The sequence below is a fragment of the Neopelma chrysocephalum genome, unplaced genomic scaffold (assembly GCF_003984885.1).
Source record: "Neopelma chrysocephalum unplaced genomic scaffold, ASM398488v2 Primary Assembly neopelma1_68, whole genome shotgun sequence".
Taxonomy (NCBI): Eukaryota; Metazoa; Chordata; class Aves; order Passeriformes; family Pipridae; genus Neopelma; species Neopelma chrysocephalum.
The window spans coordinates 2,507,741-2,579,829 of NW_020897727.1; the positions used below are offsets into that span (position 1 = coordinate 2,507,741).

At 36.6% G+C, this 72,089-nt stretch overlaps 1 long non-coding RNA gene across 2 annotated transcripts; it reads left to right on the top strand.

Annotated features, from left to right (window-relative positions):
- Positions 1 to 25,337: 25,337 nt before the first annotated feature.
- Positions 25,338 to 43,252, top strand: LOC113968522. Of its 2 annotated transcripts, none has more exons than XR_003534542.1 (4): positions 25,338 to 25,497; positions 26,805 to 26,906; positions 35,837 to 35,923; positions 43,039 to 43,252. It is a non-coding gene; the product is annotated as an uncharacterized LOC113968522 (long non-coding RNA). The 2 variants fall into 2 exon arrangements; XR_003534541.1 differs by having other exon boundaries at positions 25,449 to 25,459.
- The last annotated feature ends 28,837 nt before the right edge of the window (positions 43,253 to 72,089 follow it).

Consider the following 72,089-nt stretch of genomic DNA (forward strand, 5'->3'; position numbering starts at 1 on the left):
ATTTGAACCCTGGCCACTGATATTTTTTAAGATAATAGAACTATGTTGACTTATCCTGCCAAGCATATGGTCCTTGAATTAGTGGAAGTTTCTGCATAATGTTTCAGAAAACATTTCCCTGATTTTAGATAACAGGATTTTTTGTGGAACAACTACTTGGGATACTTTATCTTATTCACATCTAACACAGACTCTTCTCTTTTTTCTTCTTTTTTTTCTTTTTTATAAAAGAGGTGCTAAATTATTTTAGAAGAGATTAATTAATTGTAGTCCTTGAAAACATTCCTGTAATGTGCAGCTACATTCTAATCAGCTGCAGTTTGCTAATATTTCAATTTTCATCATCCGGGATCATCCATATGTATAGGAATTTTCTGAATATTCTGTTATTGTTGCTTGTTCTGTTTCTTTTTTAAAAATATTTCAACTAAAAAACGTGGGAGCAAACATTTAAAAAAATGCAATGGTGGAGCTTTGAAAATTTATTGCACAGCTGGGGGCACTTAAAGAACTTAATTAACAAGCTCCAGCCTTAACATTCTCTCTCTTTAAGGGGAAAAAAAATCAGTTAAGGTTTGTCCAATTAAATTTTAGAAGAGTTTGTTGATAAAAAAAAAAAAAAGCTGTGATTGTGAGCTTACAGTTTAAAAAGAGAAGCTCCAGAATAATGAAAACTTGCAAGCTGATTAATTCAGTGGAAAGCTGCTCTGTGCATAGTTTCCACAAACTCATAAGCACTTGGGCATTTTTAGCCCAAATTTAATTATAGCCTTTGATAATCAGGCTTCGCTCAAAAGAAATCCCCTTCTTCCCATAATACTTGATGATGTAATGCTCTATTATAACTCAGAACTCTTCCCCCAGCACCAAAAACAAGCCGTCTTCATGTCAATAGAAAAAAAAAAAAGGTGACCTCTCCTCTTGGAGTTTTACATTGCATGTTCTGCAAATTGATATAGATCATCCAAGGCTGTGCTGGTTTTGGGGTTCTTTTTGTTGTGATGTGGGTTTTTTGGTTTTGTTTTGTTGTTTTTTTTTTAATTCGCTACTGACTGAAAACAGCTAATAAAGGCTCAGTTCAAAGCTGTCTATTTCTTAGTGGGGGGGAAAGATGTTATTCTGACATCATTGCTCTGAATGAGCAGCCTGTGGTTCATACAGTATACGCTCCCCTGGAATGACAAATTTTCTGCCTTTTTCTTGGGGGGAATGTTCAGGCGAAAGGAAAAAATGCATAAGAGAAGCAAAGAAAATTCATTTGTATAAGCTGGCCCCCCTACTGTGGAATTTTCAATTATATATATCTAATTATGGCTGTCAGTTGATGAATTGAGAAAAGACATTTTTTGTCCCCCCTCCTTTTTTTGTCTCTTCGTCATCTCTTCTGTTAGAATGATTATAGCACACTTACACAACTAATTGCCTTACTGCTTATTAGTGATACAATTATGCAGGCCAGACTCCTTGTGTGAACAACCATCTGCAGAGAAAAAAAAAGTGACACTATTCAAAACTATCCATAATTTAACCAATGTTATTCCAATGCACTGAGCTCAGACAATTGTTGGGCCTTCATATTTCATACCCACCCTGGAAAAAGAGGGTTGTGGGGTTTTTTTCTTTTTTCCCCTCTCTTTCTCTCTTTTTCTCTGTGCACTGATTCACCTCTTTAGACCCACTGTGAAATGGAAAGAAAGGAAGAGAAAAAAAGTGCTTCATATGTCAACAAAAAGGAGGGAAGTGAAGCATGGCTAATGCCCATTCCTCCTGTGGGCAATTTTTCTTCAAATTTTATACTAATAGGCATTTTTTTTCTGCTTTAGAAACAGTTGAGAAAGTGCAGATGTCCTGACCACAGAAATCTGTGTATGTACATTTGTTGGCTTTTAAATGGTCTTAAAGCAACTGATGTACAACACAGAGCAGAGTAGAAAGTTTGCAGTGCATGTAATTGGTTCTTAGGAGAATGCGTAGGGAATGTCTTTCTTTTGCAGCTCCCAGAGTGGTAGGTGTTGGAAACCAAACAGGTGAAGATGCAGGAGTCAAAACAAAGCGTTGTGTGTTGCTGATTAAGCTAATGGGGAATATTTAAATGTCTAAAAGATACTACTTTTAAGTTGTAGCTTAGAGATAATGTCAAAATGGCTTCCCCAGCAGCGAGTCAGAGAAGAGCTTTATTTCTGTCGTTTACCTTTGTTTCCCTGTACAGTTGCATTTGTCAAGTCTCTGAAATGTCAGTCTACCATTACTGTATTTTCAGGATAAGTAGATAGAAAGTAAGTTGTTGTGGAAACCAGAATTTCTTTTTTCTTCTTTTTTTTTTTTTTTAAGTCAGTGTGAGACTACAAAACATGCACAAAAGAACGAGCAAAACTTTGATGTCAGTCCCTCTCAACATGTGTTACAGAAGGCTTGTAATTCTTTTGGTTTACTAGAATATAATCTACCTGTAAAATAGGGAAGAATGAAGATATTTACAATCTGTCTTGGAGGTACAGTTACAGTTGTCTTGAAAACACAGTTAAAAATGCACAGTTCTTGTATTTCTGGGCTTTAAAAAATGTCAGCGACCATGTCAAGGAGAAACCATCAGATGTCTTGAAAGAGGAAACTTGCCATTCCCTCCTTATTCTTCCCACTCTATTTAGTGCTGTTTGACTGTCATCTCCACAGCAAATATAGACCAAAGAGTACATGATTCTGCTTTTTCTTGCACTTCTAGAACTTTTTGGCTCTATAGGTGAGTGTTCTGGTATAAGCTTGGATTTGGACCACTGGATCTTGGAGACTTAGGGTTTAGAAATTTAGTTGTTCATCTTGATTCATTCATAGTGAGTCTAGTGTCATTTATCTGTAACAATATTAATGCAGTGCCCTGTTATTGTGAGCATGCCTATTAGAACAAGAATGAGCTCTATTTGTCTTCAAATAGGATTCCTGCTGGTTTGTTCATGGAGTCTCTGAGGGGTCTCCTTTAATCTCAGTGATTTAAATGCACATTCAAACCTGAGAACTCCAAATTCCTTAAAAATGGTATACTTCAAATGTCCAATTTATGTGAGGGGGGAGTTACAAATCCAGCTTCTCATAGTTCTAGTCCTGAACTTCTCAACTTTAGGACCTGTCAGCTATGACAGGAAGGAAGAGAAGCACTGCCTTGCAAATTCATGTTTTACTTATACATCAGTTCCATGGAATGGACTGTTTCTACTTTCAGTTTTTTATTTTTGTTTCAGGAGATGCATCCAATGCTTTAGAGTGTGTTTCTGCAGTTTGTTTGATGGTGGTGGTATCTGCTGTGTGATTGATTTATCTTCAGTGTATCAGTGTAAGTGTTCCTAACAATGCCATAAGAATCTTACATTGGACAAGGTTGCAGCCTGAGTAACTGCATTCTGGTCTTTCCTATTTGTTCTGGAAAGTAAACCCTATTTCTCTGCATTCTGAAATCACGGCCTAAATCAGAGGAATGATAGTGGACATGGTTAATTGTTCAGTACCCCATAGAGCACATGCATACCAAAACACCTCGTGTTTCTGACTGTAAAATGTACTATTAATACTTCAGGCAACCTGACCTTCTAAGAAGCTTTACAGATTTCCTTCTTCACTTAAGTATGGATGACAAAATGTCTTTGAGCTGTCTCAGCTCTGTAATAACAGGTGCACTGCTCCCGGCACTTACGAGTTGTGCCTAGAGAGTAACATAAGGTATCACGTATCTGTGGTACCCTGCAGAGAGAAAAACTGACAATCTAATTATGCAGATTAAAAAAAAAAAAGGGCTTCTGATCAACATGGTATGACAAAACGTCTGGAAATAATCTGGACAATCACATACCTGAGCACTGGCGATCCCAAAAGACAGATTAAGACTTTCTGATGTTACCTATTTCATAGTTCCGGAACCTTCCACATGATGCTAGAGAGGCTGTGGCAATAAAAGCTGCATTGAACAACAAGGAGGACAAAAACTCTGGTAGTATTTAAAATTGTATCTGCATGCATGCATGCAAGGCAGCTGAAGTATGCAGAGACAGCTTTAATGCTGCCGTGTCCCACACTGTGTGTGCCCTACTTAGCATGCTTCAGAGTTTTTTTGGATAATTTCTTGTGTGCATGTCTGGACTGTCTTGAAGCAATCTAAGTGGAGTATAAGATATAACTTAACATAAGCTTATTTATCTGCCAAAAGCACACTGCAAGTAGATTATTTTCTCTTTACTGGTTTTATCTGTCTCCTTTACCCACTCCTAAAAAACATTCAAAGCGTGCACAGGCTTAAAAACCAGAAAATGGTTCCTCAAAGGGTCTGGAGGTGTGACAATGGCTGAAGGACAATTATTTAAACACTATTCTTTACCACTTTTAAACTTATTCAGCATCTGTGCTACTAAAATATTTATTGAATTTAATTACTTAGAGGCTGTCAGGAAGAATTATCCATAGGAACCTCTCATGTGCAAACAAAAAAAATTAATACCAAGCAAACAAAAATCCAAGAGTGAGAGAGAGAAAAGAAGCATGGAGGTGCATAAATGCTAGGTATCATTTCAGATAGCTCAAGGTTTTCCAGAGGAAATCTTTATGTATTTTGGAAAACATCTAGAAAAGTGGGTAGGGCACACTGGTGATATGGGAAATCTAAGGGGGCTGGAGGGAGGGAGCTGGTGGGGTGTTGTTTGGTTTGGTTTGCTTCTGAAGTTTCTAAAATTTTGATGAATACCTCTGATCACCCAGCTGTTGAGTCAGATAGATGTTGTACTTTCTGCCAGATTTTTCATGGTAGATGACAGAAGTTATTAGTTTTCTTTCTTGTTGAAAAACAGCATAATTCAAGGTCTTAATTTTTCATGAAACAGATGCTTCCCCACTTCCCCACTGAGTCCTGTCACTGAGCACTGAGTGTGCTGAGAAGGTGTGCTTCTTTTAGGAGTTCCATTAGTATCCAAATGCCTCTTTTTGGGACTCCAGTCATTTCTGATGTACCTAATGGTTTTGTGTTTTGAAGAAATCCAGTGGATATGCACAGAATTCATAAACTCTTAGCTGTTACTGTGAATCACATAATTTTAACATCCTTTAGAGGTTGTTGGGGTATTTCCTTTGTAATCCACTTCAACACAGAGAAACTTTCATAGGAAAATTGGATTGTAAGGGACCTCCCTTCTCTTCAGCTTCAGCTAGAGAGTTGAGAACATACAGGAATAATCACAAACTGGTATTTTACTTTCCATTTTCTCCTCCTCTACAGATAATAAATTAATTATCTATACATCATATTTCCCAATCCTTGTAGCTTCTGGTATAACAGTGGGAACCAACCTCACAAATGTACACACATTTGCTGTCTCTGTTTTGAACTTTGCCCCATGGATTTTGTGCTTCTCCCGTGGCACTCCATGACACCAGGTGGTAACTCAGTTGCATCCATGGGAAACTTGGGTAGCTCTGCAGAGTTTTCTTCCCCATTCTCCTTTTCTATGCTGTTCATGGGGATGGATAGTAAGATTGGGAACAGAGAAGTCTGTTTTGCCCCTTTAATATGAAAAGATGCTCTCAGGGTTTAGGATCTGGTTCCAAATAACATATTAGAATAATTCAGAAGTAAAATAAAAATATTTTTGACACTGCATAAGATAATGAAGAAAAATAATGGGTTTGACGGTAAAACAAACCAGCTGAACCAAAAAAAAAAAAAATCCATCTCTTTTTACTCAAAATCACTAAGATGGCTCAAAATGTGAGAGACTCAAGTTTTCCTGGTGAGAAGAGAACTTTCAGGTGTTTACTTAGCTTCATGGAAATGATTCTAAACAATGCTAAATATATACTTATATTCTGAGGTGAAATTTTGTATTTCTCTGAATTAGATCTTAAGATCATTTTTCTGGGAACTTTTTCTTGATTTTTTTTTTTTCCTCTCTCTGCTTTGAAGAGGATAAAACAAACTGATTAAATGAGTAAAGACATTTCTGATACTTAGATTTTTAAGACCTTACAAAAGTGTAGCATTATCCATTGGTTGGATATTCATCTAAACTGAAGTTAAATGAAGATTGGCTGTAAAATATATACTTTTTTATCATAAAGATTAACTGCTGAAGCCATTTTAGCTGTTGACATGGCAGGTTTGTCATCTTGTCTTCAAAGACGCCACAGTTACTTTTGGTAAGTTCAGGCATTGTGGGTTTTTTTCACGTTGATCGGATCTAATCTGGGCACTGACATGATTACACCAACACAGGGACCTGAAAGAAGTCATGCACCATCACCAGTATTAAAGTGTGGGGAAAAAAGTTTTAAAAATCCTGACAAATGAAATAACTTGTATTGGTTAAGAAATCACTTACCCTGTTGTTATTTTACACCACCAAATACAGTGCTGGCCATAATCTGCTGCCTTTCAAGGAGGGAAGAATACATTACTTATGCAGAGAATGTTTCTAATGTAACAAAGAGAAGGAATAAAAATGCCTTACAACAGTTTTATTAAAAACAAATTCCCACAGTAAATACATATACACTCTAGTACCATGGTGAAACAGCCAAAGACATCACTGTTAAGTGCTATGGGAAGTACTTATAAATTACTTGAAATAAAAAACATTGTTGCCTGGACATCAGGGTTGAAATGCTGCAGTTCGTAATAAATTAACACAGAACTTCACTTCCCCTCCTCTAACAAAGCAGCCATTTGTCTGAATAACCCACATTCAGCTGTGAGTTATATTTTCACAACTGCAACTGCATTCATTTGCAAATCATTCTCCAGTTTTAATGCTGAAGTTTTAAATACCTTAAGAACTAATAAATAAAGCAAAGTAGAGCAAACAGTTGGCTTGTAGCCTAAAAACTGGCCTAATTTCTGGGGGGTTTTCTTTCTTCTTTTTTCTCTTTCACAGTAATTTTGTACATGTCTGACATTTCTTTAAGCTGTGTTTTGTTTTTAGTCTGAATGTTTTTTCACAATATTTAAATTTAGTGAGAACATTTCATATCACCAGCAAAAATAAAGACTATAGTTATACAGGTTTGAGTATTAAAATCCTGTAAGGATTTCATTCCTTGACTAGTTTCAAATAATCTTTGAGTTACCTTGAGGTTTTTCTGTTGTAAGTCACTTTTGTCTCTTGAAAATGGGTTTTTATTTGTATTGCTCCTGAGCTTTATGCAGAAATTTTACTCTGGAGTATGAGTCTCTCATTTTCCTAGATTAATTTGAAATGTAAATCAGAGAGCTATTCACTGTAAGGGAATCTGCTTTCATTGCCTACTGGCTAAAAATAAATGTGACACTTTATGGATATTTAAATAAACTCTTCAAAGTGGTATGATAGAAACATTTATTTACAAAAGTTGAGTTCTGAAGTTATTTTCCTGGCATTATTGAAGGCTGGTTTCTATAGATAGAATCTTAGGCTTTGTTCCACTTACTCGTTTTGTTTTGAATAAATTCCTGTGGACATGCCTGAAAGGGTTGGTAGTCATTTTCAGGAAGTGAAATTTAGGGAACAAAGTTCCTTCCAGTGTCTACTTGGGTTTAGAATTGATCAAGTTTTCATAAAAGAGGATTTGAAAGACTTCTAAAATCTCTTTTCTCCTTTTGTGAGGGTAGCCCATCTGTGTGGTGAAGTGTTTCTTAATGTAAAGAGTGTCCCATGAATAGAAGTATACAACTCTAATGCAAAACCTGAATTTACAAAAATATCTTGTGTTCATATTAGCATTGTACCTACTTCTTCAGAACTAAGGATATCAAGGTCAAATGTTTGAAACTATTTCTTTTAACTGTAACTGATTATTTTTAAAAGATTACAACAGTTTTTGAAGAAAAAGCATTCTGGTCCAAGTTCCCTTCTGTACATCCTGCCCAAAACCCCCCAGTTAAATGCATGTAAATCAGCTGTACACATACCTGTGCTTAAAACTTTGAAATCATCTCATCTCTCTGCAGATTTAAGCAGAGAAGTTGCAGTGTCTTGCTTCACATTACATCTATGCTAATCAGAGAGTGAAGGAGGCAGTTCTACATACCTCTTCCCTCCTACCCTCCATTTAATTTAGAGATAAACATGTCTTCTTGCTGATCCAATTTAAAGCCATTCTACTTTTCCCATCGGCAACAGAAAATTATCTATATTCTGCTGAAGAATGGAGAAGGAAAAAATGAAAAAACCTAGCTGACAAGATGGGAAGGGGAGAGACTGCTACTTTTGAGATTAGATTACTTAGATTGCTTTAGCTGTGACATGAAACTGCTCCCTGTGAGATACATTGTGGAATTAAAGATGGGTTGAGAAAGTCAATTCATCTTTGAAACTGGGCTTACAGGTATAATGCTGCAATTTCTCAGGCATTTCTGTAGTCCCTCTGTTGAAGAAACTGCCTGCAACTCTTCAGCTAAAAGATTATTTATCTACTATTTATTTATTTGTTGGGGAGATGGGATCTGTTTAAGCATCCATCCTATGACCTTGCCTCTGATAAGTTCCAGTTATATTCAAGACTATCTTAAGCAGGCAGTGTCTTTTACCTAAAAAAAGTATCCCACTACATTCACACACCCAGATCTCTGTAAAGTGGTGCAACCTGCCATGTGTACCAAGGATCATTTTAATGTGTGCAACAGTATATTAGGATATACTACAGAGTCAAGCCTTGCTTACCTAACAAAACCAAATAATTCCTTCAGTTCAAGCAAAGTTTTTGATAATAAGTAAAGGCTTGCCTATGAAATTTGTGAGGCATTTTCCTATTGCATTACTGAGAGGAATAAAGCCCTTGATGTGCACCTTTCATAAATTCTTAACAATCAATAATATAGAGCAATCAAATTGCAAGGACATTTTCCGTACGCACATGAATGTTCATAACAACCAAAAATTGAGTTCCTTTTATTTAAGAAAGATTTGTATGAGGATAAAAAAGATTGGGGTTAAGATTAAGAGGTAATGATGTGACAGGCTTTAGCTAAGACAAAATCACTTCTCTAGTTAGCAGAGTAATTTCAGCAATACCTCTTCTGTAATTTTTTTAATCACTTAGTGATTACTTATGTGGTGCTATTTGATTCATTGGCCATCAGTACCTGATTAAGATTCTATGCTTAGGCCATCATTACTTTTCAACAGGCCACCCATATGGTGTTAGTGTTGAGCCAGTGCAAATCCCTCAGCTTAGCACTGTATATTCTGTTAAAGAAGACTACGTGAAATGCTGACATTAGCATATGTTCTCCTCTTATTCTGTTGACCTTTATCCATGGCATTACACTAACACTGGATCTTTGGAGTTGGTCCAGTAAGAAATTGGGTTGAAATGATAAAATTAGCCATCTGTCTATTAAAAACTTTACTGAGCCAGCAAGTTGGAACAAATGAGCACAATGATGCAATGAAATGTAACTATCAAATATTAGGTTTACTTTCGATTTGATTTTCTGTGTGTGTTCTTTTCTCTCAACTATGAATGGACTTTCTTTCCCTAAGTCTTGCATTGTGATTTCTTATGGTTGATGTGAGTCTTTGTGTTTAAATTTATTAGGTATTAATTTTTCTTTCTGTATGTTATTCTCACTTGAGACTCTGAAAATCTCCCTCAGATCATTAATGCCAAAAGTATTTTTAAAAATGAAATTAATTATGTACACTTGATAATGCTGCAGTTTTCTTAAGGATGGCTGAGTTTTTTCCTTTCAATCTGGTTTCCTTTTCAGTCGAGTTACTGCAATTTAGATTCTAGAAGTACTGCTGAAACGTATAGCTGAAAACATGGCTGAGATAGTGCTAATTAGTTGTTCAAGAGCTACAATTTCCAAAAGCTTGAACACTTTCCCTCTTCGATTGCAAGGTCTCTGCTAAAAATAGGAATTACAGTAGCTTGGGCTATAAAGAGCCTAGTGGAGCATTTTTGAAAAATAATTCATTTACTAATTAACAAAATGGTGTTTGTTTATTTACAGTACATAAAATGTTGCTATCAGGAAACAGCCTGCTAATACTCTGGCACTGCCCTGCTGTGCTGACAGCGGAACATCTGCAGTTTAATTTAATACATTTACTAAATGAAGTGGGTAAATAAAGGGATGCTAAACAGCTACTTCCCAGCCTCTGATATTTTTGCTTTTCTCCAGGGGTCAGAAGCACTGATGAATGATTCCTCATCTTTCCCTTTGCTGCCTTTACAAGAGGCTCCCGTGGGCCAACACTGTTCCAAAGGGTGCAATTGTGATTGATGAAATTATATTGGCCCATCATACCTCACTTTATCTGCTCATCTATCTCTTTAAATGCTCTGTATGTTACTGTCAGGGATTATTTTACTCAGAATATTACTTTATGCCTTTCTGAATGTATTTTTTTGAGTGTGGTGTGTGGTGACCAGTCACAGTAAATGGAATAACTAAAGAATGAGGATGTGAGTTTTGTCTAAATTCTGGACTAGTGAAATCTGATTTCAGCAGGTCAACAACTCAGTCCCAGCCAACAAGATGATTACTTTTACTTTCATAAAAGCATGGTATTGATTTTGGGTGATTGCATTTGCTTCTTTTTTTTTCTTTTTTTTGAAAGTATTTTCATTTTCTAATAAAGTGGATTTAGTGGATAATTTGACCCTTTCTTGAGACAGTTCTGGTAGCTTAAGTCACTCGTGGTTCTTCATCCTGTTCCAGGCTTTATGTAGGCAGATGATAAACCTAGAGTAAGAAAAAGATTTGGGTTAATACCGTACTCAAAGGTGGATATTTTACTAAATATGGTTCTTGAACCAAAGGTGTCTGTAAAATGTTCATCTTTGCCACATTCTTTTTAACCCAAATCCAATTTTCCAGGTCAATGTCAAAAACAGCAGTAACAGAAGCATTGAATTGGGTAGTAAGAAGTGCTTAAGCCACTGCTTCTTGCTAGAATAACTTATGAATTTATGGCTTGAATCACAGATTTATAGAACATTATTCAAGAGCTCTAGGACAAAGGATAGAAGATAATACAGTTTTCCTCCTTTTCAGTCGAGTGTTGTAGCCAAAATTCCACTCCTATTATTAAGTGTTCAAGTTTGTGGTTAGGAATCTAGTTAGGAGAGGAGTCCTTGCCTCAAGTAGCACCTTTGCTGCCATGAGGATCAATCATGATGTCCTGATGTTAGCTGCACATTTTAATGGCTAGAGCCAGCAAAATAAAATTCAAAAGTTTGTAATTTGTAAAGTAACTTGGAAACTTTAGCAACATATAGATGTTGAAAATACTGGTCTGTAGATACTAGGTGGATCAAGCCAATAATGTACAGGTTTGCAATAACTGATTTAAAGAAAAGATCCAAATAAATTTATTGGAATTCACAATATCTAATTCTGAAAGAGCAAGTTAGCATGTTAATGCCTCCTTCCCCTCCCTCCTATTAATCAAGGAATTTAGCAGGCTTATGGAATAGATGTCCTTGATAGATGGTGAGTAGGATGAAAGGAAGTATTTTTTCATCAGCTAATACTAATCTATTTAGATGTCATAAGTAGTATTGGAATAATTAAAGTATATATATTATGTAAAAAAATATATTGGATGTTACCAACAGCTCGTGATTAATCCTTGTGTGCCTCCAGAGGTACGTGTGTTACACTGGCCAGGTTGAGCTGAGGAGGAGAGATAACAGAAACACTTTCACTGCTGCTTCCTTGAGATTCCACTACAAGGACTCACCTTTACATTTAATATGTAAAAATCTCCTGAGCAGCTGTTTCCTAGGAGGCCTAATGGGTCAGAACTCACACAAGCATGACCTTTCCTTTGGCTGCCACCAGCCACAAACCCAGGCAGTTTGGTCTCTTGGTACAGAGGAGTAGTTCCATCTTTTGCTACTAGGGCAGTGCCCTGTATTGTCTTGTTAGATATGGAACTTCCCAGAAAATGAACGGCACCATGAATCAGGTAGAGAGGGTTTAGTAAAGGTGTCTATTGTGTTGCTGGAGCATCTGTTTGTCAGAGCAAAAATAAAAGTTAATTAATAGCAAAAACTGACATTTACATATTCATACCGAAGAAACTATTTAACTCGGAGTCTGTTATGTGCACACACATCCCTCTATCAAAGATTCTCCAAAGCATGCATATGCATTCTTTTTTATTTTAAGGGAGTGCATAAAAGTTTTCTAACCATGCTTTGAACTTATTCATAAGATTTTATGTGTCTACCTGGAGCAGATTTGAAATTGCTTTTTATAAAATATGCTGCATTTATAAAATGCTTTTTTGGATGCCTTTTTATTTTTCAGTGTTTTTATCAGCCCCAATTCTAGATTTCATAGAGCCTGGGGAATTTACAAAGGAGCCAACTCAGAGTAAACTAAAGTCACAGATATTGTACATACAATAGTCTGTCTGCTGACGCCAAGCCTCACTTTCCTCCTCCGCTAATAAAAGCCAGTAACAGTTGTCTGATCTTTTGCATCAAAGACAGTGTTTATGAAGTGGCCTGTATCGTTATCTTAAAATATACATATAATTCCTGCATTAAAAGCTTGAGAAGAATTATGAATCAACATTTCATAGTAAATTGTACACAGATTTGAGGACTGAAATATGTTTCATTCATGAATACTGGACCTTCAAAATAGGAGCACCCATGAAACAGGATTCCCTCTGATTAGTGGTATTTACTTGCCTGATTGATCTTGTGTGTGTGTGTGTCTTCAGTATTTTAAAAATTTAAATAATAATATTCCTTAGTCTTTCTGTTCACAGATTTTGGGATATTGGATTCAAATTTAAGTGGGGTCCAGCTCTATACATAACTTTCAGCTCAGAGTCTTCAGCTTCTCAATAGAGAAATACAGGACAGTGGGACTGTTATTGCCAAGTGTATTGCAAGGCCTAGGGATCACTTAGACCACCTTGAAATAGGGAATTCATGACCAATTGGGGCTGTTCAGTCTGGCTGCAGGTTACTTAGTCATAAAGTTCTCAGGAGTGTGGACCGTGGTCTAGACAAACTGTCTCAGTGGCTTGAGTCAACTCCTGGCTTAACTCAGAGTCCTCCTGCCCACAGTTATTTATATGGACAATGTGAACGGTGCAGGTTTGCCGTGGGAGGGAACTTTGGGAAGAGACTGTCAGGGAGCATCCTGGCAGCCTCAGCTGCAGCATCCCAAGGAAAAGGGAGCCAAGAGTGGTCAGCATTGGTGGCCTTGTCGTTGCACGTTTCTGGGCACTCCCTGTGTTGGAGCAGCTCAGGATCAGAGGGGCTGCAGGTAAAGCCTGTGCTGTGAAGTGAACCGTGTGTTCCACGTGCTTTCTGTCCACCTGCAGGTGGTTTGCCTGTGGGTATGTAACATAGCACCTCCTTTGGAGGCATCTTCATGAACAGTAGGTTTGAAGATGATTCTGTGGATGACAGAAAAAAATCTGTAGTTTGTTTCAAATATTATCTTTGTTCTTCCATTGTGAATCTTCAAAACACACGGTCCAAGGGGCTTTATTCTCTGTATACTTCAAGTTACATAGATATCTGGATGACTTCTCTTTGCGTGTTTTTTTTCCTGGTAAATACCAATTCACTGAGCATGGTCATTCTTGGCTCCTAAAAATAGCGATGAATTCAGGTTGAATTTGGTGAACACATTCAAGTAAAAAAAAAACCATATTGAAATATTAAAATGTTGAGTAAATTCTCTGGTATATTCAAAAACATGATTTGCCTGGGTGTGACAAAAATATGTGAGAACAGCTTGTGACATTGTCTTTTTTTATATTGAAGTAGGCAGATGGTGTTATGGTACATACTGGAGCAATATTTGTGAGGAACTGAAGTAAATGGCAAGGAGGCATTGCAGATTTAGAGATCCTGTTGGCCTCATCTAGAATACAGGCTTTGAGCTTTCATCTCACATCTCTCCAGACTGTCCAGGGTTCTTGGACTTCATGAGTTTACCTCCCTCCCTCTTTTCATGTATCTAGCCCTTTATTTCCAACCTGCAGAAGCCCATATTTTTTACAAGTAATTAAAAAGCTCTAAAGGAGACATTTAATGTTGCACAAAGAGATATTTTGGGGGTTTTTTTTAGTTTGCTGGAACTTTTTTTTAACCCCAATAGTCAAAAAAATTCACACAAATCCTAAATTTTTTCTGGATTTTTTTTTCTTTTTTTTTTTTAAGTGTCAAGCAGGACATCTGCAGTAAAAGGAGTCTAAAATTTAGTTGCCTGATACTGTAGTTTCAATTGAAGATGGAATAGAACTACTGGTTTGGAAAGGTTGATCTTTATTTACTTTGGTAATCACAATGTATAAATAAGTTATTTTGAATAGGCTTCAATGTAGATCCATCCTGAAATTATAGAGTCGTTTATCAGCACAAATATTATAACTGCTAAACAAGTTTGGCAGTGATTTCAGAAAAATCTTCCAGAAACTGTATTATTTTTGCCAAGTTCTGCAAGATCTCCAAGCATTTGACTTAGCCAGAAGGGTCATCAAACAGCACAGGGCAAATCTGGGGGAAAAACAAATCTGTCTTTTGCATTTCTGTTTGTAAAATATTGAATTGGGAAACATTTTATGAACAAGGGATAATGGGAAGCAGAGGGATAAATCTAGGAATTGTGTGTTTTTCCCTGAAGTATTGCAAAATAGCTATCCTTGAGCATATTTCCCAGCTAATTTCTAGGCTACAAAGTTTTTGGGCTATCAACGTTTACTGAAATGATCCAGTATGTAGTTAACTATTTCAGTGTATGATCTTAATTCTTTCGTTGTCGTCATGGTAAATGCAGTATTTTTCCTTAGAATGATTTAAAAAATACACCTACAGGTAGAGGGGATGACTTTGATCACTTACTGGTATATATTCAGTATAAAAATTCACAAAGTACTTAAATTTGTATGCATCTGGTAATCCTGTTTCATAGCTCATGTTATAGTTTACTTATGTCTTAGTCATTTGCATCAATTAAATTGAATTGGAATATTTTTCTCCTCCTACTTTAGCCCTTCATCTTCAGCTGTCAACATGCATATGCCAGTCAGCAGTGTAGCTGTCAAAGCTGACATCAACATCTGTACTTGTATTTTTCTGGTGTCTGTATCTGTCTTATTTCTGAGTATTTCTTAATGTTTGTCTTGCTGCTAAGAAAAGGATTTGCAAAGAATTAAGTTGCTACCACCATCATCTGTAGGGGCCAGTGGAAAATGGGTTTTCACTTTGAAAACCTGACTTCAGCAGAGTTACTCTGTTCCCATTATTAGGGTCAAATTCTGGAGGGTTATAAGCTTTTAGTAGTTTTTTCCTTGCCATCAAGAAATCCTTGCTTCACTGAGGTTAATAAAAAAAAGTTTATGTCAACCAATCATCCCATAATTTCATATTCCCCATAATTCAGCTAACACAAAAACTGTGATATTTCTTCTGAAAAGTAAAGTTGGACAGCATGTGGACAGGCAAAGCTGTTTACAGAAATCTTCATAGTAGTGCTGAAACCAAGTTGTGAGAATATTATTGCTCAAAATATATCCAAGTGATATTCTTTCATTGAAATGAAACACTTCTTCATTTGCTTGAATGGGTGCAGTATTTGTGTGCTTTCCAGATCACTGAATAAAAAAATGAAACATTTCAAACTTATAATTCTCCATGTACAGATTAGGAGAAAATAGTGGAAGCAGCTCAGCAATAAAGCTTTTATAAATAAATAAAAAGCACCTAATTTTCAGAGCAAATGAGAGTGTACGATGAGTGATGTGCTCCTAATGAATACTGAAAAGCTTCCAGGGTAAATAAACAGATGGTAAAAATACTTAAGTTACAAATTTTTCAAACCACAAATACCTAAATCACAGGTCTGTGCTACAGATTTCAAAGGAAAACTTTGCATCCAGCTTTTCCACGGTGTAAACATTTTCTTCCTCTTCAGAGGGAGATAATAAATTGCTACTTACCTCACAGGAAGGTTGTGAAGTTTATGGAATATCTCAGGTTTTGAAACCTGAAGGGTGCTCTACAGGTATTAGTAATGCAGGTGGAGAGGAAGTTTGATGTGAGATTTTGTCAGAGGAAAGTAACTTCAAATTGAAAGCAACTTGTGTCCATGTGATCTCTGCACTCGAGGATTATCTTACTGGCCACCAGAGTTTTTACAGTTGCTGCAGAAGTGTGTTGGGAGGCACAGATACTTGTGTGAAATGGATCTCACTGTGTGTATTAATCCCTGAGTTGCTGCCTGGTTTCATGCTAAAGGTGGCTTATAGAAAAAGCACATATGCTTCAGAAAATAAAGGCAACATCCATGAGACATGGATATGGGTTTTTTAATAATTAGATCTATATTGATCAACAATGCAAAGAGAAACTTGAAAATATTTTTATTATGATTTAGGAGTCATACAGACTTATCTCTGAATGTCAGGGTAGTTCAGAGAAATTCTTTTTACCTTTAGTGAGTTTGTGGAAATCAAATCCCAGTCTAACATGATGATATTTATTCACAGTAAATTCAAATGTGGATGTATGGATTAAATTAATCATTTAGTCAAAATCTTTTGCAGGTAGGATAGAGCTTAACAGAGACTTTTTTGTCAAGGAGATTTCCCTTAAAACTACTACAGTAGATCTATACTGATCAATTCAGATATCCACATTATCTCCACATCTCTGGGAGAGAAGAATCCTGTGTCTGAAAGGAACCATGAGATGTCACCAGTGCTGCTCAGAGACGCTGTCAGCTAGTCCTGGATGGGTGTTGATCACCTTCCTATAATCCAGTGACAGAGATCCCCCTGCTTGTTCCATGTATTTAGTAAATTATGAAGCTCAAATCAATACTCCACTTAAGTCTTTCAGGGCCAAGTCAATAAACTCATGTCTGTTATGACATATCTATATGTTCAAGTCTACCTGTCATGGTTACATCATAATATCATATGTTCTGAGGTGTTATTTCTGGGTCTTAGCATGTTTCAAATTTTGATCAAGAAATAAATATTGGGAATTCAAATAGGATTTTGTTTCTATTTTTGGGACTGAGCCCTCAGTCTTATGCCCTGGTAGATCAGCAAACACTGGTTTACTCCTTTTCCTAGAAGAAACTAGAGTTCCTCTCAATTAGGGGAAAGGTTTGAGTTAATTTGGGCTTAGCCAAAGGTGATTTCTCAAGAAATCTTTCTCACATGTTTTTTACAATATCTTGTGTCTGACATTTCTACTAGGAAAAATGGGAGTAGGAAGCAGTGTCAGACACTCAGTAGTTTAGATTGCTGTTTCAACTAAATTTTTTTGTGCAACATTAATTTTGTACCTAGTGCTTTAGCCAAAATCAGAAATAAGTGATGTGCATTTAATAAAGTTTCTATTTGTCTTGATTTGCTGAGCTTATCTCAAAGATGCTTAGTTTCAGAAGAGTCCAAATGACCCCCAGGGCACAAAAGTAAATTCCTTTCGTGGTGAGTAGGACACGAATGTGCTTTTTCTCTTCCTAGGAGGCTGGTGTGTGAGTGTAAGAAACTTTTCCTAGGTTCATGGAAGTGGCAGAGTTTAGCTCGTGATGGGTATCCTGAATGGGTCAGATCCTGTCTGCTTCTGAATTCTGTTCCAGACTTTCAGATGGCAGACTTTCAGACTTTCTCTTGGCACTGATGAATTTCCACCAGTGCACTTCAGAAACATCTGTGCTTCACTCTCTCACAACCAGACACTCCAAACAGCCTGTTGTAAAAGATTCAGTAGCATCTTTGGCTCCCAGCAGGAAAACTCTGAATTGCTCTTGGTAATAGCTTCAAATCTGCAGCCCCCGACAGGTATTTTTAGGTCTGTCTTGAAGAGATATCAGCTTCCATACACTTCAGCTTCTTTGTCTGGAGTCACTACAGCTCCAGACATATCATTGAAATGGGGTATAATTGTGGTCTCATGCCTTCTCAATCCACCCACCAATCTCAACTGCCTTAAAGGAGCCTCCTGCTGTGCTACAGGGAGCATTTAGAGCCTTTCTGAGCAAACTTGAGCTGTGGGTTGTGCCTGAATTTAAAGACTACCTTGGAAGGAGGAGGATTGAAGATGCTTTGTGAAATCTCTTCTAAAGAACAATATGATTTATAATAGTGGAACACTTCGTTTCATTGGAATTTCATTGGAAGTGTATGTTTCACAATACTTATCGCTCTGGCATGTGGAATTCTCAGCATTTTCTGTCATTATAGGGCAAATGGTAAGATGTTGTAAGGCTGATTAATAGTATAATAGAGGTCTGAACCATGCTGTTATAAAAGTGAGTAGGATTTGGTGAGAAGTAGGGAAGTGATCCAGTAAGCAGCATGCAAATGTTCAAAGAGATCTTTACCAAAAAGGGCAAGAGAGAGGAAGAGCACAGCCCCTTTCACCGCATCATGTAGGTCAGGATTGTGTCCACACTAGAACACCAGAACATTTATTCCCAGAAATAATCCCTTTGAACTCAGTACAGCTGGTAATTGAAGGTTTGTGTACAGGCTGCATGCAACTTCACTGGGCAGCTGCTGGTTATCTCATGCAGTTTCAGTTTTTTCCTTTCAACAACTTCTGGATGTTTTATAGATGATTCCCTATAAAACAGGAAAGGAGAAGAAAGGAAGGGTTAACAAGGGGGTTGGGAAGTCTAGAAAGGAGACTGAGATAGGAAGTTTTTTCTCATTTTACTATTTTCGTGCAGCCCAAAGGATAAAATCAGCAAGACTGGAAACCTTTTCAACTGGTGCTATATTCTCACACTTAAAATATAACTTTTAATCTTCTCTAGCTGTTGAAAGATGTGGCTCTGGCTGGCTCCTTGCTTCTAATCAATGAATAAAATACAAATACCACCAAATCTGTCTTTCATCATGCAAGTGAGAAATCTGTATGGCCACTCTAACACATCTTACCAGAGAGCAGCTGGGATATGATCCGTGCTTTGGCAAACTGAAGTTTTTTAACTGCTGGAATAGAGCTGGTTGACTTGTTGGCTTTTTGCAATACAAATTTTTATGACTTCTTCTAATATAAAACAGAAGATAAAGGGGAAACAATGCAAAATAATATATCAACCTGATAGCGTATTCTATTGCATAGTTTCAAAAAATATTTCAGACTAGTTGAAAAGTCTTTCCATCCATATATATTAAATTTGGAGAAAGCAATATTAAATTCTTAAAAATATCAGCTATAAATCAATGCACTTAATATAGACAGCAAATGAACAATAATGTGGATAAAGTTTTCTGAAGAATTTAATGTATAGGAGTCCATCTCATAGTTTATATCAATTCTGTGTCAATCAAATAAGGCTGATTGCTTGTTGGAATAGTGTATTTTGAGGGACATAGCACAAACATGAAGATAAGCTGGTAAACTAAAGTGGTAAAAGGACAATATATAATTTTCCAATGTGGAAAATTTAATTAAATTTATATCTTTAGATGATTTTAGAATTATAGCCATGAAAAAAGCAAATAACAGCAGTAGCAACCGCAGCGATGTCTTACATAGCTTGGAAGTAGTCTGTTACAACTAAAACTGAACTATTTTTCTCAGGAAATATTCTGTAGAAAAAAAACCATAAGAAAACAATTGAAAGAAAATATTTACTCTGGTAAATGAGTTCATACTCTTTGTATGAACAATTGAGATATTTAGCTTAAATGGCACAAGTGCACATACAGAGTTAAAAGTGTGTCTTTCTAAATTTTCTGCAGAAATAATAGCACATGAGCAAAGCTGGGAAAAAATATCAAGTAATTTAGTGTCAAAGAATATTTTCAGCAGTAGAAGTACCTAAACAGAAATATGCTTTTCTCATCTGAAGGTAAGGTAACATCAACTTCCTACTGAGGTAAATTGTTTCCATGTAGAAGCCCACTGTACTCAATGTTAATCTTTCCATATGTTTCAATGGGCTTTAATTAGGCCATAATTTTCAGTTTGTCTGTCTGCATCCCTTTGTCAGCAACTGGTCCTTGGTAGCTCCTTCTGGGGTCAGTTTATAAAGGTTTTACAAATTTAAACTGGAATGGTAGCATTTGTTTAGATCCCTCATGGCATTAATGGCAGTTCAGCTCAAAATGCAGAATCACCTTTAATTCTGATCTTCCCTAGTCACTGTGGGTTTGTTTGCTGGGTTAGGGGAGCAAGGACTCCCAGCTTTGATCTACTGTGGCTTTAGCTAAACTAGTCCCAACTTCAGCCAGGACACAAATGTGAAGGAACCCTCTCAGGGGATCTGCACTTAAGGCTAACAAAACTGTCAGCATCACATCAGTCAGAATACGTCTTGTTCTTCATGGTTTGTCCCTTTAGTATCTTCACTTTTAAGGTCTCCCAGGCAGTGATTGCCTCTTTGTGTGGGTGTATGTGAGATTAGAGGGGTTGTCACTACAGATGATATTAACACAAAATTTAAAGTAGAAAACTATGCTGTGATATGGATTGGGGGAATTTAAAAACAACAATTCCAAAAGAATACACTTAAATTACTCCTCTAATAATACATCAGTGGTTACGTGCAATATAGACTGGGTAAATGCACATTCTGTTCTCCCTTTCATGAATTTAAATCTAATGCAAAATTGACAGATCCATTCATGCCCATGAAATTAAATCCAAAAAGGTTAGCATAAGCATTAGGTTTAATGATCACTGCATAATATAATTAAAAGATGATGTTACTTGAATATCAGATTTTCTGTATGCATGTTTATTTGGAGTTTTTAATTGAAAATAAACAAAATCAGAGTGCAAAAAAAAGTAGAAAAGATGTGTGAAATGTAATGATAATGGTTGACTTCTAAACAGCCATGGAAATTATAGTCATCTTATGTGTGGGACAGGAACAAACACCTCTTAATTGCACTTCATTATAACGTACCTTTCTCTTCTCAGTTGTATATATTAATTATAAAAATCATGTTTCAGAGACGAAAAGCTGTACAATAGGGTTTTTTTTCTTTTCCCTCCCTCCCTTATGCTGTCTGCAGCAGGATGGAAGAACAATATCAACTGTCATCCACAGGAAGAGCTTAAGAGCTCTCAAAGACAAATCATAAAAAGAATGAAAGGCTATTATAAAAAAGGAGGAAAATGCTTTGATTTCACAGATTTGCTACTTAATAATGTTTAAGGTTCTCTCTTCTTTTTAAAAATAACTTCTCATATTGTTTTGTGTGTGTTATGTGCAGGTACCTCACTTTTTGATGACTATATCACATGACACGTGGATGACGTAGATCATTATTAACAGATGGAGGTTGAAGGGATGAGATGGGGGAAGACACTGGAGCAGCCCTCCAGGACCTATGTCAGTTCTTTGGATAAGTTGTAGAAAACTTGGACATCAATTTCGTGGCACAAAGTAACACTGTCTGCTGAGGGGGTTTGGTTTGGTTTGTTTTTTTCTATTTGATTTTATTCTTCATTCATTTTCCACTCCATTTCATACTTTAAGACCCTTGACATTAAGGGCATGTTTGTCTTACCTGTTTTGTGTTTACCTGGAACCAAACTTTTCCGTGGTTGCAGATTTCTTTCTTGGTTAGGATTTTCAGCTGTACTGTTTCCTGTACGATTGGCCATGATGTTTCCTTTAAACATGCATTCCAGCTTGTAAAACTGAATAGTCTGCCTGGTTTTGTTGAATCTAGGAGCCCTCTTACTGGTGAAGATTTTGTGACTGCTGTATGTAGCCTTACAGTGTAACTAACCATTTCAAGAAACTTGGTATATTAATACCTGCATCATAAAGCAGTGAGCAATTTTCTGGTTACACTGGCTTTTCTTCTTTATACTCTTGAAGTTTTTCCCATTTATTCCATTCTTTTTCCCTTTCACTCAAACTGAAGTGTGGTTTCCTGGATCAGGAGTCTGTGATGCTGGGTGTCTCGGGGTGCTTCCTAAGACTGTTTTGCTTCTCCTGAGCCTTACAGCATTTCCTGCAGCCTCTGTGGATCTTACAGATGCAGTCTCTCTGTCAGAGTTAGACACTGCCCATGGCTTTTTATTGCATGCATGGCCTGTTGATAGCAGGTGAGGACCTAATGTTGTATGTATTGTGTGTATAACATATGTATTCTTGAGGGGGAGGAAAAAAGAAAAAAATCAATGAACTATATTTCCTTAATAACCATCTCTGTCAATGTTTCCTGAAAGGGTAGGTGCTCACAGAGATACAGGTGTTTAGATTATGCTGTTCAGTTTTCTGTATGCGCCTTCCAAACTTTTAAATGGCATCACCTTCAGAGAATAAAGAAAGGGAAAAACATTCCTATCCAAATGACAAGTTTGCTACTTTGTGCGTTCCTGGAGGTGGATTCTGGCTTCTGTCAGTTGAAGTTTTCCTGCTCATGTATTTGGATTTCAGCTGTTGCTTTTTCAGACAGATGAGGTAACTCCTCCCAAAGCTGCAATAGCCTTTGCTAGACCTTATGTTTGTTATGGTGGCAGGGAAATCCTCAAAATGCGAGAACTTGAGGCTTATTAAATTCGAAGTGAATCTAAAATAGGTATGAGGGAGATAGGTACTATCTATAGGTACCATTCTCAGAATACAAACTCTCACTTTACCATTTGTCATACTGATGAATTTTTTTTTTCCTCCCTTTACTCCCCTCCCCAAAAAAACCCAACCAGTAATTAGTGAAAAAGGTGATAACTAACAAAGGTATGACTCCTTTTCCTCTCTCTTGAACAGTTGCAGCTTACATATTGTTTCAATGGATTGGTCAATTTATTAAAAATAAAATAAACAATAGAAAAGAAAGATGAGTTCTTTATAGAATTGCTTTAAATCACAAGCAGGAGCTAGACTGGCCCACAGATTGTCCTGAGAGGACAGCAAATACAGTATCTCTTTTTCTTCTCTATCATGTGCAGTTCCATAAAGCAGCATGTGCTCCTCTGAATGTATTTGCTTCATTCTTCCTATTATAAACATTTTTTAGTCTGTATTATATGCCAGAGTAATTCAAAGACACAACAGAATCAATAAAAGCTCTCTGCATTCCTCTCTATTTTAATGTCATTTGTGAAGTAGTTTAACCATTAACATCTATAAAGCCATCTAACTACATGAAGAATAATCACATGATACATTTTTTTTTCCTAAGGAAATATTAACTTTAAGCTGGGATAACCAACTTCCCAGAATTCGCATAAAAACATAATGAAGTTAATATTAAATAAAAGGCTTGTGCAAGCTTTTATTTTTACAATATGTGCTGATGTGTCCCTGATTTAATCAGTTTTGTTTATGATTAATGAATGATTCACCTTGAAGATCAAAGTTTGATTCATATCTCATAAAAAATTTTAAGAAATCATCTGTTCAGAAAATAAAAGAAAGCTGCTTTGTCTGTTACCCAGTATTACAAATTTGGCAAAATACACACTGAGCAATAAGAGAAAGAATTGAATCTGACAGGACATGGGAAAGCTTCAGTTATGACACAAGTGCTACCAAACCTCAGACTGCAGAGGAAATCTTCAGGTATAAATTATGTTAACTCAAAGCATGAAAACTTATATTTTTTCTTATTCTCTATGAGGTATTATCATAAATGTTAACTTATGCAACAGAACCAAAAATTTAATTATGTGGAATATTTTTTATTTTCAATGCATTTATAAGGCAAAAAGGAATACATTCATAAAGAAAAGCAGCTGGAAATGTGACCAAGTTGCTTTTATTAAAGAGGATGCACAATTGTGCAAGTCCAGAGTTTATATTTCACTAGGGGTATAGCCATTTCTGTGACACTTCACCTACATAAAATATTATTAGGTAACATCTGAGGAAAGATCTGAAGTAAACTGTAACAGTAATGAAAGCATCTGTGTATAAATTCAGAGCAACAAAATTATTTGGTTTTATGATATAAGTGTATCAATCATAACATGTTGGGTGGTTTTCTGATCTGCAGTAAGGATTATTTTGAACAGATCCATGTTGGAGTAGGAGTGGGTAAATTTGGAGGAAACATTATTTATAAATAAACCCTGATATAATGGGAATGCTTTCATGTGCCAGTGACCTGAGATCCACAATATTGTATCTTTTAATTTTCAGAGGAGAAATACAGTCTGAAGATTGTCTGGGGTGGATAGATAATAGCTAATTTGATAGCATTCATTGTGTGATATCTAACAGCCTTTTCTGACAAAATGGTTCTAATACAATGATAGACAGATGACTGTTCTGCTGTTGTCAATGGATGACAGAAAATTGTTTATGCCCTAGTCCAGTGATGTAACAGAATTATTGTCCAAGTATTAATGGAAAATTCATGGCAAAATTCGACTCGCAACACATCTCTAGTTCTTCACTAAAGAGTGGGGGAGCAGGTTTTACGTGTTAGTTCTGGCCTGTACAACATTTAACTTTCTTAGAATAATTCTTCAGTGGTAATGATGCATGAGTTACAGGATGAGCAGTTGAAAAACACAGTGCAAAACCAGACTGTGTAAAGTGAGTTGCAATTTGTGCAATAGTTCAAAATTTACCTCTCCAGAGAAACGTGTTACTGTTTTCCTGGTGAAAGAAATCCTTCTGTCTCTTGTTCACTTACTCACAGATAAGTGAACAGTCAGTTACTTCTTTTAGGTAAAGTCTTGCAAGCAGAGAATTACATCATTCAAATTGATTTCAGTGGCACTAACATATTACAACAACGTAAGAATGACAGTATTTTATACTTAATTTGCTTTCCTCTGAAATATTCCTGATTATTTGATGTGTAACTTGGGTTATTCTCTCTCAAAGGAGTTTCAGAACTTTTGAAAAAATGTCCATTTTCTGGTTCAGTAAGTTCACTGTTGTTCATGTAAACTCCAGCTGCTTTACTTGGATTTTACATTTCATAACTCTTTGTTCAATGTATCATTCAGGCTGGTTCACCTTGGTGTTGACATCACAGAGTTCAATGACTTCTGTATGGTTTGTTTCCCCACTTAAAAATAATATAGCTCTGAGAATTTAGAGTGATCTTTGTCCTGTGGTTTGCTTAATATTGTGGGTTTATGTTTTTCTTATTTGTTCAGAACTATTTGTACTTGGATTATTAATCTATAACTAAATGTTACCCTCTGTGTTCATCCTGCTGACGATAACTGGAATCAGACCAAAGCTATTTTCCTTAAAATTGTGCAAAGCATGTTTATTGGCAGTTTCTTCTTCACTTATGATCTTTTTGGAATCACGTCAGAAGGGGGAAATATTAGCTCAGAGCAGTATTAGTACCTATGCTAGTTCTACCTTTTTACAGCCAGAAGCTTTGGATATTCTGGCTAAAAAAAGCCTTAATGGGTATGCTGTCTGTCTGTCTCAACAGCAAAATGATTCAAGCAGAGAATCTGTACTGTCACTTGAACAATGAAATGAGCTTGAAATGAGCTATGGCCAGTCGTTGTCTGAAGTCACTGTGTAAATATCATCAAACATTTGTAAGGAAATATCCTGTATCACAAGGAACTGGTGAGGAAATGAACCCAAAGGCACTGTGCCATCTCCAGGTTGTCTCCACCTTTGCCTCCTCCAGGGTTCCTCAGAGAGGGCACTTCAGCCTGGTCACAAAATCTGGAGCACTTTGCCTTTCCTTGGACTGTCTGTGCCACTGGCTGTAGGGGGTGGAAGTCCTTCTTCCAGTGAGAGCTTCCAAGCCTCCCTCAGAGTCATTGCTAGAGTCTTAAATTGTGCACAGGCAGGATCACACGTTTGATCCACTGAAGTTGTACAAAAGATTCCAGGCTTAGGAGTTGTTTGAAAGTTTGTACCTAAAAGCAAACAAACCAAACGTGGTGCCATAAGAAAACTTTTGTTTGGGTTAAGACTTCAGTTTTAGATGCTGTCTGCTGTTCTGAAAGGTTGAACAAATGAAAGTTAAAAAAAAATCTTATCATTGGTAGATTGAATTCCTTATCAACCTCATGGCATGAGGGCTACACAGCTTCTCTGCTGGTACTGTCACTGCAAGCTGTGCCATTGTTAAAAGCAGCCTTAAATAAAGGGGTTATATGATGGACATTTATGTAGAGATCTATATGATAAAAATATGAGATCCTTAATGAGCATGTAACAGTTTGATGTTAGTCGTATAGTGTGTTTTCCTTTTCTTTTTCACTGTGATAGCGTGTGACAGATGGTATAAAACAGAGCACCTCAGCTTCCTAAAAAGATTAATCCAGTTTTGAACATCTGGAAGCACAGAATGCTGAAAAAAAATAAAGGCTGTGTGCAGAGTTTTCAAACAAATAGAGGGTGGCACACGCTCCTGTGAGTCTGCTTCGTTGGCTACAAGTGTGTCACATTATTGGTAAACCTTTTAGCTCAGGCAAAATTTCTCCTGCCATTCGAGTTTTTCTGAGTCATCTGTATTACCTAATCTTTAAAGGCTCTCCACTGACTTGAATGGGAGTGAGGAACTTCTGATGCTATGGTTCAGATATCCATCTTAGACATTCAATATAAATAAGCATTAATCTGTGATAGTGTAAGTGTTGGAGGTTCTTTATGGATGGAAATTCTGTGTACTCTTTTTCCTGACTGTTGTCACTGTGAAAAAGTATAGACAAATCTGTTTGGATAAATCTTCCTGTCATTGTATTTATCTTGAAGTAATCAATCTTCAAAACATGTTCCCATTCACGTCCTATCACAAATTTGAGGGAAATTGAAAAAAAAATTACTTGCTCACATTAAAGTTAAGGCAGTTGGAGTCTTTCATCATAGATTCTAAGTTATCAAGAAAATAGTTTGAAGTGTAAAGAGAGTTTGATGACTTCATCAAAATCTTCCTAATTATAACTGGCATCTTTTAAAGGGTGGATTCCTGCTAAGTGGTCTGTATAGCACCACTGATGTGCAAAAGAACAAGAAGTAAAAATGCCAGAGTTCCTCCTCCTCTCATTTTTCATGATAAGTGGTCACTCTTTCATATTTGCATAATGTATAAGTTTGGTTCTGAAACTCACTGAAGACAGATCAGCATTTCTTAAGAACCCTGTATTTGTTGTCTGGCAAAATGTACATTTAAACTAATATTCACCAGTGTGTACATACTGGGTCAAATCCCTTTGTCTTACAAAATATGAGACATATAGTAATTTTTATTTCAGTAACACATTAAGAAATTACTCCAAAAATATCAGGGATGGGGTGGGGGAACAACTGTGTGAAAAAAGATTAAGTTTTGTGTGCTATTTTAGATGAAGTTTTATTTAATACTTTTTATTGTAAACTTTTCAACACAAGTCTGCAAATTGCATCAACCATCCAACAGGGCGTTAAACAGAAACTCTCTCATGATTAATAGCTATTTTAGATCAACTTTTGACAGTTTTATAAATTAATTACATGCATAAATAAGTGGGAGATAGGGCACAAAAGCAAGATGGCTATGTTATATTGTGATTATATATTTATGCTGACCTGGACCAAGCAAACTTCCATGTACTTACAATTCTAGTAACTATTTGGTTCTACTTTTAAAGCAAATGCAGCATAATTGCACTAGAATAAACACAGCCGATTTGAGCTGCATAAATATAATTCAGACCATGGCTCATTATGTGATAATGCAATAAATGGCATGAAGATGTATCAATATGTGTCAAAAATATTACAAAAAACTTAGTTTTGCAGACAGAAATAGGTGCCTTAAATCATGCTGAAAATAGGACTGTACAAACCTTTTTTAGTTCATTTAGTTTCCCTGAAAGGGTTAATTTCTAATTGTTTTATTAGCAATGCAACAAGCTAATAAAAATGGAAGCTTGTACTGCTTCGTAACCGAGGCCTTCATAACGTGCTCAGAGCCTTTTAGTTCTGCTCTTGTTTCTGTGTAGGAATCAATACCACAGGCAGCAATTATGTGGTGTTGTTTTTTGGCTAAAATTCCCACACATCTGGGATAAACAGATATTCTATTCGAACTTCCTCTGTTAACTCCACCAGTTTCCATGGAATGACTCTCTATATGCTTGTTAAGTAAATGATTGTTATAAGACTATGGAGACATGGTCGATCAAATTAACCCCTTTTGTCCAGCCTCCAAAATGGTTCCCTTCATTTGCCTAAATTCAGCTGCTTTGGGGAATTTTTTCAAGCTTGAAGGACTCTCTGGATTCATCACATTAGCAAACTGTAACCTGAGAAGAGGGTCTTTGGAGCAGCAGGACTTCTTTGGCCCCCAATTGTTTTGCTAATCAAGATTATTGCCACTATTGAGATGTGGAAAGATAGCCTAGCTGACAAAATTTGTCAGCTTCCCATGAAATAGTTCTGTCAGTTTAGTCAGGGTGCCGGCTAATATTAACATATAAATGAAGTCTCTCCCCCTCACCCCTTAATAGATGCAGAGAAAATATAAACACACACACAAAAAACCCCTCTGTGCTTAAATCAAACAAGCTTCTTTTCTCAGCTCTAGCCCATGTCCCTGGAAATCCTGTGAGTAGTGGAGCTAAAGGGAGGGGGGAGGGAAGTAGAATTTGCACAAAACTACTTTTAAGCCATAAAGCAGCAAAGCCCCACTCCCTGCTGATAGCAACAGGAGATTGATTACGCCTGCAAAAGTACAAATGGTTGCCTGAATGCAAGTGGCAGACCTCCAAAGCAGTATGCTCTATGTGCTGGTTTTACATTTTACAGCAGAGGACTTGGATACAAAGTGGAAAAGTGGAACAGGGGGTATGAAAGAGTTATCTTTGCCCAGAGGTCAAACCCATGAGAGCAGTCCCTGCTGGTCTCAGAGCCGGGCCCAGGGGATGGCAGGGGCAGCCCGGGCTCGGCGCTGCCATCAGCCCCATGGCACCCACAAACTCAGTCCCTCAGCACCTGTTTTCTGCCTTTCACTCTGCTTTCTCATAATCAGAATACATATTGTATTTTTCAGCTGACCTACAAGGTGATATAACCTAATGCTCTTTCACCCACTTGCACAAATTTTGCATTACTTTGTCAAAGGCAAATGCTTTGCACCATTCTGGCGGCAACTCTTTCAAATCCCAGCTGTACCAGATCATAAAGAAGTAATTCAAACTTGCACTCATTTTAACTGTAAGTGGATCTACTGAAAGTTCTCTTCATCCTTTATCCTGATTTAAATATAAATAAATAAATATCTCGTGATATTTGTAATCTGCAAGTCGGCAATATTGGCCTTTTGGTACTAAATTAGCCCTTGAATGGCAACTGTGCAGCAGCTTTGTGTAGTTAGTGTACGCATCGGAGATGACTCTTCTAACAAGTTCAATAGGCTTTGCAAAGCATAGCTTTAAATAGAAGAAATCCTTCAATCATGATTTGTTCTTGCTTTATGAGAAACAATCAGATTATTCCTTTGTGCTGAACTGTGACAATACTCTAAAGCATGAATGAAAACTAGAATATATGTTCCCTCAGTGGATTACATCAGCCTTCTTGATCATTAGGCTAACATGAAAAATAGATTTAATGTCTAAAATATCTGTCACTGAAGAGAATATTAAGAAAATTACTTGGGAGCAGTTCGTGGGAACTTCAGAGGTAATGAGTTAATGACAAAGCACAGTATTTGTTAAGAAGTTCAAAGCAGATAATTCCTATAGAGTTCTAGGCGAGTAGCTAAGCTCCCTATTTCATAATTTCCGAAGTTGTCATACAGACTTGATTTCAACTTCTCCAAAAATGTTGTGTAAAATATTGCATTATTTGCCCAGAATGTGGAGCTAAAGAAGCATAATCCAACAGTACCATTGGTACCTATTGCCCCGAGTTTAAAGGGGCTTGCAGTGTTCATGCTCCTACCTTTGATCTGAACTTTCTCAACTGAGAAAAATAACTGGGAGCCACAATATTAAGCATTGTTTGCAACAGGACAGAGTTAATAAAAATTCAGATCTCAGAATCAATGTGAATTTCCTGGATTTTGCTTGTAGCTCAGTGAAGGTTGATTCCATTGAATCCTGCTCCCTCCTGTACTCTGGCCCCTCTCCCGAAGGATATGAGATGGGAGAAGGATGAGGAATATCTTACTTATTACCCAACATGCAGTGTGTTGATGTTTTTGTACAAATGAATGAGTAGTCTTTGCCCCAGGGAGTTCACAGTCTGTTATAGCTTTTAGTTATCTGTTACCGTATCAGTTCGTCAAAACATATATATTCTAAACTTTAAGTTCATTCAGCTCTAGACCCTCTCGCAGTCTGACTTCTATTACAAGCATCAAGTCTAAAACTTTATATGCATCTTTAAATAGTTAAAAGAGTAATATTGACCGAAAGTCAGTCTTCTGCTAAACAGCTTTCAGGCCAGTGCCATCCAAAACTCATATAAAGTTTCCAGGATTCAGCAAGACACACTTGACCATGTGCATTGAAACCTCAGTTTACTCTGCATGACTTTTGCTCATGTTTGTTGCTGGTCACACTCCTTCATTTTGCACCTGCAGGACTTGTCAGGTATATAGTGCCACTAAGAAAAAGAAGTCCTGCCCAAAGGCAAGGGTGTGGAGCTTTCCTCCACTGTGGCAATCGCCCAGCTTGCAGACTTGCCTTGGAAGGGGAGCGGAGTGGTGCTTATAATGGAGCCCTTCATACCTCGGAGAGAACAGCTGCCTCACACTCCAGTGCACACAAACAAAACACCTGCTCAAACCAGAAAAAGCAGTAAGCAATGAGACTGGCTATGTGATGGATGTTGTTTAGACTTTCTCTTTTATCTTTTTTTCAAATGTTATAACATGTTTTTCTGCATTTTGAAAGTTTTGAAAAATTGTGCAGTTTTTTTCTTCTCTTTTTGAGGAATATTAAAAAACACTGCCAATATTTTGCTTTTCGTCATTAGTAAAGATAAACCTCCATAAGGTTGGTTTGGGTAAGCATCCTGCAGGTTTGGCTACCCAGCTTTTAGCCTTACTTCAAACTGTATCACATTAACTTGAATACAAGCAGCCCTTCATTCTTGCCTATCCTATTACAAGATATTGGGCAGATACTGAGTTTTGCCTAATGTGATGTTTTTCTCTTGTATGTTGTAGATATGAGAGTGTATTTCTTGCACACAGTAATATAGAGTTTCATCTGTCCTATTGAAGGGGGTTTTAGTGTAACTTCAAGGGTGCATCAAGGATCTTTGTAAGCAAAATGGCATTTTGATATTTTAATTTTAAGATATACTTTTCAGTGTATCAGGCTGGGAGACAGAAATGACTCTTCAGGAATGGTGGAGAAATAAGTAACTCCACTGAAAATTATTATATGACATTGATTAAATGATGATGAGCTTATATCTTAATATCACCAATAACATATTGTAACTCCTCACTTGTGTGTTCTGTTTCACACAGATTCATCTTTGTTTCTGATAGATTTCCATCATTTTCAGCTGAAATGCCCATCAGGGCAGGGAAGCTCTCCATAATGGCTGTTGTCATATGGCAGCTGTTATCATTTGGACTTTGTTATACAAATTTATCATCTCCACCCATTCATAATAAGCCTGACTGATGCCATAAAACCCTATACTGCCACCAACAATAATTGTCATTCTATTTGGAAGTCACAGAAGAGAGATTAAGGACTTAATGTTTAAATTTTAAATGAAATATTCTCTCACCATTATGGGTGGTCTCCTTCCCAAACCTTGGTAGGACAGTATAGTAACTCTACCCAGTGCTATTGCCTGAACTAAGCATTAAAAAAAAAAATTGTCTTCAGCGCTGTCAACCTTTAAATGTTCTAAGTTGAATATGCACAGTGTGTATACATCAATCAAAATAAGTTTCAACTTCCCTTTTTTATTTTTAGCCTTGTCCTGAATTTTATTGGACTGGCTAACTCTAAATAATAAGCATAACTATTTTATTTAACCAAGGAAACGAGTGGGAACAAGTTCCAACTGACAATGGCTCTCTGCTGGAACCCAGAGAAGCAAATGCAAGCAATGCAGTAAGGAAGATCAAACTTGTTACACTGCTGATATTCTAAGAGTTTGAACTCAGACTCCCTGCTGACCTCAATTTTACAATGATAATCATTTCCTAAAATGTCTTCATTTTGTAAATGAAGCTGTACCTCCCTCTGAAGCAGGGGTTTGCAAAGATTAAATCATTTACATTTCAAAGTGTTCATTTTTTTGCCAGTGTGAGAAATACTCAAGCAGGAAAATGAGTGCTCCTTTTAATTTTTGAAAGCTGGGAGAGCATTCATAGTGAAAATAATCACAGCCTATTACAGCAGCCTTGCTTGCCCATTCCCACTTCAAAAGGATGAGCCTATCTTTTCCCCGCCCAGCAGTGAATGACCACTTAAATGAGTGATGGCTTATTAATACTATGACTCAACCTCTTCTCGATAAGGAGAACAATAAGGGGTCAAAGCTTGAGCATCCCTTACAGGAATTAATGAGAACATGTTGCTGGTAATTTGGTCTTTTGGAGATTACATTTAAATTAAAAGGTTCTTGTGTCAGGCTTAATGGTGAGACCAATGTTGTCACTATTTGAAATGCAGAGGCCACATTTTTGTCCTTTCCACCTGTATAATTTCATTGACTTTATTAAGGTTGCCTTGGGGGTTGGACACCATTTAAAGAAAAAAAAATCAGAGAAACTGACAAAACTTTAAGGAAGTTCTCAAAAAGTAACCCTAAAAAATTGCTCATATTTATTTGGGCACAGTGTTGTTTTCAGAGGCAGGACACATTATTGCAAAACCAATGAAATGCACATATTTGAGATATGTTGCATTAACATTTCTTCATAAGACCTGGAACTGATTCATTTCCAAAGAATGAAGTTATGTGAAAAACAATTTACCAGGCAGAGGTGTTTGTGTAATTGGGGGGGTGGGGAGGAGGGCTTTTCTTTGGTTCTTCAACCTTCTTTCCATTAAAGACTTAGCACCTGGGATGTCTGTTTTTATCCTTAACTTTTTTTTTTTACATTTTATTATTGTTGTTGATGCTTTGCAAGAAGAAACACAATAGTGGGATCAAAGTTGTTTAAAGGAGTTAGCATTACTTATATTGTTGTGTATGTTATTAACTACAGCAGAGAAATTCAACCTACAGCTTTTTTATTATCTTTTTCTTGTAGTTGTGAAAATACTGCATGTAGCATCTTTTCTGACCTGAAACCAATGAAAAGATGTTCTAGGTAGGATTACAAATATAAACCAGTGTTCATTCTGCTAGCTAGTGCATTGTGCATTGCATCTTCAAGACACTTTTAAAAATGTGAATTGACTATTTATAAACATTTCAGTCATAATCCTAAGGGAAAGTACAGCTGTTTTCTCATTGTGCAGTGGTAATAAAAAATTTAGAAAATTTAGAAAAATGTGCTATATTATTATAAAAATAGGAAAAGTATAAACATTTGAATTTTTATGGTCTTGATATGTTATTTCCTAGGTATCTAGAAGTCATATAATAATTTTCTTTTTTTTTATCTTCTGCCAAGATGATGTTACTAAATTTGTTGGAGAACTCCTACAAATCTTGAAAGATCTAAAACCAATACTGTGCTCTAAGAAAAGCAAATATGGTTGTGCTGAGATTAGTTGAAAAACTTACAAAAAATTAATGGAAGAGTATTCATATAGAATACCAAGCCACAGATAAGATTCTCTATTCCGATGTAAAAAATATTTAGATTTGCACTGGAAAATGGAAGAACAAGTTCCAGCACAAGCATACAAAATACTGAATAATGTCCTAATGAACCCTCCTTATTAGGCATTATCTCAGCTTTTGTGTGATTCTTGGGGAAATAAAATATCATTTTGAGCAATAGTGTCATCAAATTGAGAATTCAGAAGGTGCAGGGATGCTAAGTATGTATGGTATTATGATGGCAAAAGACACTGAATTGTTTAAATCCTTCCCTTGTCTGTAAAGATGCCTAAAAACTTATTAGTTGAGAAAGTATGAGTTAAAAAAGCACTAGTTGAGTGCTTACAAAAACTATGAAACTTGCTTTTCATAGGACCTCTAAGCCTTCTAGGTTTTAAGGAATTAGAAGTCTTCCAGAGCCTTTATCATGATCCTTGCTGGGGCCTCAGTGATAGTTTTGGTCCTTTATTTAGTCAGTTAACCATTGATTACTCTGTGCCTACTCATGATGCAATAGGCTTGTACATATTGCTCTTGCCAGGGGCAATGAAATCTTGTACCATTTGGAAGTATAAAATATGACTAATCCATAATCAGGAGAATATTTCATGACTTGGAGTCTTAAACAGCCCCTCTTTGCTATGCAGTAACTTTTAAAAAGAATGTGAGCCAGAGCAATGAGGAAGAGTTGTAAAAAGAGGGGACGACTGGGGAGTCCCGTTTAGTTGATGCCAAGGAGAGGGGCTGGCAGCCCCCAGCACTGGGCACTGGGAAGATGGAGCTGCCTGGAATTGCTGCCAGCCAGAGCCTCCCTGGGGGTGGCTGGCTTGATGCAGAGGACTCTTGTTTTGTGACTAGTGACTGACTTATTGTTCCTGAGAAAAGTGGCAACAAGCCAAGTAAAAGCCCTTTTTGTCCTTTACTCCCAACAGGGGACTTGGTAGTGGTTTGTCATGTGCCTGGGCATAATCCAGGCAAAGTCCCCATATGCAATTAAAATAGATTTTGCTACTGTATGTGTTTCTTAGGAAGTGGTACTCCAAGTTACGAGTACTGCTCATTCTTTTATTTAATGTTTTTGTCTGAGTTCAGTGCTTAATTTTCTTGGGGATTGTTTCTGTCTTTTAATCAATACTCATTTCTCAATATCAGCACTCCTTTAAATAATTCTGATGGAGTATACATTACATAAAAAGAGATATAATTTATAAATAGTGATGTCTATGAGTAGCCATCTCTCCTTAATGTAAATTCCAATATATGTCATGATCAGAAATCTCCAGCGTATAGGTTTACCATTTAATAAAAGTATTAGCAGCACATACTTAAATCTCACAGATAAATTATATCCCTTTTGAACTGTCATCACAGTAGTTTGTCATTATTGTTCTTTATGCCCTTGTAGCCTTTGTTAGACTTATATTTGTAATTTTAAAAATTATTATCGTTTACTTTTAAGGTACTCGAATGTAGTAGGCCTAGTGGTACCAGAAAATCAATCTGAGCTGTTAATCTGTAGCTGATGTAAGGTTTTGTGCTGCCTTCCACAGTTTGAATGTTGTGTAAGAAGGCTATAGTGGAATAAAGGTATCTTAGATGATCATGATAGATATATATGGCAGACAGTCTCACAATTATTACGCTGAGTAGTGGTTCTCCAGTAGATTATTTCTGTTAAATCCAGTGGAACATTACAGGAAGGCAGGGGCTGTGCAATTTAACAGATAATTCATTTTAACTGCCTTTTCTTGCAACAAATCTATGTTTTGTAGTGCAATATTAAGAAACATTCGAGAAAAAAATGTCTTCTGTCAGAAAATATCATCTTGTTAAAAACAGAAAAGTTCATACAATGCTTTTAGGTTCCTTAAAAATAGATGTTTTCTGGAAAAAAATATAATTGTATCTAGATTACAGTGATTGGTCTAAGAGAGTTGCCTCTGTAATAGAATACAAAATGTTGGGATTATCCCCTCTTATGTTAAAGCACAATTGGCTGCAGTAAATATTTCTACAATATTGTAGAAATATTTCTGCAATAATTCTATGTTATCTCTGCATAATTGTAGAAACTCTATTAAAAAGTTAATAGGAGAAGTTGAGGAAATTGATACAGAACATATCTAGAAGGGGGTTAGACTGTTCACCCAGCATCTGCAAGCGGGGAGGATGCTGCCACATCCATGTGACTGATAAGGTCAGGTTGGATACCTACTTTTTCATTAAAACCTTAAACCATTCCCTTTTGCTCTTGTGCAGGTATAAGGACAGAACTGGTGGAATGTGAGACTCGGGGGATAAGAAAGATGTGGCACTCGATTCTGCCTTTTAAAGAGTATCCTAATTGTAAGTATCTTCAAGAGTTGTTTATTTCTTGTAATTTTAACAGCCCTACCTTACTGTGTAATACCATTAATATGTACCTAGTGCAAGGTATTGCAAGAAGTATTCCTTTTTCTTAGGGGGGAACCTTATCCCAATTGCTTAACTGAACACTTGCATATCACAGTCATGTTCATGTTTGCATTATTGTAGCTTCAAAATGCTTCCTCTTTATCCATGGTTCTTTCCTGATGATATTGGAAGTAGCATGGTTCCCAAGAAGATGTTTTAGCATTTCTCTTCTGAGTAACTATGAAACACTGAAGTAGTTTCTATTGATTTAGATTTTGTATCTCATAGGTCCTGATCCCTCAACTGAAATATTTAACAGGGGAATGTCTGGGAGTGGTTTATTAATGAAATGTATATAGTCTAGAATGTAGTGCACTGTTGACAGATTCAGTAGGAGTCCCACTCTGACCAGTAAAGACTGACAGTGTAAAGCACTCTGAGGGCAAGGCCAAGCACAAAGCAGAATAATTTAGGCCCATTTGCCTAGGTAAAATTCCTGCATAACTGATTATATTTCCCTTCATGCAAAGAGAAATGCAACATACTCTCAGCTGTCATCTGCTAGGGAACCATCTTCTGGAACACACAGCCAGTTTGATTGTGGGACACTTAGTCCAGGTGGAATTTCTCCAACTTGCTGGAGTTAAATTGTTGCCAGGATTGTGTCCTGCATATAAATAGAGGAAAGAGATAGTCCTGCTGGAGACCTGATTATCAAAAAAAAAAATTTTTTTAAACAAATGGCATTTCTGAGAAATTGAGTAAAATGTTTCAAGATAAAAGAATGTTTGAGAAATTGAGTAAAATGTTTCAAGATAAAAGAATGTTAAATATAGCTAGAAATAAGAGAGCCATATGTTGAAAGCATATCAGCTTTGAAACCATGCACTTAACCCTGGGACTCAACAAGATCTCACATTTTAAATAAAAAATTTAACTTCCTGAAAAGATAAAGTTCATTCATCTTGAGGGTAGCCTAGAAAAAAATAGGGAAATGTAATCCGTGGAGAAACCCTTCACTTAGATAAGCATCTTTGACATTAGGGAAAAAAGAATATAATGTGTAAAAATAAGATGGGTTGTATCCATTCCTAAAGAGCTCTGTTGTTACATTTGTACATCAAAGTAGGATTAGGGTTATTTTCTGAGTGGTTTTTTTGGCTAACAAGTACATTATCTTACAAAACCATTGCCAGAAACATAAAATCTTTGTTCAATGGGAAAGAAATGCACCATTTTAGCACTCCTATTTGAAACATTATACAGAGTGCAGGCTGTTCTAAGTTCAATGCAAGTGTTACATAAATATACCCATTAGAAATTTGGTCCTCTAGAAGGATTTTATTTGGATGCTTCTAAATAATATTGATAAATATCAACATTTGAGCATAAGACAGTATGCACAGTTTGTCCAACCATCATCTATGTTCAATTGAATTGATTTTATTTCTTACACAAACTGAGTTTTCATCCTGGAATAAGTTTTCCAGTAACAAAAGGGCAGATCAGGAAATGTGTAAAATGGATCAGTGCCCAAAAGACTAAGTTATACATCTATTCTTGGAAAAACATGAGGACATGATGTCTTAAAAAGAAAGGCATAAATTACAGAACATAAATTCATTTGAACTTACATGTTGAGCTGCGCTGTCTCTAGAAGTTCCTCAACATGTTACTGACTGTGACACGTAGGCTGTGCTTTGGAGGTCGTTACCTTAGACAGGGAGGGCCAGTGAGTGCCATTGGAATAGAGTGGCCAACTTCCCTAGGGATTTTACTGATTTTCATGGAGGGCTCAATAGTCTCGGTGTGTTGGCATGAGAGGATGTTCCGTCTTCATTGGAGCTTTCTTTCATTCAAGAGGCATTCAAATTCTTACCTTTTCGGGCACATTTGAAAATGCTTTTCAGGTAAAACTGTTGAGTTTACATTCCTTGTTTCAAAGAACCCACATGTTGTCTGTGCCTGCACAAACTAGTCTGACACCCTTTTAGAAATCAGTTTTACCTTTTCCCTTTTGTACTGAACACTTCATAAGCCCCAGTAAAACTGCAACCATGGTGGAGAAACAACACGTGGTGCCAGTGGTAACAGCCTCTGAGAAACAAGGAAAATTTAAGGAATTAAGAGTAAAACAATCTCTGATAAAACCTGCCCAGTTATTTAGTATCATAAATGCATTTTGGAACAGTGTCATGTTCATTATATACATTAAAAGAAGCAAACACATATTTGATTATCTCATTAAGAGCAAAAGTTACATTTTTCAGTAATGTCCATGGCACTGGATCCAAACTGTTGGAGAATTGCTTGAATAAATGCACTGTGTTTTCATGATGAATGCTTTCTCTAGAAGTTACTCTACCTTCTGAAGATTGAGTCTAACCCTCTTTAACTACTTTGACAAGATTATTGCCTGAAGTAACATTTTTAATTAGCATTCTTGTTTGTTTATGTCTAGAGAGTGAGGGGGAAAATAACTAAAAGCTTTGGAACAGCTATTGAGTCTGCACTTGCTCTAAGCTGGAAGCAAATAATTTTTAGTATATGTTTAAAATTATGTAACACATTTCAGATGTTGGTTCCGATTACTGTTAAAATGACATTCAAATCTGGGAGTGTTTCTCGCTGGTTTTGTCCTTTTAAAAATTTCCACTGTGCTTTTTTTCATCTTTAATTAAATTTCAATTCATTTTATAATAGCAATTAAAGTATTTACAGCAAGAAATTCTATCCATTTGCAAAACTGCAATAAATTGTAACATTTTCACAAACAAACAAACTTTGTATAAGGCTTGCAAAGTCTTTATCCTGTATTTGTAAGGCATTGAAGGGTAGATCATCAGCTGGTATAAGTCACTGTCATTCACTGGAGTCAAAAGAGCAATTTTGATTTACAACAGTAGAATTTGGCCAATAATCTAATTAATATAATCAAAACCATGTACAGACACCAGAATAAACAATACCAAACAGTAAGGCAAGTAACCTATCTTACAATGAAAATAAAATGAATGTCCCAGGCTTCTTAAATCACTGTTTCATTACATAGCTTTGCTTTCTATCATCTTTGATCTCCTTCATTTCATTAGAGCAAACTTCTCGTTAGAGGCATGAATGTCTTCCTATGAAATGGATCTCACTTTCAACACTGATATCTAGTGACTTTTTCCAGTTTCAGCTTTAGTCTTTTTATACAGTACTTAAAAAAAGAAAAAAAACCAAAAAACAAAACAAATTATTACATCATAAGTAGAGGAACATATGGCACATCCAAAAGTGAGTACACAATAAATATGTTTCTAATAAATACTTTGGTGCTGAGTAAATTACAGAAGAGAGCAGACAATAAACCACCATTCTGCTATTTATGCCTTTTCTTAGCATGGTAGCAGTTATTAAATTAGTTTAATCATAGCCAAGCAGTTGAGGTGCAGTAGCACTGCTTATTACGCCAGCCATTATCATCTCACTGTTACCTTGGGCTTTCCTCATCTGTTTTGTATTCACTGTATTGCTCAGATGCATAGCTTGCAAACTTTCTTATGTTATATAAAAAATGGGTATATTTGCATGTCACAACTGGGCCTTGATATATGATTATGGCGTTCCAAGTTTTTTTCAAGAATATATACTTATTACAATAATTTCAGGGCAATGGAAAAAACTCATTTAGCCTCAGGATAGAACATTGTGTAAAAATTTTACCCTGTTCAGCTTGTATTGATTCACAGCTGCATAGAGAAACAGAAGAGAGAAAGCTTAGAAGAGCATGCCCACTACATACCAATTTTAGCAATAGTTGTACCCAAAGTAAATTCTACAAAGTTAGGGCATTTTTTTTCATTAAGTTGTACCAGTTTAATTGTGGGTTTTGTGAATTCTGAGTATTGGGACAAATCAAGACATTTTCAGTGGGCTCCCTCACCTGTAATAAAAGTAATGGAAGACCTGCATTCTGAACAACTCTGCATTTGGGAGCAGATTCTTCTATCTGGAGGCTGGACAAGGGAGGCTTCTGCAAATATACTGTCCCATTACAGCTTTCTAATTAAAGATCAGTTGCAGGAAACAGTAAATTTAAAATAGTGGTGACAATATTAAAAATTCCCGGGGAAAAAGGAGACCATTGAAGATAAGGAGGCAAATATCCTATTAGAAGAAGTAGAACTAAATGCTCTATGGTGACTCTAAAGCATTGTGCAAGTATTCACAGTGGGCTATAGATGAGAATATGAAAAAGATGAGTGTTCTAACATCAAGGGGTATGAATGACAAACAGATGCTAAACAGACAAATGAGCTATGGCTGAAGGAGGCCAGTGCTGTTGTATGCTGAGGGAAGAGAGAGGAGAGGAAGAGGTGGATAAAAAAAAATATAGCCCCAGAGAAAGCTGAAAACCATGCTGAGAAGTAGTCTGGAGAAGATCACAGGAAACAGCTTATGGAATTAAAAACATTTGGGAAATTACAGCACTTAGGAGGAATTAAATATAAGAAAGTAATGGTCATCTATGAAAATAGAAACTTCAAAAAGGAAGGGACTGCAGCACAGAACCTGGAGGAGAAGAGCTAGAAAATGAGGAGATATGATCTCAGCATGAATAAAGAGACATGCTAAGGACTCCATGCAACATATCAGTCTCTAGGAAGACCTTTCATGAACAGTTAACAATAGACTTTGGCAAGAGAGAGCAAGGAAATGTCTGAGAGACAGGCATATCTGACTGAAGTGATGGTCTTACATCAGTCCCATCATGACTGGGAAGAATGTGTATCAGATATAAATAGCATCTTAATTTATTTCAAGTGGTTATAACTTGCTTTTCACTGATACTCCTTATTGTTAATTTGTTAAAGATGCTGGAATATATAGATAAATATAAGCATAATTTACAAAGTAATGTAAATTTATGTTGAAAGAGAAGTGCTAAAATTGTGCAAATGTATTTTTTATATTCCTGATGAATTAACCATATTGAAATTATTATTTTCAGACTCAATTCTCCCATTAAGCCAGTGGAAATATTTGTCCTGTATTCAGATTTAAGAAATGGACCTAAGCATAGATAAGAAAATGAGTTCATAATGAGAACAGATGCTACAGAGACAAAAGATATCTTTAAAAATCGTATATGGCCTAATCCCATGGACATTTGCTGTGTGCATTTAGAGTCTAGCTTTTAAAAGTGTTTAACAGTTGTTCCTCTCAGCAGTGCAACATGTGTCTGACTTAGGAGCTGCATAGTCAGTGCTCACCTCCCTGCCTGTGTCAGCCAGGTAATTTTTCTGTGTGTTTGCCAGATCATTTCTGTACCAAAGATGGCATGAAGTTTCATGGGAGCCCAAGTTTCATCTCAATTCCTTCAAGCAAATACTTCTAAGGTGCAGACTGCAGGACTTGAGAATCTCATTGAACTGGACAGGAATTAGGCACCTCAGTACCTTTGTAGATCTTGGTCTAGCCTAGAGTTTCATGAACAGGGCCTACATCAGCTATTGCTTAATACAGTGCCTTCTACCACCATCAATATGGTACCCAATTTTAAGTGCTTATTTATCTGAACAGAGCTTGCTTGTTAATTTGTTAAAAGTTCTGTGAGATATAATCCCAGAGCTGGTTAGGCTAATGTAGAGTAACTCAGTTACTACTCTTTTTTCCTTTCAAAATTATCCAGAAGGTGGGAAAAGTAGTTTAAAATTCCTTTAAGAACGGGTTCCAGATCCCTCATATGCTGGGCAAAAGGGATGAAGCCCACTGGGGAAAAGGAAGAGTGACCAGCTGTGCTTGGAGAATGCAAGTTTTTTTCAAACTATGGGGGTGTGGGGGGAAAAATGCTTTAATTGTGGGTTCTGTGAACGATGATCCAAGTGTGCCTAAGAGCAGGACCTCAAATTCCTAGTGAAAAAAATTTTTGAGTATGTGTGTGTGTTTGATTTTCTACATGCCTCTGAGGTGATTGCCAAAAGAGAGCTTTTTACCTTTTGGTTTTGTACATCCTTGCCTGAGATTATGAATTGGTCATACCATAACAGCTTGTTTTAAAGTTAAAAAGTCATCAAATGCTTCTGTAATCATAGTAATAGTCATATCTTTCAGTTGTATTGCCAAATGGCTGTGTAAACTGAGCATCTATGTAAAATACATTAATGAATTCAAGAAATTTAACAAACATCAGAGTAATGAGAAAATTTGGGGAAAAAAGAGAAAATCACATGAGCTATTTGATTCTCATAAGCTCCCATTTTAGAAAGCGAAGGTGTTGCAAGTTTGTCAGGGAGACTGTTACAGTGATTGATTTAAAGTTGACTTGGACATACTGCTGCAACAGTGAGCACAGTTTGGAAATGTGCATTAAATGCAGTTGATAGTGGAAATAGTAGGATCAGAATATGAAAGAGAGAAGAAACCAGAGTCAGAGGTTCCTCTAAATTCCATATGGCAGCAACAAGTGTGAGGCAAGCTAAGCGTACCTCACACAACAGAAGTCTCAAGTGCTGAATGCCAAGTTAGACCCCAAAAATAACACTTTTTTCCTCATTCACTTTAGCAGAAGTTTAGTAACTGTGCAGCTGGAGAGACAAGAGGAAATGAAACAGCAGCATTTCTCAGAAAATTTAAAGATAAGATGCATGCATGCTAATCAGCCAGTGTTTATATACTCCTCCTTTGTTTTTCCCTGTCCACTTTCCCGAATTAGAAGGGTACCCTCAGGGTTCTGGAAGAAGGAGTATTCAAAAGAAAAGTACAGCTGCTTTCCTCAGAAGTTCAGCCAACTTTAGTGCAGCTAGAGCCCTCACAGAGTGGCACCTACCTATCCTGAGGAAGCTGAAGGTTGTTTTACTCCCAGAAGAACACATTGTTCCACCTTATGTTTCTTCAGTATTTTTCTTAATCCATTACTACTTGCAACTTTGCTTCTGGGTAATAAGAGCTCATTACAGTGCTTTTGCCTTGATAATTCAGAAACCAGAAATGAGAATAACTTGGGCTCTAGGATTTCCACCAGTTGTGCTGAGATTGTGGCTCTTTCCTCTTTCTTAGCTAAAATACTCTACATGTTCCAGTTTCGGGTGACATGGAAGTCGTCTTGACCTAGAGCTCTAGAACTGTGAACAATCTTATCTCTACTTAACCTGCAAAACCATCAGATATTTCTGGGCAGAGAATACAAGGCTACATGGGCCAGCAACATGACAAATGGTATAATATGTTAATTAAATCAGCATAATACAGTACCATTGTGTTCCTGGGTAGCCGTTTTCATTTCGAGCACCTCAACATGCACTCCAAATTTTTATGCAACCTGCAGCTTAATTCTGTATTGATAATACTTGAAGTAATGTTTTTACAAATTTTACATGGTTCTCGTGTTCTATACATTCACAGGCTGTTAAGTACAAAAGAGGTAAAGAATGAGGATTTCTAAGCCTTTTGAATTTAACTTGTTTTGAAACCACATATAGTTACGATATTTTTTTCTGTATGGATTTAATATTATTTAAATACTCCATGGTAATGGGTTCTGTGCAGGTGATACAGTGGTGTTTCTAAAAGCAATTGTAATTGTAATCCATTAAAGTCTAGCTAGTGCAATATCTGTCTGGTAAAGTCTGGTATTCATGAGACTACAAAATAATTATTAAGATAATAGTGTAAAAAATGAGCAAAACCAAATTGTATAATATTAGCTTTGATAAATTTTGTTCCATAAAATTAATTTTTGAAGTAGACATTTAGTAGGTTGAGCATATAAGTATCCGCCCTGCAAAAGTATATTTTCTCAAATTAAAAATATCTTTCTTACAGAATTGGCTACAAGTGCCTTTTCTTATCTCTTATGGTTTCCAGTACTATGTAAATTCATAGCTCAGAGGAATGGTGTAATCCCACATAATGAGTTGCATGATATACTGAGCCAGTTTTAATGTATCTTAGTTTGAGAGAGGATTTTATTACTTTTCCCAAATATTATTTTGTTTTTTCAGCATTATCATAAAACCTCATTCATATAACATTAAATATCTTCTTTAAAGCTTACAAAGGCACCAGAACTGAGGGGATATGGATACAATGCAATCCTTAACTCACCCCTATTGTGCAGGAACAGAACAGGAGCCTCAAAGCTGCTGGGGGTCTTACATATCTCATATGTGCTGGAACAATGAAACAAATTATGAACAGGGCTTAAGGCTCAACTCTGAATTCTTGCCTTTGTGAGTTTGTGTCTCATGCATGGAGAGCATTGATTTTGCAAGGTACTCTGAGATGTGGCCTGTCTGTCTGTGAATAGAACCAGATGGATTATTTTCTGAAGTTTGACATTCAGACAGGGATCTCTTCTTCTTTGGTCTGGCACTTTTATTAAGTCTGCACAAGTGGGTTTTATGTATTAATTCAATAATTTCTGTAAAAATGTAATTGTACCGATAAAAGTATAAGTGTTAATCTCACACACTGCAATGCTGTTCTGCTCTGCTTTAAAATATACTAGAATAAAAAATGCAGTTATGTTAATGTGCAGAATCTAAACCCACCCAGTTTAGACTGTACTTAAGAAATGATTATAAGGTCAAAGATGCATATTCAGAGCTATTTCACAGAGAACATCTCAAGTGGTAGCTAGTTTTACAAAATGTTTCAAATTTATTGAGTTGGTTGGCAAAAGAAATACATGGCTGATATAATGACAATGTATGAGTGTTCACAGCCCCTGCAGTCCCACCAGTGATACAGAGCCAGGTCACATTAGATGCCATGGAGTTGAATCTGCTTTTGGATAACCTCCATGGGTTTACTCCAAGAGGAAAATACTACTCAGGGTAACAAGCTAAGCCTTTAGCTGTTCAGAAAACAAATGCTGTATTAAGTTTAATTACTTCAGCCACCTGCTAATGATCTGAAAAATCTTTTAACAAACCAAGTGTTCTCAGCTAGGCTGTTGCCTTGGCTGCATTATCTTTCTCTCTACAGCCGTGTGGAAGTGCAGCAATCAGAGTTTAGATCATTCTTTTGGCAGGTAATGAAACATAGAAGCAATTTCTCTTTACCCTTTCACCTTAAATTTTGATTTGGTGACATTATCGGATTTATAAAGATGAGCTGAATCTGTCTCTGCCAATATAGAGAAGTGAACAGAGGAAGAAGTTGTCATTACAAATAAAAGAGGTCAATAATTATGGACCAAATCCCGATTTGACTGAAGTGACACAAATGGCATGACTTTCAGCAAAATTAATAGTTGCAAATCACTGACAGTAAGCCCTAATAAAATGTTATTTCTATTCATAAGTTTGTTCACAGTTCATATTTGCATTATATAAAGCAAATTTGAAAAATCCTTAGAATATAAATATTTTTAATAGAAATGACACTTTTTCAGACTACTGCGAGGAAAGCATGGGATGTTCATGGTGTATGTAAAAGAACAATTGTTAGCATTCAATTACATATATATGTCATACAGAAACATGCATCTCAGTACAAGCATCAACAACTGGATGCTGTTCTTATAACAGTCAGTGGAAGCCTTATCCCTGATTCACAATTCTGAGACTTTGAAATGCAAGTTTCTTAGAAGGTAAAAATTGGTGTGGATACCTTGACCCCTCCTCTTTCTGACATAGAAAGATTCAACATCATGAGGTTTTTGATCCTTAAAATGCAGTGAGAGTCATAAAAGATACCATATAACAGTTCTCCTAAGAAGTAGATGCAGGACACCTGTTTATAGCTTAGGGAGCTCTGCTTCACCACCTCCTTGGCCATCCTTTCCATATGCTTTATATATATATGTGGAACACACTTAGAAACTTTCAGAAAGAAAAGTTTGTACAGTGGGATGTTATTAACTGAACAATTATTTTCAATTTTTAGTATAGCTACTGCATTTCAGAAAAGTAGATGGAAGCTTCTTTAGTTTTGTTTTAATTAAAGCTCCAAGACAGCATTTTCTCAACTTCTAAATAGGTCTCTGCTTTTTTTTTCTTTTTTCCTTACAAGTGAAAACAAAATCACTGGCCTGTTCAGAGAAAAAAATTTTCTTTAGTCTCAAGGCTTATGTATTCACTAGGGAGGTTGGACTGTGCTCCAGCAAACAGAATTAATCAGCAAGTCAGTGCTTTCCAGAAGTAATGTGTAACACCTTGTTTTGTTCCTTGGTTCAAAAGGCACTGTCACTGTTGTACACCAGTGTGTTGTTTTTTTTTAAGGCTATAATTCATATGCAAACTAAGGAGGAATTCATGATTTCATAATAAAATGTTGAAACGCTTTGATCATGAGCTGGAAGGAGGTGTGAAACAGTGCTTCAGAAACAGACAGATATTTGTGTAATCAGCCTTTATGTATTGCCAGTTCAGAATAATAACATATAAAAAGCCCCAACTTACCTCATCTGCCTGGTACAGCCAAGGCATAAATAAAAGAGAACAATGGAATTACTATTACTCACTCACTGAGCCCCAGCTACATCACTGTATTCTTTATAATTGCTGGCAAGAAGATTAATGTTTTGTTAAATATCAGAGTAAGGTCACAAGGGGGCTTGCAGGGCTGTCTAAACATTCAGGTTTTAAACTTCCTTCCTTCCTTCCTCCCTTCCTTCCTCCCTTCTTTCCTCCCTCCCTTTCTTTTTCCCTTTTCCTATTTTTTATTTAAATTTTACAGATATGAACTTTCAGCATTTCCTTTAATTAATGTGACTTTTACATTTTTGCATTTGAAAACTTTTGACAACACAAAAAACAAGTAAGGACAACAATTGTGTGACTGATAAAGCTTAATCACCATATTGATAGGAAGATGGTGGGGGTTTGTGCGTTACAAATAGACAGAAGTTCCATTTTGCCTGTCATATCTCTGTTCCTTCATGTCTGTTAGTTCTGTAGTCAAATTAGGATTTTTTTCTCATTATGTTAATGTCAGTTATCTTAAGTAATGATCTATTTGGTTTAAAAACAGTCTTTATAAATGTCTATTAATTTATAGCTCGTGAACATCAGGACAACAGTAGTTCAGGTGAAAACCTCGTAGTTTTGCAGATTGAGGAGATTTTTACCTTATGAACCTTCAGAGTATATGTACCACCAGACTGAGGTTACCAGCTCCAATTTCAGATCTTTTGCAGCAAACGAGTACTGACATTTTCCTTTGTACAGATAAAACCTCATGGTTATCAGTCTCCCCATCATTATATAGAAATAGTAAAAGAAATATTCCATCATAAATTATTTTTTAGGGGGGAAACTAAAACATCTGATCCATATGGTAGAACAGCTTCACTTGGAAATACAGGCTAACATAGAAGATTTCTGGTAAATATAAACACAGTTGCTTCTAGTGAAGGAGCAAAGAAATTATAGTCATCTTAATCTCTTGTTTAGACTATTGCCAGTCATTTGCAAAATGCAAATATCTTGCTCATTTGGCTAAGATTATCCTCCCAATTACACAGGAGCAGTCTGGGCACCAGCAACCACCAGGCTCATAATAAAATGTGTTTTCAGTCTAGCCCCAGATCCATCTAGTGTATCTTTACTTTATAGAAGTAATGAACCTCTGAAACAGGTTTTGGCCCTGGAAGTGCTCAGTGTGGATCCAACTCAGGGGCTGTCCCCTGAGTGCCACAGGACCATGATGTGCCCCCTCTCCCTCCCATCGTGCTCAATCAGCTCCCTGAGCAATTGCTTCTGAGAATGCTGAGTGGGCATTAATGGGACCAATAAAGCAGAAGAAGGTCTGTATTAAAGAATTCTTATTTCTTGATGTCATTTGCAGGCTAACACTGAGAGGGCTCCTTAACAAAACTGTGCCATTGAGTCTGTCAGTGTCTGTTAGTGGAGCAAGTCTTTTTTCAAGGAGGGGTAACTTTATGTGGTATTACTGACTTTTATGACCGTTATCTTCAGTTATCTAATATTAAAAATTACTTCAAAGATCAATATATGGACAGCAGTGGTGAAAGTCATACATTTAAATTCTGCCACTTTGCATAGAAATAGCAGCGCTGCAGAAGAGCAGAATAAGCAGATCCCAACACCTGAACAGCTCTGAGTGGTTTCAGAAAAAAAGGTTTAACAACCTGAGCTAAAAGAGATAACAGATTCAAGAACTCCTGTTCTTGATCCAGTTTAATCTATGACTCTTGGAAAAAGTGTTTTTTTCTGTCTTACTCAATTTGCCCGTTAGAAATGAAAAATAATGAAAAATCTGTTCATGTTTTCCTAGAGGTCTGTCACAGAAATAGTGTCAGTAATTTTACACAAATAGAGTGTTGTTGCAAGAATCCTATTCTCTACATTCTTGGATGTGGAACTGTGAAAATTAGCTATAGAAGTTACAATTTGAGACCTAGATTGACTAATGCTTCAGTTTCATCCTTTCTTCTTATCACCATTAAGTATACCAAGATGTATTACTACATCATTGAAAAGGTACTGGAGTTTTTCCCTTATGTTACAATCCACTGGAATTCTAAGAACCAGGAAAGGAGCCTAGAAGGAATGAGAGAAAATGAAATTTGTTAAAATTGTAAAAAAAAAATTAAAAAAGATAAGATCATTTGCGGGTCATTTAATTTGTAAGAATTCTTTATGAACCATCACAATATTGTGAACTAATTACTCCATCATTTCAGTTTGTAGTTCTACCCTGGAGACATGAATGCTATTCCCATTTATATCAGCCAAAGACCTGGTGCAGTTTTCTCTTTTTAGCAACAAGTGTAATGAAAAGTATGGGCTGGAGGATTTGGCAATCTTGCACCTATTTTTGCAATAGAAAAATTACTTAGTATCAATCAGTAAATGTTAAATTTAAATCTGTTCCCTCTGGTGTTGCAGCCTCAGTGGGGCTTGCAAAGATCCAGAGTGCCCAATCAGAAGATGCTTTGAGTTTTAACACTGAGCGTGGTCACTTACTTGGTTCTCTTCAGAGAAATCTACAGGTTTGCGCACCCTGATGTTGCAGTTACACGTCACCCCATCTGTTCTTGATCTGGTTTATCTAGAGAGTGGAACTGGAGCCCAAGCCTTCAGAGAGAAAATAAATGAAGTAGGAAAACAGTTTTAAGGAGCAGGTCCAGTTCTTTAGTTCTTTCTTAGTGCTGGAAATTGAGACTTGGACAAGTTTTTTAGTCTACTTTCAAAATATTCAACCCAGTAACACAAATCTTCTCAAATATGGGGTTTCTTACAGCTTCCTCCCTCAGAGATACCAGTGAGGTTTACTCACCAACTTTCATCAGTCTGGAACACACAAGTCTTAAAAGTGCCCTTTATTACTTGCATATGCTTGATGGTGAGGCTCATCTGTCAAAAGTCCTTTACCTTTCCTCACATCACATTTCCTTCCTTGTGCATGTTGCTTTGGTGATGTTTCTGAGAGAATCAGGTCACTGAAATTGTTAATGAGATTTAACTGAAGGGACAGAACCTAGGTTTTGCCAAAATTCAGGGTGGTTTTAGACTAAGCCAAAGCTGTGGACAATGAGTTGAGACCTACAATTCAGAGTTATTGCAGTTCTTTTAATCCTGGCTCTTGTCCAGCTCACTCCTTAACCCAAACACTACAAAATATGCTTCTTAGCCATCCTCAGTGGCTCTTTAATGTACTGTGGATAAATTTCTTCTCTAGTTTCTCTGGAGTGGCAGGAGACAAGCCACTGCCATTGTAACATCACTGCACTAATGGTCCCTGAAGGGCAGCTTCAGTCCTTCATATGTCATATCAGAATCAAATACTGAGAAACCCTGAGGACAAAGTTTTATCTTGAGATTTTTTATACAGTCAAGATCACAAAGGAAATTGGTGACCATGTCAAGGATGAGAGATATTTTTCCAGACTCTTGTTTCTCAGCTCTAAATATGATGCATACAAACAAAGCCCATGTTTTTGTTGTACACATAAAAAATACAATTATAAAAAAGTCAGTTCAAAGTCCTGGTCAGTATATAGTCAATGAATGAAAGTATTAATCGAGGAAATTAAATAAAACATAGTAGAACATCTTTAATGTAGACTATCCTTTATAATTTATAGACAGTAGGCACAGCATTTATAATAAATGTAAATATGTAGAAGTATGTATGGTGTGAATAGGAGAAAAATAGGTGGAAAAACAACCCTAGAAGTTATTTATTAAAGACATATGACACATTAAAACTTAAAAGGTTAAAAAAACTGTTCATTCTAAGGACCTATAAAAGGTATTAACATGTATAAAAACCAAGAATATGAAATTAGTTACTCTTACTTTAAAGGAGAATTTTCCAAAGGCTGGAATGCTTGTGATTTATGTTGGAAAAGCATAGTTCTGCTTATTTTTTGAGCCATTCAGCTGTACTTAGTGTACTGGTTTGTAACCTTGTGGATTCAGACAGATGTGATGTCACCTCTCACTGCTCTCATCCAGCCTGTCTCCGCTGCAGTGAAGTTAAACCACTGGAAAAGAGCACTCAGGAGCACAGAATAGTGCCTTAATTGAAAAGAGGTGCATTCCTGCAGTTTGGAACTGAAAACAAAAGACAGCTTGCAAAGACCTATTAGTAAGCTCCTTGGGGATGTTTTCTTCATATATTTTTTGCGTGGTTTTCCTGATTTATATGTAGCTGATTTGCCTTTAGAGACACCTGTGTAACACTCAGATTCACCTCTAGGGCCAGGTTTGGCTATAAAGTGTGGTAAGCACCTTGCATCATTGTTCCTGATGAAGTACATGACACACCAAAGATACAGATTTCCAAGCAGCTGCATTACTTAAGACTCTGTGTATCAAAGCTAATCTGTCAGTTAAAAAAATCATATGAGATTTGTCAGCATTGTCAAAGATGTTAGGTGGCTACTTTGCAGAATTTGGGCACACATATGCCTTTGAAATTCTGCAGTATTCACTGGAAGATATGACTAGTTTTAGCATGTGGGAAGATGCCACTGGCAAAACCTATAGTGATGTAAATCACACATTTAGATGACAAGTATGTTCTCTTAATTATAAACATTTTCTATAAAATCTTTTATTTCTTGTTAAACTTCAGATTGAAAGAGAAATTCTGAAATGGAAAAGAGATATGTAGATCTCTTCCACAAAGATGACTGTGACCTGGGTTTTGTTAAGTCACAGCTGCCCTTAGAATTTGACTCTGAATAGTTTAGTAGGAATAAGCTTTAATTTTAGTTGCAAGTTAGACAGCTTTTATATCTCTGAGCAGCATTCAGAGGGACATTGTAACAGGCTCTAAAATACCATGGACCTCCAACAGCCTAGTTTCCAATGGTCATCACATTACTTCTTTCATAAGGTCAAACTTTACAACCCAGCCACTACCTCTAGAGTTATTATATCCATTTCATCTTTCCTGGACATGAATATGAGACCTACTTTTGCAGAATTACAGTTTGAAAAATAGACCAGGTGAAATTTAACTTCTTAAAATGCCACAAAAATATACTGTTACATGTAGGCAAAAATCAGTGACAACTACAAATATTAAAAAGAAAAAAAACAGTAAAAATAAATAAAAACCAATCTAACTGTTGAGAGAGGAAAGCAATTATGACTAAAGATAAAAGAAAAAGAAACAGTATTATTAAGTACTGGAGAAGAAATAGTCTAGCGTTCTGAAAATTAATTTTTTTTTCTGTCATTCCATAGTGAAAACCAAAACCAAAAACAAGTAGCAAAACTATGTTGTAATAAGAAGCTCAGGAATACATGTTAATTGGTTGCATGGGACATAACCTTTTGAATCTTACCATGCTCCAAATTCACCTACAATGTTTTATACCTGTGGTGGGGGAAACGCTTTTGTCCCTTTTTCCTCACAGCTAACAGTAAGGAATTCAGGGGAGCTGCCTGCCCACACGTGATGAAAGGCTGCAGGCTCTGTGACTCACCATGGTAAAAAAGTATGACAAAGTCAAAATGAAAAGAATCAAGTGGGTTATATTGATTCAAGATGGTCTGGTAAAACTAGTTAAAAATGTGTAAGAGAAATTGCAGGTGGAGGGAATTAGGGCAAGGATAGGAAACCCGGTGGGGTTAGAAAGGGTGGATCCTCAGGCAGGTCTCAAAATTTTCACAGTATTTCTCATCTGGATTATTCTGACTATCAGAATTGCCAGATCTTTATAGAGTTCCACCATTCCTTGAACCCTGCAGTCTGGCAGGGTGCAGTCCTGGGTGTCTGTGAAAGCCTGATCAGGGTCCGGGCTCGGAGGGTTCCAGCCCTTGCAGTGGGATCTCGCTGAGCAAGGATGGGGTGTATGTTACTGGGTGTGCACACTGGAGGGTGCTAGTATTTAGAGAAGAGTAAACTAATTGTGATGGGGTCTTCCTACAGGCAGAGATCGAAATGGAAGATCTGAGGTTCTGTCATCTAGTTGCTGTCAGAGAACAAGCTGTGACTGTGTGTCACTGCCCTGCCTTTGCTGATCACCCAAGCCTGATAAACTTTAAGTAATTTTTTAATGCTTACTCAAAAATTTGGGGTCAGATTATGATTTTCATTGTTTATATTGCGTGTGCTTAATGCACCTATATGCAAGCCTGTACTTATGTGATTTTCCTATTAGTGTATTTGTCCTTGTTTATATGTGTATTTATTTGTTTTCCTCAGGCTGTTTTGAATGTCACTCAGAGTTAAAGATGATGTATGGCACATGTAAAAAAAGACAATACAGCATATTTCTTCCATGCCATTCTGGCTTACATAAGAAAATATACAAAACAAATAGTAAACAAGGAGTCATTTGGATTTAGATTATGGATGAATAATGATATGCAGCCTCATCTCAGATATAAACAAAAAAACCCAGGTTTAACTGCTAGTGGGCTTAGGAAACATTTTTCTTTTTCAAGGGAAATTACTCAATGTAATAAAAACATGCTTTTTAAAATAAATGGATTAATTTACCTTTTGTTTCAAGACAGATAAATAATCATAAATACTGTACTTAGACCTAAAAGAGGTATAATTTTTTCACATGTATTTGGTGATGGAGTTTGACCTTGGCTTTATGACACTCATTTCTCTTTTCTTTAAAAACTCTTTCTGGGTTTTATGGCTGCTTGTTTACCTGCAGTCCTGCAGTTCTGCTGGTCACTGCATCTGATTCAAAGCATATCAATAGGAAAACTCTTACTGGCTTCACTGAACTCTTATATCAGGCTCTGTAGATTTGATTTGATCCTTTTGCCTGTGAAGTTTATTGCAAAACTTCTACAGACTTCAGTGTCTCTTCTGGCCAGGACTTTTGTGTATCATTATGTGCCTACAGTCACAGCTCATTTTTTCATTGACTTCTCCAAGTCTGTTGCAACAGAAAGTTTTTCCCACATGATGATGATTTTTAAAAAGATGCAATTTCAAAAAGGTTGGGGAGTTGTTTACTTTTTTTATGCACCAGTAACATAATTTCTTCCCGACTGTATGTTTTTAACCTTAATACCAGAGGATAAGAAAATAAATAGCATTATATTTACGTTTCGGATTCAGTTTAAGTGTGTGAGTATAGAAAGAGACATTTTTCCTTTAGGTTACGTGAATAAAGCTCCATAAGTCTTTGCAGGATTGAGCTTTTAATTTGTAAGCCTGATCTGGCTGCACGAACAATTGTAATAAAGTTTAATGAACATTATTAAAAGTTTATATGCAGGCAAATAGGGTTGCACATTTGGAGGAGTCATTACTAGCCTCCAAAAGAGAAGTGTCTTGAGGTAGCTCCAATTTTCCATTCACAGAAAAAGGGGCATCAGGACAGTAAGGGGGAGAATAGGATCCCCTCATCTTCCAAACGAAACACAACAGTATTGTGGGATCTTTAATGGGAACCAGAAGCGCTTCTTTTGCAAAGTAAAATAAGAAAGAGCACTTCCGTAAAATATTACTTCAAGTTTATACCTGAAGCACAGTACATGTGCTGTAATGTTCAAATTCAGTAGTTTCAGAGTGCAGATGGAGAGCTCTGACCAGTCATCCCTGAGGAACCAGCCAGCCCTGTCACACTGTGTGCAGTAAGAAGGGACACAAACAACAGACAGTTCCCTGGTTTGCACTAAGCCATGTCATGGAGCTGTTTCTCAATCACTAATTTTGCTGCCTCAATTGAGAAAATATTACAAATACTAGTAAAAGACTTCCACTGAAGGAAACTTAGTGGTACAAAAACTGTTTGGCTTCCCCCCTTCATTGCTTTGGCTTATCTTTATCATACATAAGCTGCAACAAAATCCTACTGTACGATTTGCTGAGCAGAAGGTAGCACAACTCAGGTAGTTATTCCTGTGAACTGGGTTCTACACTTGTAGCTTAAAACTGAATGTCTGAGACAAAAGGGTCTGACCTGGAAGAGATAATCATGTCAATAAATTGATTTTTGGAAAAATCTCATTGGTTCCAAGAGAGGTTAGTCCTGCAAATGAAGTTACTCATGTACTTAACTCTTTGCCGGATCAGGTATTGTAAACTCTCTGGGGGAGGACCCATGTTTTTTTTTATTTGTCTGTAAAGTGCCATGTATACCTATGGCACTGTATAAATAAATAATAATAATAGAAACAATAAAAACCATCTAGGGATTAACCAGGCCTTTTAAAAAGGCCAAATGTTCTTCACATAAATCTTGGATCTAATTTGAGCTCTAATAAGCTCCATTTCCTGCTTTTCCAATATTTCTAAGCCGCGTTGCAATAGCTATCTTTTTTTTTTTTTTTAACAGGTGTTTTAAGAGAGCCCTAAGGCAAGTATCTAATCAACCTAATGGAATTTTCCATGCAGTTAAGTGTTTTATTCAGCTCAAAACATTGTCTTTGATTAGACTTACCACCTTCCCTTTTGCCCTTTTACATTATTTTGGCAGGCTCTGCAGGTGGAAAAGCTCCATCTCCAGTGCAGCTCCATGATGTGTGAAATAGCCTCTCTGTGCGTGCCTGCCTGGATGCCTTAGAGCTAAAGGAGAAAACTTCGGAGCCAGCCCTGCAGTCCCAGTCCAGCTTTGGATCTGCCCGTGCTCCACTCTGGCCCCATGACGGCCCTTTGTACAAGGTACTCAGGTCAGCTTTTAATGAGGGGACTTGTATCCTGCGAGTGACCCCGAGGGACTGAGTGTGATCCAGGCTAACTATCCTACAGTATCTGCCTGGGGTCTGGGATAGGCTTTGTTGAACCCTAGTTGCTGTGCTTGTGCTGAGTCTGTACTGGATTAATTAAAGCTGGCTCATGTATGCCTGTGAGAACTGCAGTCCTCTTAGATGGCAGTGTAGCTTTTTCTGTAGAATGTGGCCAGCTCAGGTGCTTTAAACAAGCTCTTGTAGCCTTCCAACCTTTTTTTTCCCCTTGGTTTTCTAGAATGAAAATTGGTTTAGATCATATGAAGGTGTAACTTATTACATTATGCTTAATATTTTCCCACTTCATGAGGTGTTGTGAGGATTTTTAAAGTAATATTTATACAGCATTTTGAAGATAAAAAGCATTGCATAAGTGATAATTATTATCTACATTTATTTTCATGCCTCAGTTGAAACATCTTTTTCTCTTTGTCTAAGATACTTAATTTTTCTTCTGCCTTTTTTTTTTTTTTAATTACTGTGTTATTTAACTTCAGATGAGATTTTGGGGTATAATTTTGGAGAAGAAAACTGCTGTACAGATTATATTGTACTGTGTCAGATAGTTCTTCTCCTTTTTGTTTTTCATCCCATGATGAACTGATGCTTTCACCAATCCAATCTGCAACCAGAGGTTTATTCATGCCAGAACAGAAGAATAGTTTGATTGTTCAGGAAATCAGCCAAGACTCAGAAGGCCTAGATTTTCTCCATTCTGATGCAGGTTTCTTGTTTGACATTGGAAAAATCACTTAATTTCTTCATGTCTCAGCTGGCCATCTGCAAAGCAGAAATGGTGCTTCCCTACTGTGTACTTGGTTTGTAATATTACTTTTCTATATGAGGCAGTGCTCATAAGGGTGATAGAAGAACCAATATACTTCAAAAGGCATTGTTAATCTCCTGTGTGCAGATCACTCATAGGATCGAGTGACCTGCACAATGGATATGGGGCCTGTATTTCAGAAATACGTACTAATTTAACTCTCAATTAACTATTAATTTGTTATTAATAATATTGTGTATTTATATTGTATTTATTATTAATATATTTATTCATTAAAGAAGACAACTTTTATCTTCTTTGGAAAGAATCAGTAAACAAGCTCTTCAAGATAATTAATAGGCATATCTCCATGGCCCCTGTTAGTGTCTGCTTTCAAAGGAGAATATATATACAGTGCTTAGAGCTTGGCCCCCAGAAAAACTATCATGATGTTGTTTCTGTGAATATTGCTTTGGATACATATTTCTGTGATTTTGTGTCAGAAGTTGTTTCATTCTGTTAAGTGGAGACCATTTCTCCTTGCCATGATATGTAAAGGCATGTCTTCATCTGTCTCTGACATGTAATATTGGTTGCTATGATGGGCCATATATTGGTAATTAGATATGGAAACATGCATGTCCATCCTCATTTCTAGGAGGAGGCTGTTACATTCAAGCTGTTCTCTACTATAAGTAGTAGGGAGAAAATATGAAGTTATTGTACAACATATGATCAGGCAAAAGCTTCTAAACATAAACTCTTTTTTTTTTTAGTTTCTTGATCAACATGCAATGCTGAAAATGAGGGTAACATAGAGATAAAAATTTATCATATTTTAATTTAATTCAGTTATGCTTTTCAAATAGTTCCTCTATCCCAGTGGGAATGATCCATGGCAAGATAATGTTACTTAATAGTTTTATTTCTAAAATGCACCTTCTTTTCTCTGTGCATGCAAGTGCTTTACAGCTTCAATAAAAACCATTGTGAAACAGACACTAAAACATTATCCTAAGAATCATTTCACTTTCTGCCTTAAATGTAGCCATTAAAGTAGTAAAAGGAGGTATACTACACAAGTAAAAATGAAAAACAGAGAAGTTTGTATGTGGGGATAACAGATCATTCTAATCATGTTGAAGTTTCTATCAGTTGTAGTTTCACTGTCTTGAAATTGTACTGGATAGACTCAGATCCAAATTTCCCCCTTGAAATAAAGTTAGTTGCTTGAGGAGCCAGACATATTCTGAATGTATTCCTTTGGAATAATGAAGTTATAACCTGTGAAAGGCTGAGAACTCTTTATACTTTGGCAACTATTAAAGTTCAAAAAATCTAATTGATTATTTCTGGAAGCTGATCCCATAATGTCATGGTATTCCTGTCCAGTTCTGATGATCTTTCCCTGTACATCCTATACTGAAAGGAACATGTGTGCTTCAACATAGTCAAAGGAATTTCTTTATGTAAAGGAAGGAATTCTTTGTAATTTTTTCAATTGACCTTGCTTTTCTAGTTAATATAGGAGATGTAAAAGAGTAACAGAATGTTTTTTCTTCTCATGACCCACTTGCATTCAGAATCTAAACTGCTCTCTTCTAAAACCAGGTTAGCTCCAGGTTGTTTGTTGAGCTTATTCTAGAATAATATCTCCACAGATAATATGTGGTTGTATGTTATTGCCCTAACATGAGATACTTGTCACCTTAACATTTCCTTAGAGGTGTCCCATCTCATGCACAATATTAGTAAGACAGGTTTTGAAGGTTTTATTAAGATTCTTTTAGAGGCTGGTACGTGTTTCCTGTCTTTCCCAACTTTTCACAGTGGCTGGTGCTTGACTGTCTCCCCATTCTTTTTTTAGATTTAAATTCTTCTAAAAAGACCGGTAGTATGGCAGTAGATCTGCACATCAAGTAGTGTTCTCTTAGCTAATGGTAGCATTGACTCCTTACAGAAACTTGTTTTCTATAAATTATGTATTTATTTGTGATACAAAGAACAGAGTATTTTATTGTATTTTCCTACCTACTGACTTGTAACAAATGTAATTAGTTGCCTAAAGACTTGCTTTTCAACTGAAGCTTCTACAGAGCTGCCAAAGGTGAAAATGCCTCAAAAATTAATTTGTTTGCCTTTCACAGAGTGTGGTGATGTAGGAATCATAAGACAGTACCATGAATTCCTGAGTGAGAAAAAGAAGGTAGTTCCCATCTAAAATTCTTTTGCTTAAAAATTAAGCTACAAATAGTAATGGAAACACACTAAGAATTCATAGTCAAACCTGAGATGTTGAACAGAGCCCCCATTACCTTAATTTTAATTGTAGGTTTGGAAGTTATTAAACTTTCAGAAAAGACACCTAGAAATAAAAAAGCAGGGCAGTAAAATATCAGCATTACATAACCAAACATGTACTTACTAAACATAGAAGTAAATGTTATCATGCCAGGTAGGTCTTGGAGTTCAGGGGTTGTGTGTAACTCTGGATGGCTGGCAGGAGACAAGATGTCAGGAAGTTATTTCCTAGAGGTTATTTCCTAGAGCCGTGTGGTTAAGTGGCTCCATTTGAGTACATTGATAAGTGTTTTGATGAGTTTGCCATCCATGAGCCCAGAGCAGGCACGTGGAACCCCGACAAACCCCACTTTGAGCTGAGAGCAAGCTGGAGTAATGAATCCACTGCAGAATCATTTTGGTTACAGAAGCCCCAGGAGTTGTCTGTGGTTACTACCTCACTAGAACACTTTCCTATTGTAAAAATCTTCACACATAACCCTACATTTGTTTTCTCCCCTTCACTGATGGAAGTCTTCCGTTATCTTCCACTCTATTTTCACCTTGGCATCCTTTTCATTACAGAAATGCACTCTGTTCAAAGAATTCAAGTCAAGTTCTCCCGATGATTAAAGATGTTTGAAAGCAAAACCCAAATCTGCATCTAAACTTTTCAGTTCTTAAAGAGAATAAAACCAAAATGCATGAGTGACTTGTTGGCTCAGTAGTATAATTAGCAACCTTCTAGCTGAGTTCAGCAGAGCAGATTTGCATCCCAAACATCAATAGCTCCAGCCACCGGCAAGGTTTGAAATAAGAAGCTGGATGTGAATCCTGCTTTATCAATTTCTGTTGAAAAGTGAATTTAACTTTTCAAAGCATTTTCTGCTTACATTTTATTTTCTTACTGTCCCAACTAAATTTAGCTTTCCTAAAACAATCTGAGAATTTAAATGAGTTTCCTGTCCATGCACATTTGTAATTCTTTGTACCACTCATTTCTTTTTTGATAGCACATTGTTTTATTCTTTCAGTCTTAAAAAAAAAAAGAGAGAGAGAAAAGAAAAACCTGCCACAAAAGTGAAATTTTTTTTTATTGCATTTCATTTTAAGTCGTCTTTTTAAAGATCTGTCATTTATACAATGACAAGAAAACTTTCTAAATTGGAACTAATTTATGAATTCCTTCTTTTTGGCATAATGTCACTTTGCAAGTTAAAATGATAATGACTGGAAAGATCAAATATGTTTATCTAAAAAAAGAAGAGGGGTTTTAAGAGTTTGCGCTCATTAGAAATCTTTGCAAACTCTGTACACAGCAGGCATTATAGATTTTTTGAGTCCAAAAATCCCTTAGGTTAAAAAAAGCTTTAGCTGAGAATGGTACAGTGTGAAGAGAGCTCAGAATCCCTTTGTATAACAACTACAGATGGATGAAATAGCTGTTTTTCGTGTATATGATTGTTGGAATGAAACTTGATTTTGTCACCAAACCAATCCTTCATACTCCATATATGTGAGTGGATTCTTCCTACTCACCCTTCCATTCATGAGCAATCCTGCAGTGGCACAGATATCCACAAACCAGAGTGGCATCAGCACCGAGGGGCACAACTGAGTCTTTGCAACCGGGAAAGTACAATTCTGTGTTGTTTTTTAGTAACTTGTCCTTTGTGACAGAGTGATTTAGGAATATGCATCCAAATGGCTACAGTGGAACTTCAGTACACGGGAAAACTTTCTGACCTCTGTCTTTTCATTAGACGGATTTTGATGCGAAGGAAACAACTAAGCTGTAGCAAATGAAGTAGAATTAATACCATTATGCTCACAATATGCCCACTGCCTGGGGGCAATGCTGTCGACTGATCTAATAATACCAGAATCGCATCCTCACACCGTTGTAAAATGCATCCATATGTTTCTTATCAAGGCCACTGGTGGCACAAGTCCTTGATCCAGGCAAGTAATAGTCTTTAAAGCTGTACAGAAGAAAAGTTTCATTTGGTGCTGTTGCTGTGCCTTGTATTGTTGCTTCCTCTTACGCTTCTGAATTTCTTGTTCCTACCAGTAATGTTGGCATGTCACCATCTGTTCTCTCCCCCAATATGTCAGTTTGTGTCTTTATCCTGTGCTTTAATCTCTTGTGATGTACTCTTCACCAATGAAGTGTTTAAAAGTAGTGTGAAGAAGGTATTAGTCTATGATATAAAAAGGAAGAAATCTGTTTCCCCCACTCATTTTTTCAGTGAAAGTGTAAGGATTTTTTAAAGCAAGTACTTTGAAATAATTATGAAAGAATTTTGAAAATACTACAAAAAATGTCATATGAGATTTTCTAATGCTTTGTCTAGGCACACTGGAGTCAGTGTAGATTTCAGACTGCAAGTGAATAAGGAAGCAATTTCTGCCTTATATTACCAAAAATAGATGGGCTCATAGTTTCACCTTAATCTCATTTTCACTGTAGCTTTCACATAACAAAAATTCTTTTAGCACCTGATGCAAAAGAATGCAAAGATTAGAAACAAAAATAGAAATACAAACAAGATAAAAAATATTCAGACGACATCTTTTTATCTTTAAATTACTCTAAGGATTGTTTTCTCCTTTGAGATTATGAAGGAAGTTCCTATCCAGGGTTTTCCTTTGACACCACGTGCAGCTGATCAGTGTGTCACTGAAGGAGGTGTCACAGTTGAGTGGTGATCTCTGAATGTCTGTCTTATTCTCAGAAGTTTCCACTGTTGTGCCCTGATTGTGCTAATTTTTTTTTTTACTAAACACAACTTTTAAGAATCCATTGTTTCAGAAATGCTGAAAAAAAAAAATTAGTGAATTAGTATATTAGTCATGATATAACCCAGAGACAATAAGTATGCTTTGTCTTTTTTGTCTCTAGAATAATTGGAGGGCTTTTTTCATCCTTTATATGCAAAATTTCTAAGGCATTCCAGAATGATATGTGACAAAAGCCTTCCTGTACATGCTGTACTCATGCTGATACTCCTGAAACATAGGATTCAATACCATTCTCCATTTTAGACTCAGTGTCTTGAAGATGAAAGCATAAATAAGAAGACTACAATTAGTTAATGTGCCCATGAGCTGTTATACAAAGCCTCAAATCTCTAGTGAAATATTAAAAGTGAACACAAGAGCAGGTGCTGCAGCTGCTGGCATAAAAAAAAGAGGTTTCATTGCTGTCACATATTTGAAGCACAAGAAGATGGGAGTGTCTATGATCAACATCATATTAAAAGCCTTTTCAAAGAAAATAAGTGATCCCAAACTGTTTGGATGCTATCCAGATTTCTTTGGAAGCGGTCTAATATGAGAATATTTGAAAGCAAATCTCTAGATAAAGATTAATGTTTATCTTTTTTCTGAGATCAGAAATTTATCTTACCACTTTACAGTGCTCAAAAGACGTGTGGATGCGGCACTTGGGATGTAGTTTAGTGTTGAACATGGTGGTGCTGGATTAGTAGTTGGACTCGATCATCTTAGAGGTCTTTTACAACCTCAATGAGTCTATGTTTAGCTGTCACATATATAGGATCATGTTCTTGACTTATGTTCTTTATTTCAAAGATAATTTGAGAACGATTGAAGTGCACTGAGGTGGATGCTGCTGAGGATCCAAAGTGTTTGTGCAACATGTTCAGAAATCTTTTCATGAAGCAGAGAGACTGTAAAAGATGATTATAGAAAATATTCCTGAACTAGATTGTGTCAGTTCATTATCTGTAGATGTGGGTAAAGATGTCCTTGAAGTTGTATTTTTAAAACTTTTTAAGTTATTTGCAGATGGTGGTAGGGCAGCATTTAGCTTTTTAATGAAATCCAACAAAAACACAATTTACACCAACTATACCAGAGATAAATTTTGACTAATCTTTCCTACTTTTTTTTTAATGTATTAAGCTAGTTAACAATATGATATATAGGACAGTGAAAATTCAGTTCCAGCTCCTCTTTGGGAACTGAATCTTGTTCCCTTTCCTTTCTGCCTCTCTCCATATAGAGAGAGCTTTATTTAAGAACATTATTTAAGAGACAGTACAGTATTTAATAGCTTGTGCTATTACTACAAGCATCACATTTGTAGAGGCATGACAGGGTGTAAAAAGAATTAGTTCATGGTTGGTTCTCCTTCCATACTTGTAAGAAGGAAATGAGGTAGAAAAGTTGTGACATTTTTCTAGGAAGATTATCTTGTTGGGTTTTTTCTGGTTTTTGAGAAAGAGGTGAAAGACTGTTAGAGATCTGAAGTCTTGAACAGTTACTTTTTATTACAAAAATCATCTTCACATATTATATTTCCTTCATAGAAATTCCAGTGTCTGACTACAAGTGGGGTCACAAGAAAAAGGTTTTCCTGAAGACATACTTGGATATCCCTTGGTGTGAATGTTGAGGTACTACAGTGGTGTCAGGACAGAATCACACTGATGTGTCTGAGAAAATGGATTTGGCCAACTATTTTCTTTAGGTACATGAATAGAATTTTCAGTGAAAGTTTTAGAATTCTTCAGTGTTATGACAAATTCTTTTGTTCTGGAGGCAGTGTGTCTGTCAGGCAAGTGTTAAAACCAGTAATTTTGGAATGTTCTGCCCCCAGCCTGCAATATTGACATTATATTGTGGTATTGGCATATTATAGTATTGTAATGCTGTCCACTTAATGGGTTTTACCTCTCTCTCTCTTTTGTTTGAGATCTCTATTTATCTTGACAAATCTTTGAGTATGGACACCAAGGGGGGAACCTCTGGATATTATTTTATTATGAATTCTTCAGATTTTGCATGAGTACAATTCCTTTCTGCAATACCATTTTGCCAACAATGGTCAAGTGCTGATTTGAATGGATTTCCAAAGAAGACTCTGCCAAAGTCATTTTAGTTTGGTGCACTTATAGTAATTCCAATGGAACTTCCAGTGGAATCACACATCAGGTTAGAGTTTAGACAGTCAAGCTGCCAAACCCTAGTGCTTAACAGCATTATTTTAAAGATTATTTCTCTACTGTTCCTTTTTGCTTTTAAAGAAATGTGGCTTAACAAAATTCTGTCATAGGCTGGAAGGTTTGTGAAGACAGAAGGTAGTTAGCAAATGGAATTATGTGCAGAAAGGCTTTAATCCCTGCAGCCCTTATATAAGAACATCTGCTTGAATTACAGGCCATACATAAAATTGTGCTTGTTTTTGTCACAGATCCTTTCCCTCCAACCTCTGCTCCCCACATCTTATATGATACAGGAAAAAAAAAATCCAAACCAAAACAAAAGCTAATTAGTACTTCCAGCCCCCCCATTAGTGAAACCTGATATGTTTACTAAAAAAATAATTACGACATTCCATTCATAAATCTTAAGCAATGTCAGCATTATACTGATAGAATTATGATGTCCCAGTACAAATTGTCTGACCTGCTTTATGTTCCCCAGCACATAATTAAGGTGGCGGTGTGTTAAAGGAAGTAATTTTGTTCAAAGCTTTGGCACCAGCCGTGCAATGTCTTTTGCTCATGTTACTAACAGTTACCAGTCAATGTCGGGAGCTGCACCATGTTTGACTCTGAGATTAGACATATTCTTGTAGCTCTGAGCACAAGACTTTGAGCAACACATGCAAAATTTAGAATAATGTTCTGTGTAGTGACTTTGTCAGGATTTGGGTTTTGCTCTCTTGAGGATTTGCATGAGGAAATAAGTTAATGAATGATGACAAGAAAAGCTTAAAAACAACAAGCTTTAAATTTTTTTCACAAGTAGTTTGAAACATAACTTGGTTCCTTTCTTTACTGTCTTTGAACTTTCTTGCTCTTTTTTTTGAAGATAAAAACTTGAAGAGAGTCTCTAACAGGCTTTTGAAACTTGTTAGCAAACTGAATTTTATTGTCACAGTGCATATTCTGAATATTGATACCAGAGGACTACAGTAGTGTACATTTCTGGAGAAAATGCCAGTGGCAATATCAGATTCCCATCCCACAAGCAGCAAAGACTGTGTGCCTCACTGAAGTTCTGGAGTAATCACGCTGACATTGAGAATCCCAAAGTTTCTTTCCAGTTCAGTCATAGAAGTGTCTTCCTCACCATTCGCAGTCACTGACCACGTCTCCAAGCCTGTTGACTGTAACTTGGCTCTGAGCCTTTCTTGTGTATTCTGCAGTGACTTCCAGGAACAACTCAGATGTGCAAAATTTCCTTACAGCTTAGATTGTAGGATTTGGTTGAGCATAAGAAAGTCAAAAAAAAAATCATAGTTACTAACAAGATAAATGTGATTAAATGCATTTTTTTTTATCTCTGTGAAGCACTCAGGCTTGGGCAGATAATAGGGAAGTTGTTACTGTTACTTTAGTATAGGATTTGAAATACCCAGTGCTTTGAACACTGCGAAAAAACTTCTGATTTATTTATTTTCTTTGAGATGTCAAAGGAAATTATATCTATGATGACTAATTGTAGAATCAGCAAAATAACTACCGTGTGGGATTAATAATAGTGACTTTGATAAGTCTGATTATAAACTGCAGTTGGTTTGTTGCTTAGAAAAAGAAAAACTTTTGGTTTAAAATTTTCATAATTTTACATAGGTTACATATTTAAAGAGCTATGAATACTATTTCTGTTTGTAAGTCAAAAATACAGGGACTCTAATTCCTCCTTCAGTTAGTGCATGGTATAATGTTTACATTTGTCAAAAGGAAGAAATAGTCAGCTCTGTGTCTGGAAGCCTGTGCTCATATTTGTGCTTGGCTGAAACTTTCCCCTTACAGTCAGGAGAACCTTTAACCCAGGATTAGTTTTAATTTGTCTTTCCAGCTAGTTACATAGCCTGAATGTATACGCTCCCATGTCATCATTTATATTGAGTCTGCCATATTTTTACATAATGTTCTAAGATTTCAGTAAAGCTTGTAAGATATATTTTGATATCATTGGACCTTCAACACATTCAAAATAGAATAATAACCCAAAATATACATTTTAAAGCAATTTCCCTGCTGTAAGATGGTACAACACTGGCCTTTCTACTCTGTTCTCTAAATGAAAACACACTGAGTGAAAGATCATAGAGATTCCTTGAAACTTGTATTGTTCATTTAGTCAATCTGAATGATACAGGCATTTAATTTCATCATGCTTTTCTGCTGTTGATTCAAACCTTCAGCTTAGGCTCCTAAATAAATCGAACACATCTAAACATATAGAAATTAATTATTGAAAATTGTGGATTTTATTCTTCTTATACCAATGCCAACCTGATTTTTAAAGTCTCTTGTTTCTGAGGTCTCAGAAATATGTCATTGGACAGATTGTCTTATGAGACCAAAATTAGCTGCTACTCTTTCCTGTAAAATATTAATTGCTGAATAATTTCCATGCAAATTCACTAGCGATTAATAATTGCATTGCAATGACTTGGCTGTTTATAGCCTGTAAATTGAAGCATTAGGTGTATGTAAATATCTTGACTACAGTGGGAAATGGAAAGACGCTGCTTAGTAATAAAAGCTGTCTTATTCAATTAGCAGAATGTTACATATCCTGTTTCCTTCTAAACACCATAAGGTCTCCTAAACATTCACAGGATTGGTGTTGACTAAGCAGTCTGTTGCATTGCAGATCACAGGAAGCCTTGTAGTTAAAATTCCCATTTGAAGTAAAACAGGACAAAAATTTTACCAAGTGTGAGTAGGGCTGTGGCTGAGCTGTTTGAAAAGCAAAGCGAAGGAGTCGGGGGGAATCAGGGTGACATTTATTTCTGAGGAAAGTTTCAGAGCAGCTGAAACAATTTGACGAATAGTCTGAGCAGTTGAAGTGCTTCATTTTGAAAATGTCAAAATGAACTGGTTTGATATTTCAAAATGTTTCAGTTTGTGCATTGTAATGGAAGCTGAGGAAATAAAAGGCCAAGTTCACTGAAGTACCTGGGGACTGTGTCCTCTTACCAAACAAATGCCATGAGATGTCTTGGCTCAAGCATGTCTCAGTCTTCCTGCCTTCTAAGAGTGCCCTCACCCTTCCACAAGACAATGTGTGCTCTAACTCTTATCTTGACTATGTTCCACATTGCGTGGTCATCTTGTGTATCACTGAGCAGAGAAGGAATGATTCTCATACCCCAGTAGTTCAAACATATGGTAGAAAAGTCTGAATTTCTGCCCGTGCACTGAGTCCAGCAGAGGCTGAACTAAGGGCTCTGATGTCTCAAGGAACTGTATTACCCCCACAGCTTGAGCTATTTTGGGGTGTTGAAACATCTTTAGTCCTCACTTTTTGTTTGGAGTATTTAAATGATGAAAGGAATGGAGGTAATTATAAGCTGTATTTGTAGTGTCATTGGGTAATAATCCTTGGGTATCTAATTACTTTTTTTCCTTTTCTTAGTTTTCCCAAATTAAACTCCCTTATGTGAAGATTTTTTTTCAGACTTATTTCTGTGTTTTTAACTAGTCATCTGACAAGAAAAAATGTTCAGTATTTTCACATTCCTTCCTCAGGTGGTTAAATCTTCAAATACCACAATGTAACAAGATTCCATATTTGGACTGATGGAACTTGTTGGAATGTGTCAAGGATCAGAATTTATCTTCACCTTTATTAGGTTGCTGGCTCAATAGGTGTAAGTGAGCTTAGCTCCATTCATGTCAGTAAGACGTGCTGTTTTATACTAAGCAGGGGACTGACTCACTATATTTTGACTTCAATGAGGTAAATTACAAATAGGTGTGCTAGTAGGTTTGGGGTTTTCCCCATTAATTTTAGTAAGTCCTTAAATGCTGTTATGCATCTACTTATCTAAAAAAGACAGAACTATTTTCATTGACTCAAATGTCATATTCATAAACATAAGATAATTAATGCTGTAACTTTCTGAAAGACTGAGATCTAGGGTTATAAGTCTGGTGTATTTTGAAAAGTAATAATATCTGTGCTATATATATTCTTGTGTAAGTTGTGTGTTTGTGTGCCTGTACAAATATATATTGTTAAAAAGCATCTTTTCTTTCCACCTCTCAACTGATCAAGACAAAAAACCCCGAAGTAAAATTATCTTTAATTATATTAGTCTCCATTCAAACAGTGGTATAATCATGTCACTAGTTCCTGTGGGGATAAGGAAATAGCTGTAAAAATCTTATTTAACTTTTTTTTTTTAGAGTGTTGTCATCTACAACTGGATAACTGAAGACAGTGAGTCAAAACTGTTGCAGACTTCATAAAAACTGAGGAGTTTATGTATGTAACAGATTATTTCATAATACTGTCAATCTGCCATGTCCTCCCATTCTGTATTAAAAAATCTCCCACATTGCAAAGCACATTGTCACTTTTATGAAAACAAAAAGAATGCATATTTGTTTTCCAAAGTGTTCTTCAGGAGTTTCGTAAGGGTACTTCATAAAACCTTTGACTGTGCCCTTTGTCTTTTTTTTCCCCATTATTTCCATCTCTGAAAAAATATGTGTGAAATACTACTAAATCGGAGTACCCATGGTGCATCAAGCTGCAAAGAGCAGGCCACACCACTTGCATAGTGCTAAGAGTCCAAAATCCTCCTTTTTCCAACCCCATTGATGATACCATTGTACTCATACCTGGTTAAGTTTATATATATATAGTGGTTCAAATTAAGATAAAAATGGGCTTTTCTGAGTCAGAACCTCTTAACTGCTCTTCCAAAGTCCAATACATTCGGAACACTTTGGATTACTTTCAAGGTACTTAAAGGTCAGGCCTTTAAATGCATAGAAAAAACTTTTTTATTCACCCAAAAGCATATAATATGAGACTTTTTGCACCGATATAGGCCTGTTAAATTATGTCCCATTACAAGGTTCCTCAATTAAAAGTTAGGCTCTGATCTGTAATGCAAACAGGGAGTCAGGTTTGCATTTGCAGCCCAGGAAGCCAACCATATCCTGGGCTGCATCCAAAGCAGGGCGAGGGAGGGGATTCTTCACTTCTCCTCATGAGACCACAGCTGCAGTGCTGTGCCCAGCACGGGGGTCCCCAGCGTAAGAAGGATGTGGACCTCTTAGAGTGAGTCCAGAGGAGGGACATAAAAATGATCCGAGGGCTGGAACACCTGCTATGAAGACAGGCTGAGGGAGTTGGGGTGCTTCAACTTGGAAAAGAGAAGGCTCTGGGGAGACTTTAGAGCCCCTTCCAGTACCTGAAAGGGCTACAAGAGAGCTGGAGAGGGACTTTTCCCAAGGACATAGAGTGATAGAACAAGGGGGAATGGCTTTAAAATAAGTAGGTTTATATTAGATATTAGTAAAAAATTCTTTACTGTGAGGGTGGTGAGGCCCTGGCACAGGTTGTGCAGAGAAGCTGTGGCTGCCCCATCCCTGGAAGTGTCCAAGGCCAGGCTGGATGCAGCTCTGAGCAACCTGGTCTAGTGGAAGGTGTCCCTGCCCATGTCAGGGAGTTGGAATGAGATGATCTTTTGGGTTCCTTCCAACACAAACCATGCTATGATTCCATGATTCCGTGATTTAGGAGCATGGAGATGTAAATTAGTATCTCCAATGATTGTCACAGGAATTGAGTTAAGCCCTTCTCAAATGTCACTAAATGTGCCTTTTGAGCCTAGATGGTCATGTAATTTTGGGTCCCACCCTCTATAAATCTAGCAAGTAAGTTTTCAGTCAGATATGATTTATATGTTTATATGTTTTATATGTTTTTTCAGTAAGATATGTTAGTTATCAGAAGATATTCAAGGCATATATTATGTATTGTACATTTTTCTTAAGTTACAGTAGATTCCTGGCAGCATATATATAAAAAAAATTAATGAGCCATCAGTCTAATAAAAACAAATGGGGAGCTCCAACTGATCCCAGTTTGAAGTCCTTTGCTGGTATATTTATAATATCTAGGTGGTTTAACAGAAATTGAGAGATTTATACAGAAAATGATTTCACAACTTTTTCCTGTTTGACTCGGCATATTTATGCCTAAGAAGTTAATTTATGTTCTTAACAAGTTTGCACACATACTTCTTTGTATATAAAATGAAATGTCCCTTTTCAGAAATGAAGTCAAGCCTTCACTTTTAGTGCAAATCTTTGTTCAACTCAGTTTTGTATTAATTGTAAATATTATGCATAAATGTATAAGTCAATTTGAGATTTTTATGAGAATGACTCCTAGGCAAAGTACTAATTTCATTTTTTCTTGTTTTTCACTAATTATTTGATTGTTGTTTTTAGCAGGGTTTTTGACAAATTTTTTTATAAACTTCAACAATACTATGTGACTGAAATAAGAATACTGTTGAAATGAGAATATATCTAGAGGATCATGATGTTACTTTCATAGTGTTTCTTCTGCTTTCACTTGAAGTCAGAAGTCAGGGTACAACACTTTAGTAAGATGTGTTGGGGATGTTGTAAAACAGTGCCATATTCATTGTTTAGTTTGTGATTGCTCACGTGTGGACATTGTTTGAGAAGGCAGAAACAGAATCTCAGTTTCAGCTTTGATACCGATGTGTCCTTGAAAAACACAAATGTCTTGATGCTCAGGACCTGCCTTGACATCCAGTTCTGTGTGATTTAGGGGCTTTTTTAACTCTCTTTCCATGAATCTTGGTGCACCATCTGCTACTGGCTGTTGCCAGCGGCCTTGTGAAAACAATCCAGCCAAAGGAGTGCAGGTGGTGGCTTGTGCAGAACCTGTCCATGGCGGCTCTGTCATGGGGGCCAGGCTTTGAGCCAGTCCTCACTTACAGGCAGTTGTAGCACAGACAGTGTGAGCTGGGAGAACTTGGACTGTGGGGCACTGGGCCGTGACTCCGTCCCTCTTGGTTTGATTCCTGGATCACCCAGGGTGTCCATGGCAGGACACTTTGGTAACTGTGAGCTTTCCAGGAAAGCAGCAGTGCTTTCCTGTCTCTCAGTAGAATTATGGAGACGAGAATCATTTTATGATAATAAGATGTTTATTTGCATTCTACTGAGGAACTTAAAAACACTTCATGTAGATAACTCAGCCTCTTCTTACCTATCATAGGGCAGAAACTTCTCCCCTTTGTGTTCAAATTTGTGAAAATTTGGTAACAATTTTGTATGCTTCCTCCTAACCTTAGTCCATTGAAGCAACACATCAACAGGAGGCCAAGAACAAAAATATGTCACAAATCCATGTGCTTTTAAAGCAAGATGTTGAGCTTTGTGTAGGCCATTAATATTCAGTTTTAAGCCATTCCAGATTAATATCTTCTATTGTTTTTCCTGCATATAGGAAGAATCACATTTCTGTGTAACATCATAAAATACAAAGCATCATTTGAATCAGTTTGGAAACGTCACAGAGAATCAGCAGGCTGACTCAGTGCTGCTGGTCATTTTCTGCTGATTCCGTATTCCGGAAAAACTCAACAGACACAAGCCATTTATCTATGGGAAAATATGAGATGCAGTTCTTTGATCTGTGATTTTGAGGAATGCAGACTAGCTAATTAGCATGGGTCTCTCTCTGACAGAAAAATCTCTAAAACTTGTTGTAGCTCAGTGTGTACCTTTGAAAAGGCAAGTGCTGGCATAAGCATCTTTCAGATGCACTTTCCATACAGGAGAGTTCTGAAATGCATAAGCCATGGGAGACTTGTACTGCTCCTGCCTACCTTTGCTCTCAGGATTTGTCAGTGTGGTATTGTCCACAACCACTGACTCTAAGCAGTTTTTGGATAAACTTTAGTCCCATTCCCCCCAACCCCTTAGCCAGGTGCAGGATTTATATCCAGCCTCCTGGCCCTGAGGCAGGAATGCTCCCCAGTGAGTTATCCTGACACTACAGTCCATCCTGCCATGAGTTTTAACATCACTAGAGACAGTTTTTTTCCCCCAAAGGAAATAATGACTTGCAGTAACACAGCTTGTTGTGAGATCTTGTTGGAAATCCAAACATGTGGCAATTTACGAGTGTCAGCAGAATTTTTTAGACTTGTGTGGCAATCCGTGCTGTGCGTTAGATGTTGGAATCTGACCCTTCGGCTCTGCCACAGTGGTGTCCCAGGAAAACCATGTAGAGTTGCCTCTACGCTCTTTCCTATTTACTTTCTTTCCCTAATATACTGCAACATAGTTTACCTATAAAGCAATTTGTGCATGTTTTGCCTGTAGATTGTTTTTCTCAATCTGAAATCCTGCCCAAGGCCTTTTTATTTTATTTGATCAATCAATTTTGATTATTTATTTTTTTTATTTGTACACTTCATGCTTTCTTTACGGAATTCTTGACTAACTGCATTAGGGTTGTAAAGTAAGAGGCAGAAAATGGTGAGGGCTATAAATTAATTTTTTCTTTCTCATCTCAGTCTTGTAATAGTTACTACTTTTTAATAAGAATAGATTTTTTTTCCTACAAAAGATGAAACTCAATTTTAAAATCCAATTTGAATATCTGTGTTCTACCTAATTGGATCTGAAGGCAAGACAGATCTCAAGCTGTTTCATGACAAAACAGTCTTTGCATTCAGCCTTGAAAAAGTGAAACAGGGTTTCTGGTTATTCCCATTAAGAACAGCATAAATAAACCTGAGCACACTGCTGTGTAATGTTCAAGTAGAAAATAGTCTTGTTACAGACTGACTTGTCTGAAACTTGGGTTTGGCATGTTTAGCATGTTTTACATCATCAGTTGCTGTTACAGCTGTTGGCACCAGCCTGCAACATGATTGAGAGGTTTTGATGACCTCAGTTTCTGCAGTTTATTAAGTCATCCAAACAAATAAAGAGGTTCTGTCAAGTAGCTTGCTCACAACATATGCCTTACCTGTATATTTTTATGGTCTAGTATAATTGTAATTTGAATTTTAAGTGTCTGTTGGTGAGGCAGGGAGAAGAGAAAGCTCCTGTTCTGTGGCTGAAAGGAAAGAAAGAGACAGGTGCCTTGGCTGCCATCTCTACTGAATACACAGTGAAGAAAACAATTA